The sequence below is a fragment of the Haliotis cracherodii genome, unplaced genomic scaffold, assembly GCF_022045235.1.
Source record: "Haliotis cracherodii isolate W230 unplaced genomic scaffold, xgHalCrac1.p SCAF_26, whole genome shotgun sequence".
Lineage (NCBI taxonomy): Eukaryota > Metazoa > Mollusca > Gastropoda > Lepetellida > Haliotidae > Haliotis > Haliotis cracherodii.
This window is the reverse complement of record NW_027266282.1, coordinates 3387507-3438503: the sequence shown is the minus strand read 5'-3', so window position 1 is coordinate 3438503 and position 50997 is coordinate 3387507. Positions and strand designations below refer to the sequence as shown.

The 50997-nt window shown below is 41.0% G+C and overlaps 2 protein-coding genes and 1 long non-coding RNA gene across 3 annotated transcripts; 2 read left to right on the top strand and 1 right to left on the bottom strand.

Annotated features, from left to right (window-relative positions):
- Window positions 1-11977: 11977 nt before the first annotated feature.
- Window positions 11978-19532, top strand: LOC139473043 (uncharacterized). The gene is made up of 4 exons (XR_011653918.1): window positions 11978-12152; window positions 15657-15751; window positions 16431-16507; window positions 19116-19532. It is a non-coding gene; the product is annotated as an uncharacterized lncRNA (long non-coding RNA).
- A 10379-nt stretch (window positions 19533-29911) lies between these two features.
- Window positions 29912-37811, bottom strand: LOC139473001 (dolichyldiphosphatase 1-like). Its single transcript, XM_071255499.1, has 8 exons — window positions 37709-37811; window positions 37166-37266; window positions 36808-36892; window positions 36484-36580; window positions 35483-35575; window positions 34180-34308; window positions 33075-33164; window positions 29912-30916 (listed from the first exon to the last, which is right to left on the bottom strand). The coding sequence occupies exons 1-8, from the start codon at window positions 37809-37811 to the stop codon at window positions 30877-30879; spliced, it is 738 nt and encodes a 245-aa protein (XP_071111600.1). The 3' UTR covers window positions 29912-30876.
- A 115-nt stretch (window positions 37812-37926) lies between these two features.
- LOC139473046 (queuine tRNA-ribosyltransferase catalytic subunit 1-like) lies at window positions 37927-50665 on the top strand. Its single transcript, XM_071255559.1, has 9 exons — window positions 37927-38151; window positions 39511-39579; window positions 40837-40975; window positions 41589-41667; window positions 41862-41977; window positions 43842-43980; window positions 44423-44498; window positions 48188-48382; window positions 50496-50665. Exons 1-9 carry the CDS (start codon window positions 37927-37929, stop codon window positions 50643-50645), a joined length of 1188 nt encoding a protein of 395 aa, XP_071111660.1. The 3' UTR covers window positions 50646-50665.
- Window positions 50666-50997: the final 332 nt, after the last annotated feature.

Below are 50997 nucleotides of genomic sequence, written 5' to 3'. Positions count from 1 at the left end.
TTTTGGGTGACGTAGACGTCCTTTGGGTGTTACTTCTTAATCGGTGGAATTAGCGGTAGTAGCGGTCACGACTGGCTATCACCTTGAAGGACAGAGAAGGCTGCTGAGTTGATGGCGTTTATTCGCTGAAAGAAGAGTGAAGTACATTTAATTATAATGACAAGATAATATGATACGTGTGCAACACGTGTTAAGAGGTAGTCACATTCATATAATCGTATACATATAATTATAATAATTCGATACGTGTACAACACGTATGATCATAATAATATAATCGGCATACAACAGATAATGACATGACTGAATAGATGTACAACATATTGTATTTTAAGGTTTAATTGATGGTTATGAAAAGACATTTATTACGAGAAAATATGTCTAGTAGAAAACAGTACATGGGGTCCCGCTGTCATGCGTGGATATTTAACAACATACTGTTATAACAGACAATATAATATAATATTGGCCGACTCAGTTTTCATTGCTACGTTGCGGGCAAATCATTGTTATGAGTGTCAATGAATGTAGGAACGTACTTTGTTATTGACATTGGTGCACATACTCATATTGGGATGTTGCTCTTTAACTAGTATGCTAATAAACAAAAATATACGTTCGCTAAAGGCAGTATTGTCTGGATATTAAGTCAGTGTAGTTTTCATAACGCTACGATATAGTCGAAAAGATCTAACCTACACCTAACCTACACCTAACGTATTACGATCGTAGCTGACAAAATAAATTAACGTTTAAGTCAATAATGTCTTACCTTGAAGAACAGAAGGCTGCTGAGTTGATGGCGTTTATTCGGTGGAAGCAGAGTGACATACATATAATCATAATAACAATCCGATACGCGTGCAACACGTGTACACAGGCAGTCATATACATATAGTCATAACAATCCGATACATGTACAACATGTATGGCCATGATAATGATGTCATCAATATATATATATGTCTTACATTTATTTGCGAAACTATCTGACCAGCACCATGAGAAATGTTGAATCCGTCGGATATGTGTTATCGGGTTGACGTAGCTTGTCTTTTGGGTGTACTACTTAATTGGGGGAATTAGTCGGTAGCAGCGGTCACGACTGGCTATCACCTTGAATGACAGAGAAGGCTGTTGAGTTGGTGACGTTTATTGGTGGAAGCAGAGTGAAGTTTACACAGAAGTACATTTAATTGTAATGGCACGATAATATATACTACTCAAAAGAAGTTAAGGATCACCCGATTCTTTCATATTAGTATTGTTAATCTGTCATGGCATAAGAGGTTGAGTCATATTCATCTAATTGCATACATATGATTATAACAATTCAATGCGTGTACAACACGTACGATCATAATAATACAATCGGCATACAACCGATAATAACATGACTGTAAAGATGTACAATATATTTGTTTAACGGATGGTTATTAAAAGGCATTAATTACGCAAAAATATGTCTGGTAGAAAACAGTAGAAAAACAGTCACGCGTGGATATTCTGTTATAAGAGACAATATAAATACATGTCGGCCGACTCAGTTTTCAATGTTACTAAGTTGCAGGCAAATCATTGCTATGAGTATGTGTCACTGAATGTAGGAACCTGCTAGTTATTGACATTGGTACTCATACTAATATTGGGATATTGCCGTGCGAATAGTAAGCTAATGTATTATGCATAAAATGCTCGCAAGAGGAAGTTTTGTTAACGAGATATTTACCCATAACTTGCACCACGCTACGATATAGTCCAGACAGAATCTAAACCTAACGTATTATGATCATAGATCTTGAAAAAGAAAAGGCTGCTGAGTTCTTGTCGTTTTAATCGGTGGAAGCAGAGTGCATTTGCTACCACCGACCGCCGTACCTGATATAATTAACCTTATGACCTATATAATAACCTTGAACGGTTTGTTTGGTCTAGGCTGAATATACAGCCTAGAATTTGTTGTTGGGGAATTAGCTTGGGACAGAACTCCTTAAAACAACCTAGAGAAGCATCTGTTAGTGGCCAGTCTTTATTCGGCGTATCTCATAAGTGAGAAACCCGTTTTGGCTTGTGTGGGCGTGGTCCCGTGTTGCCTTTTTGGGCGTGTTCCCGTTTTGGCTTGTTTGGGCGTGGTCCCGTTTGCTACGTCACAATGACCAAGATAGTGGGGGAATTAACTTGGTAGAGCTGATTACTCGTCTAACAACTTAAAACAGAGAAAGCTGTCGAATCTCTTTAAGTCTTTATTCGTGGCAGAGCTAAAATACATAACACAGCTTTGACCTAGATCAAGTTACTGTCGGTATCTCATCAGTGAGGAACCCTTTTTGGCTTGTATGGGCGTGGTCCCGTTTTGGCTTGTGTGGGCGTGGTCCCGTTTTTGGCTTGTGTGGGCGTGGTCCCGTTTAGGCTTGTCTGGGCATGGTTCCGTTTTGCCTTGTCCCGTTTTGCCTTGTCCCGTTTTGCCTTGTGTGGGCGTGGTCCCGTTTTGCCTTGTGTGGGCGTGGTCCCGTTTTGCCTTGTCTGGGCGTGGTCCCGCAGTGAATAGCAGTTGTCAGTTGTCAGGATAGAAAAATAATACAAACAAGTGGCTTGTAATCTAAAATTCAGTTTATTTACATAGGCTATCGAAAACTAATTAAAACATGAGATAACAATAACAACAAACATACTGACTCAAGTAGGGGTTACAGCAACAAGTATGTAGGATCTGATAGATAAACACCTGAATATGGAGCTAATTGACAAACTCACAACTAAATTGGCTGTGCTAACCAATCTCACCGGACGCTAGACAAGACAATGGATATGCTAACGTCTACGTCTGACAGGAATTCACACCTTGAGACAATGAGCAGTGACCGATTAACATAAGCTCTTAATTGGACCAATTAAAGGGGACTCAAAAGGGAATAATTACCTCTAAGGGATAATAGTGGGATTTAAATGAAACTACAACCCCTTAAGCGTAAATAAGGATTTTACCCAAAATATCTTCCCAAAGTACTGTAAGATACAAATAGCTAGTTCTTTGAACTTTCAAGTACAAATAACCTTATAATAAAATAGAACGCTACAGAAGACTATCGAGTCTCTTTAAGTCTTTATTCGTGGCAGTTAAATGCATAACACAGCTTTGGCCTAGATCAAGTTACTGTCGGGCCTCGATATGGCGAATTAGCTGGGAGCTCGCCTTGAAACAAGAGAGGAGAGAGCTATGAGGCCCAAGGTCAAGCAAGTGTTTAACATATAAATGTATTCCAAAATAATGACAAAACAACGGTAATAATGATAATGATATCCTAAAATGTTCCAAGGGGGGTCAAATCTTGGCTCATTGCTGGCCAGGGTAGAGTCGTTATTGTATTGGCCCTCATGTAATCCATGACTGCATACGAACGATGAGGCCTGAAAGTGCTGAAACGACGGTTGGGCAACCACAACTGTTTCATACGAGTACTTGTTAAAAAGGGTTCTCGGCGTATGAGATGAAGGTCTCTTTATTCGCGATGTGTTGTCACAGGTGGTCTTCCAGATCTGGGACGCTCCCGTTCATCACCAGTCTGAGCATATTTCTCGACTAAACGGCTTACCACAGTGTGATACCCCAAATTCCGACCAATGGCATTAAAAGGCATTCTTGCGTTATGCATGCCGATAATTTGCTATCTTGTGTTGTTTCATAATCGCCTTCGTGCCATGGTCACACAATGTCATTGAATAACTGTTGAAAACCGAGCTTAAGAAAGCAATTTTAACGTTTGGATGTACTCCTTTTAGAGATACTCGAGGGTAGCATGCTGCACGGGCAATACCATGCATGGCACATAGTTACCATCTTTAGCTACAATATTAAGTCAGTAGTATATTGTGCACTTATGCCCGTTTTTTAATCGCAGCCCTCTCATTGGCTGATTTCTGCCCGCAGGGTCCGCCTCCCCCACCCCCCAACACCAGAGTAATGACGTCATATATTTCTGTTCTCTCATTGGCTGATTTCTACCCGCAGGGTCCCCCTCCCCCAACCCAAACCCAGAGTAATGACGTCATATATTTCTGCACGTGTGTATCCATTTTTATTTTATTTTATTTTTTGCCGAACCTAAACCGCGATATTACAGCAATGTTACTAAAACTGTAAACATTCCTCCCTATTTGTACTGAATTAGACAATAACTCTATAACAGATTGTAAGCTGCATTGTTTAATGCATTGGTGAAAACATTTATCACAGCCGGAAATACTTCTGCCTTTTGTGGAGCTGAAACAGCACCGAATGCATATTGCCGGTTATTCCTGGTAGTCCCCCCCCCCCCCCCCCCCCCGTCATATATTGTAGGAAGCTGTGGGCTGTTATGGTTTAATTTGTGGGGTGTGTGATTACACGCGTCTTCCGTATATATATTTAAAACTATTGAATTCAGCATACATAGCGAATGATTCAATCCGAATGAATCAAACTTTTCTTTGGGTATCCTAATTCGGTACGTAAAATGTCTTCTATGTTCTCCTAAGAGTTTGTCTTCATATTTCCATTTGTACAGTTTAATACCGCACATATAGCACTGAACGCTATCGTTCATTCCCGTGTAGAATAACCCGCACCTGGCAAGCTCGAGAGGAGTCTGCTTAATTTGAATAGGAAATTTGTAGTAGGTATCTAAACGATTTTTAAAATACCTTTAGGAAGAATGATCGGGAATATCCATCATATCCGATTCCAGTGTCCATCAACTCCCGACAACTATCCGCATCCAAACATTTACATCTGTAGTCGACACTAGCGTCGCAATCCGCGCTTAAATCTGGAGAATCCTATTTGTAATTTTAGAACCTCTTTTTATTATTATTGTATACACTAAGTCTGGAATAGCATTCACTAGGTTTAATTATTTTGCGGGCAGAAATCAGCCAATCACAGGACAGGGTCATCGTTACTCCGAGTTAGGGATAATTGTTTTGCGGGCAGAAATCAGCCAATGAGAGGGCTGCAATTAAAAAACTGGCATAAGTGCACTATACACTACTGACGTCTTTGGGAATTGTCATTCCTTTCTTGTTGGAGGGTGTTTCAGTCTCTTGAATCTTTACTTAATGGCAGAGTGGAGTCTCTGCCCTCTGACCTAATAATCTTGATGAGCTGATCGATTGCTCGGTCTTACAAAGAAGGTGACCGTGTCTCTATTCAGTGGTAGAGTGGAACATCTTTGGGTGCCTGGAATTAGCAGTAGAACAATCCAGCTGGACCACCACCTTGACCACCACCTTGAACAACAAAGCAAAGTGACACAAATACATGTCGTCGTCGTCGTCATCATAATCATAACATACACAAGTGTGGATATACGCAAGGGATGTGACTTTCTTAAAACGCATGTAGATGTCTCAAGTTTTCTATCATTCAAGGGATGCAACTCATAGCTTCAGCCAAATATTTTATGTGAGCTTTTTTCAATTTCACTTGCTCTCGAAACAGGCTATGGATATAAATAAATCATAACAATGATTTAAAAAATAACACAAGTGTAGCTGAATGAACAAAGCAGTCAGTCAAATACATGTAGAAATCTTGTGGTATGTAATGTTTTGACAAGTGTTATTCATATCTAGTTGGCGCCCATTACACATTCCTAGCCACTTTCAACAAAGCATTTCACTGTTGTTTTTCTTTTGTGTCCCTTGGATTCTAAGTAGTCCCTCAATTCTGGCATTGTCTTATAGGGATGAAAGTACTCTTTACTGAATTAGATGAACTCCTATGTATAATTCTTCACAGCCCGTCACCATTGAAAACTATTACAATGACGCATACAGAGTATGTCTCTATAAACGACAACAGTTGGCCGAACAGAAACCAGTAATATATACAACAGAATAAATACTATATATTATATATTTTAATACACAAGATAGTAGTATGATACCAGAGAATTTCCTAGATAATCCAGTGACGTTAGATTTCGTAATTTACGAAAAACATTTTATTACATATGAAATAAAATATATACACATAACAAGCTGCAAAAAATATGGCATATTATTATTAACACGTATATAAAATTATAAATACATAAAAATACAATCAAGCGACCTGTGGGATGTTGAGGCGAGTTTTCACCCCTACTGTGCGGATCGCGGGGGCGCCCTGCACGTCACGTGGGAGTACCGTGGAGGTGTACGTCAGCCACCACGTTTACAGTGTACATGGCGCTGGTTTCGGCCGATACCATAGGAGGGGGAGTCGCCGTAGGAGTGGGCGGTGCGGTTCCTTCCACGGTTTGTCCCCCTACGTGTCATGTAATTACATGATAGTTTCTGAAAGAACTTCATCCGTCATGGGTCTTAAAATAATCAAAATTCATATTTTGTTGGGTACAGGGTATTCACGGTCAAGTACAGTATTGATGTTTCATACACTTTTCGAGTTATTTTGCAGTTCATCGTTCTCATTTGGAGTCAAACGGAGTGTAACTGTTGGTACAGCGGTTCAGGAGTGTCCCCATTTTTGCAGTACCTAAACCGCGATATTACAGCAATGTTGTCAACGCGCATGTGTTGACGGGGAAATTAGCTCAGATAGAAGACGAAGAATACGTTGAGTCCAAACTTCTTTAGTCGGCAATAAAATACATACAATTACTAACAGAAATATGTCGAGCGGAGATTCCAACTCGACTACCACAAGTGAAGTCCAGCAAGCAGGCGTATCCTACTCGCGGCTGTACATACAGGTGCTGTCGGAATACCAGACTAGCTAACAGTTAAGATGTAAACATATATATATACTTTTGGACAACAATAGACAAAGAGACAAAGGCGTTGCCCTGGACATATATATATATTCTTTATTCCTCCATAGGAGAGTTACAAACATATAAATACAGTATTTAACATTATACGAAAACAGGCATTTACGCATGTTACGCATGGATTACGTTATGTTGAATAGTCCAGATTTCCTAAACGATATGCTATCAACATTGTACAAAAGGGATGTTGTTCAGAAGCTACAATTTTTTAACAATGCGATGTCACTCTGTGACAATATTACTGAAACTGAAAACAACACTCTCTATTTTGTAATGAATTAAGCAATAACTATAAAACAGATTGGAAGCCACATTGTTTAATACATTGGTATATGAAGCCCGTTTACATGGCAAAGGTGAAAACTTCAGCCTTTTGTGTTGAAATAACTCCGAATGTGCCTTTCTGGCTTTTCCTGGGGGTGTCTCCCCCTCATCTTCAAATATGGGAAGATGTGTTCTGTTGTCGTTTCATGTCTCGGGTGTGTTGTTTTGCACCATTTTGTGGACCGGTAATTGAAGCCCGAGCAGAAAAATCTCCTGTTGTGCTTCTTCCGCTGCAATGAAAAGAAACTGTTTAGACATTGATTGTCATACACATGCTTCACGCAAATGGCGGGCCTTGCCAATGTGGTAAATACAATGCGATGTGTTAGCACTGACCGTTGATTCTTTTCCTCATCCCTGATGTAGAAGTGTTGTAGAAGTTCAAAATCGGGCTCCATCTTCAATATGTCCATGTTGAATTCACTGAGATTAAAGTTTAGGTCTCTGAACAGCGACCAGTTGAGGTAAGCTCTGCTGTGAGAGAACACAGAATTGTGCTGTGACTGGAAAAATGAGGGTTCTCTTCAGGAAGCTGATTCTACAGATTGCATACTTGATAACTGTGCGGTGGTAATCCGGACGACATTTGCACATAGGACAGGATTGATTTATATTGGTTATTTAGATGCGCATCTATGCGTTTTAAGCGGATGAATGCGGCGTGGTTGGATGGGTCTTATTTGTAATTCTGACATGTTGGCGTAATGGTACATACTATCGCTGAATAGGTGTATGTACGCCAAGCTGATTGGTGAACACCACTTATGCGACACAATCATTTTCCCAAGTTAGACGGTGTGACACTCACCAGTATGAGATGGCATGACAGCTGATTACTCCGTTAGAGGGTACACGAGTAACACCATGGAGCACAGTTGGGCAGGGAATAGGCTGTGGGTGGGCTGTGGACGGTCGGCGTTTACCCCCACAGTTAAACTGTGAGGCTGGACATTATGGGGTACTGTTCGTGGATGCTCGAGCAAAACCACTGGTGCATCTATGAACAGGTATATACTATTTTGTTAGCGGATGGTAAACAACTAGTGTAAGTAGCTATGTGGTAAACAACTAGTGTAAGTAGCTATGTGGTAAACAACTAGTGTAAGTAGCCATGTGGTAAACAACTAGTGTAAGTAGCCACGTGTTAGACAACCAGTGTAAGTAGCCACGTGGTAGACAACCAGTGTAAGTAGCCACGTGGTAGACAACCAGTGTAAGTAGCCACGTGGTAGACAACCCGTGTAAGTAGCCACGTGGTAGACAACCCGTGTAAGTAGCCACGTGGTAGACAACCCGTGTAAGTAGCCACGTGGTAGACAACCCGTGTAAGTAGCCACGTGGTAGACAACCCGTGTAAGTAGCCACGTGTTAGACAACCAGTGTAAGTAGCCACGTGGTAGACAACCCGTGTAAGTAGCCACGTGGTAGACAACCCGTGTAAGTAGCCACGTGGTAGACAACCCGTGTAAGTAGCCACGTGGTAGACAACCCGTGTAAGTAGCCACGTGGTAGACAACCCGTGTAAGTAGCCACGTGGTAGACAACCCGTGTAAGTAGCCACGTGGTAGACAACCCGTGTAAGTAGCCACGTGGTAGACCACCCGTGTAAGTAGCCACGTGGTAGACAACCAGTGTAAGTAGCCACGTGGTAGACAACCAGTGTAAGTAGCCACGTGGTGGTGGTGAGGCAGCGCGTGTTGATGAGGCGTGGGACGTTAATAAGGTGAGAGAAGATTACAAGATACTGAATACAGCACGTGATGAGATTTATGTAACTTTAATGAGGTAGATGTACGGGTGGTGGGTTGGGTAACTGTTCACCCGAGAAGTAACATTACTACTGTCTATTGCACGAGGCGATATTCTGAGTACAAATTACTGATCCACCCAAAAATACCTCACGAGGTAGACATAGGCAACACTTTCAGAACCCAGACATTACGTATCGGATTTCAAAATATATATCGGTATACCCTCCTGAACCAGTTGCTCAGGCCAATCCTTGAAAGTAGCCATCCTCTAGTGTCCGTATAGCATAACTTCGTTGTAACAGTTCTCGCTTAAATCAGACAGCAACCTCCTCAGCAAATTTTGACATGGGACTCCAAGGTTGACGACCTAAGTATTACATTACTCGCTGTGGTCGCTGGCTGTTTCCTCACTTGTAGGTTGTCCATAGTTTCATGGGTGGTCCATTCAAGATGACGGTGTTGGAGTGCCATCGATCAGGACGCTTGTAATTTCTTGGGGTAAACTTGGGGATTCCAACGATACAGATGCTGATGGCAGGCAGATACAGAGGTAACAGGACCAGGAGTAAGCTCAATAGTTACCCTACCTGGATTCTCCACCAGTTGTCAACACGTTTGTCGACAGGGGGACTTAGATCAGAATGAAGAAGGGGAAAAAAAGTTGAGCCAAACTTCTTCAGTCTTCAATAAAACAAATACATTACTAATAAAAATATGCCAAGCAAAAATTCAAACTTGACTACTCTAAGTCAATTCCAGCAAGCGAGCACGTTCTACTTGTGGTTGTACATTCAGTTGCAGTCGGAATACCAGACCAACAGTATAGATGTTAACTTGTATATAGTAATGGACAGAGACGATGGCATTGCCCTTGCCATGGGACTTACAGATATAATTACGGGCATGGACCAGAGGATAATCAATTAAGGGTATAAATGCCATAATATGAATTACTGTGTTAGACAATGGCAAAATTGACCGTATTCCGATTCTGTGATTGAGAGGAGCAGTCTGAGACCAACTTGGGTATGCCGTGGATGACTGTAGACTTTGGGGAATAGCAGGAATTGGAGAGACATGGATGGGGCATTAATGCGTGCTATTTTCATGCTAATGGAGTCAATCCCACATGAAAAGCATAATGACTGATGAGGTCACTCTAGTTTTAGGTCGTGTATATATTCCAGACTATTCCCCAACGTCTACAGTTATCTACAACACACCAATGTATATGTATATTTATGTGCGTGTGGCATATACACACATATACACACACAACGCTATTGTTGCACTTGGTTCTGAGGAAGGAATTCTCTGGTCATTCTGATAGTGCATTTACATTCTACTGACACGGTCAATAAGCAAAAACCAATCGATCAACCATACCATGCAGATGGATTAACATTTCCATGATTTTTCCATTACATAAGCGTTACACCCGAGTGCTACACATTGTGTCGTAGACACTATGATAAATGTATTGTATGTTGTAGATGCATGGGACATTGCACCAATGTTTTCAGTGTGGCCAAGATTATCCTTCCTCACAATCTCGGGGATAATACTGAGATAAACGTTTAGGCCAAAACTTTAAGATGATGGTATTAACCTACAACTAATAAAAAATACGGCCAGTGTATACATACTGATTGCAGTCATTACATCAAGGATTAAACAGTTCTTGTACTTTTATAGTGTTCATGTTTCCATGACGACTTTAACAAACCATGTATGAGTCATACAAATTTACGTCTGGTATATGCAGCTATTTTGTACCTCCAACCTGTTTAACTGTTATGAAATGTGTCATGTAAACATGCTTTGTAATCCTACTCTTTGGACAAATGGTTCAACACGAACTGCCCTGTCATCATCTGTTTGAATAAAGACAAGATAAAACTAATTGTAGTATGTCGTTCTGTTTTTGTTTCCTTGTTGCTTAGCATCCGACCTATTATTTTCATTGCATGTATTGTCCAAGATTATCCTTCCCCGTTGATTTCAAGATGCCCGCTGTACCCGTTAAAGGGTGGATCTCTAAGACAAGCTTAATTGATGATTCAGAGGTCTGATTGATCCGTCGAACCAAAATAGGCGTCTCGTGTTGAAGGAGTATACGTTTGAAAAACAAACATGTTGGCCTCAATCTGAGATTAAGCATTGACTGGAACTCCCGAGAGTCGAAACAAACACACACTACAAATATTGCTACTATTTTACTTTAGCATGTTGGTTCGTTATGACCCTGTACCCCCTGATGGTACTTGTTGTTACCCTGCCAGATGTTCGGCATTAAGGGGCTAAAACAAGGACTGGTCGGCTCGGAGTCAGTATACTGTGTCTGAGTGGGGGTATTCATGTTAAACTGCGGCATGGTATCTCGGTGAGCTAGCACTATAAAATCGGCATCAGTCCGGAAGAGTACACACCACACCACAGAGAGTATGCAATAATCTAGAGCGCGACGTTAAACCTCACCTCACCTCACCTCACCTCACCTCACCTCACCACGGATTTAATACACTTGTATCTGTGAAGATCCGGCTCAGAACAGGTCTTCAGAAACCCATCTTTGTCGTTAGAGGCGATCGACTAACGGTATCGGGTGGTCGGCCTCCAGAATTGGTTGATGCATCGTGTCCCATTTGCGTTGATCGATGCTCATGACATCAATCACTGGATTTTATGGTCCCGCCTTGATTATTTACAGACCGTCGTCATATAGCTGGAATATAGCCGAGTGCGGCGTTAAACAACAAACGATATAACAAATAATTGTTGTTTTCATAATATATAACACCATACAATATTCGCTTTGATGCGAGGTTACAGCGGTACTAGTCTAGATAAATGCAAGGTTTTCGCAAGTGACATAAACAATGACACGCCTGTCCCTGTCAGAAAAAAACCCAGTTTACTCCGTCACCAGGGTGAATTGATTGATCAATAGTGATGGTTAAATAGTGACAGTCAGTATACAATATCTACCTTTGCGAGACGAACAGACCGTGACAAGGGAACGCCAATACAGAGCTGAGTGATTAATAATAAATGACACTCGAGCAGGCGTTGACAGACACTTTCATCGCAACACAAACCACCCGGGCACGTGACACCCGGATATGTACACCACGTGACCGTTAGCGTTTACATATAACATATTGTTTGAGCGGAGGTACTTCTGTCGGGATTTAGTAAACGATACATTACACAGTCAACGCTTTAAGAATTTAGCCATGGCCAGTGTTGTGGTCGACATTGAATACTGGTAAGTAGTTCAAGCTGTTTAAATTCATTGTTTTTTTTACCTGTGTAAATCGTACAAAGCTCAAGAGTACAGTTACTTAAAGCAGGACATCCTGTTTGACTGCAAGTTCTCTATTATAATACGGAAATGAGATATTAATAGGGCCTCGTGGTACCATTTGAGCTCGACTAGGGAGGGAATGGTTGTTTAAAAAAGTAGAAACTGGTTCATTTTCTCGTCACTGTCGAATAGATGTAAATGAAATTATTTCATGTCGTAATATGCAAGATATGTGCCGACTTATTCAATCCATTCATGGATGGACCCAGGTTCAGAGACGAATTGAAAAGCTATAAAGCATCGTAATATACGTAATATGTCCAGGAAATATATTTTTATCATGCCAGTGTCCTTTATATTCCACTGTGTGTTTGCAGATTGAGAACTCGTATCGATTATACATTGTTTTTTTTTCCGATCAATACACTTCGCCATTTGTCCACAGTCGCTAATGTACATTAGTGCACGTTAGGTCAGTCGGCTGATAGCCGTATGTGCTCGCCATGACAACTGTGTGACTGTCCAATATGTCGATCATAACAGATATAGGTCAGTACAGTTATGTTGACGCGCGAGGTTCATCTCCTGGGGGGGAATGTAAACTAGCTGAGTCATTGTGCAGTCGCGCAATGTCATGGAGCGCGTTATGTTGGCGCAGTCGCAATACAAAGACAAATCCCGTCACGGTAGCTGTAGGCTGTGTGTACCGAGTCGTGCATGATCCGAATTCTTCACCAGGTGTAGATATAGTGACACCTGCAGCTGCTTAGTCATCTGGGCCTCTAGGGTCGGGTAGTTTAACCTTTGATGAACTCTTGTCAACAAACTTGTCGTTGGAGCAGTTTAGCATTTGAATCACACATAGATCGATCTACCTGTCCTGTCAGGATTCGCCTGTACATTTATACGATAGGTGACAAAGTATCCCACGTTGATGTCCAAAGTCGGTCAAAGTATTGGCACCGTTCTAGATTACGGACTACACGCAGTCGGGGTATGACAGGAAACAAACACGGCCAGCACGTGCAGACACGAGTTTCTAGAAAAGGAGGGGTGCTTTTTGTCACACCCTAACACATAGCAAAATCAAGATGAAAGCGGATTCTTCGCAAAGCAATTTGGTAGTTATATTTTGGGGAAAACATCACCAAATGAGTTCAACTGCCTAGCAATGAAAGTATACACCCATGTTTGATGGTGGCTACAAATGAAACAAACAACAAATGGTTATTCGATGGTGATCGATATTCCAGCCATATGATGGCGGTCTGTGAATATTCGAGTCTGAATTACACAATCCAGTGATTGACATCATGAGCATCGATCTACGCAATTGAGATACGATGACTTGCATCAATCAAGTCAGCGAGCCTGACCACCCGATCCCGTTAGTCGCCTTTTAAGACAAGCATAGTCGCCTTTTACGGCAAACATGGGTTACTGAAGATCAAACAGCTATTGTGGACGTCCTTACCACTGTTAGTCTCTGAGTCAGCTGAGATATTGGTCTCAGGTGATGAGTGAATGAATGTTGTTTAAAGTCACAATGAGCAATATTCCACCTATATGACGACCATCTGTAAATTTATAAATTGTCCAGACTAACCAGTGGTTGATATCAGGAGCAACGTCAGCCGCCGTTGGGTACGTTGACACAACCATCCAAGAAATAGGCTTCACGATTGAATTCATGCGGGGAATAAAACCCAGGACTTCGAAGTGACGAGCGAGCGCGTTAACCACGAGGCTACCACACTGCCCCAGCAATAGATTACAAACTTCGGGTAACCAGACTGCAACTTAAAGCGGAACTAATTCTGAGATTGATTCTAACTTATCAAGATTTATGTGGTTATGACATTTGATTTTGATTACTTATGTTCTTTTGCTCACATAATTTATATAAATTGATATTGTGCAACACGCTGCTGATTTATTTTATAAACGTTTTTTAACATACGTTACAATAATTATGCCCAAACAAATACATTTATCAACTTTATTTGTGATGAAAGCATGTGTCAATATTGCCAGTTTTGGTAGAATCACCCAATCGTGTTCTTGAGAATGATGACAAACCTTCCCCGATTCACTCTCTGGTAACTGGGGTATCTCGCAAATGGCGTTTGACCTCTGACAACTGGGGTATCTCGCAAATGGCGTTTGACCTCTGACAACTGGGGTATCTCGCAAATGGCGTTTGACCTCTGACAACTGAGGTATCTCACAAATGGCGTTTGACCTCTGACAACTGAGGTATCTCACAAATGGCGTTTGACCTCTGACAACTGGGGTATCTCACAAATGGCGTTTGACCTCTGACAACTGAGGTATCTCGCAAATGGCGTTTGACCTCTGACAACTGAGGTATCTCACAAATGGCGTTTGACCTCTGACAACTGAGGTATCTCACAAATGGCGTTTGACCTCTGACAACTGAGGTATCTCACAAATGGCGTTTGACCTCTGACAACTGAGGTATCTCACAAATGGCGTTTGACCTCTGACAACTGAGGTATCTCACAAATGGCGTTTGACCTCTGACAACTGGGGTATCTCACAAATGGCGTTTGACCTCTGACAACTGAGGTATGACTGATAGAGTAGAACTAGTGACAACTTAGGTAACAGAGTCAGGACATGTCTGTTTTCAAAGATACCCTTCAAATTAACGTAACCTCATAAAACTACGAAATAATTGACGAAAATCATAAACATTTTAGAAAGTTGTTTTTGTTTTTGAAATTACTAAATATCTCATGTTAAGTGTTTTCAAATAATGTCACACTGAAATTTCTGACAGATGCACTTCCAGAATATCTTTAGTTGCAGCTTCCGCCAGTTAGTGAGTGAGTGGGTTGGGTTTAACGCCGCTTGTTACAGTATTTCAGTTACATCACGGGGTGTCAGTTGAATATGGGAGGAAAGCCCGAAGTGATGCAGGTCTCAGACGTTTACCACTTCGGCGAAACCCACGAGCACGGGTATGGTGCTGACAAACCTGAAACATCTCCTTTCAGGGGAAATATGGGGGTATTGAAACACGTTGTCCTGACGTCACGCCATGGTCATAGTTGAAACTTAAGTGCCACACATAAACGGACATCCGTGAAGATCCGGATAGAAAAGGTCTTCATGCTTGCCATAACAGGCGACTTTTCTTGTTTTAAGAGGCGACTGACGGGATTGGGTGGTCAGGCTCGCTGACTTGTTAAATGCATGTCATCGTATCCCAATTGCGTAGATCGATGCTCGTGTTGTCGATCAGTGGATTGTATGGTCCAGACTCTATTACTTAAAGACAGACGTCACGTAGCTGGGATATTGCAGAGTGCGGCGTTAAACAACAAACAAACCAACCTTTTTAACGGAGTTCCATAGGCGTAAAAGTTCTATTCAAGTATGGAGTTTTAAGTCACAGCGGTGTTTCAGATAAAGTGTTTGATGCTGATCAATGTGTTTCAGTGGCGGATGAGGCTACGCTCCTCGGTACGGGAAGCTGAGGAACTACCTCGCTTCCAAGACCGGGGCTGGCGTCAGCGGCAGGGTGGGGCGCAGGGGTAAGTAGATGTCTGGCTACTCACAGGTGGGGGATGTAGAGTGAGTGAGTGAGTGAGTTGGGTTTTTCGCCGCTTTTGACATTATTCCAGATTTATCACGGCGTGTCAGCTTAACGTGGGAGGAAAGCCCGTATTGATGCAGGTCTCAGACGTTTGGTGAAACCCACGAGATCGGGTATGGTGCTGACAATCATGGCTTTCTGGCGTGCCCAAGGCGAATTGAGGCGCCTTAGACGACCGGGCCAACCGTGCCCCCGGGGGGTGTAGAGAGAACAGGGGTAAGTATGTGTGTATGCGAAAAGTTTTATCTCAGGGCACTGAAAGTATTGACAATGTGCATCAGAAATAATAATTATTTGCTCAAAAAACAATGTTGCTTATCGTGGGTAAATTTAAACTCGCATCCGTGTGATCCAGTTTTACAATTACTGCTAAACTGAAGACAAATCACTACATGATAACCCTGATGATGCTTGTCTTAAGAGGCGACTAACGGGATCGGGTGGTCAGGCTCGCTGACTTGGTTGATGCATGTCATCGTATCCCAATTGCGTGGATCGATGCACATGATATCATTCACTGGATCACTCAGGTATTTACATACCGCCGTCATATAGCTGTAATATTCCTGAGTGCGGCGTTAAACAACAAACTGACAAATCGTTGTTTGTTCTTGCAGGTTCGTTTGAAGTGACTGTGAACGGCAAGCTGGTGTTCTCTAAGTTGAAGGTCGGATCATTCCCCTACGACGAGGATGTAAGTGTTCACGTTGCTATGTCGTTATGGCGTTGTGAAATATTTAAACGTTAGCCACAGTCACACAACATCAATTGTCAACATTGCCACCGTATACCCAACTATTGGAGGTCAACCCACACAGACATATATGGCAGAGTTGTTGCCGTCAGTGAAATCAAACGAAATGAAATAAACAAAGGTCACGTGATGGTGAACGTGTATTTTACTAAAGGAAACAATATAAGCGGATGAATACACAATGCCATTCAGAAAGTGGTCAAATGTAACACGTTATATTTGGGATTACACTTTCTAAGTCAATGTGGAAGCCTCAGTGGCTGAGTGGGTGACTCGTAGATCGCTGACTGTGTGTGCTAGCGATTAGGTGCCTCACTCTGGCAGTGCGGGTTCGAATCCCGGATGGGACTCAACCCCCAAACGTAATAGAATATGTACTTCACTGTGAAAGTGTAATCCCATATATAACATTTGTTAAAATATATGCTAACATGGATAAATAATACAGGAATCACCGCCATATTTAAAACTAAAAAAAATATTTATATGCGATTTGAAATTTGGCATGTTTGTAGTCAGAGACCGTATACCGACATATGGTATCTGGTGTAGTTAATAGTGGACCTTAAAATATATGTTCCGTTGTTTTGCGATGTCATGTTTTTTTACTTTGATTTGACCTCTAAATAGTTTAGTGAATAGACTGTTTTAATATCAAATTGGATGAAACATTGGAAAAGAGTATCTTAGACCCCAATGCAGACAAGCCAGCCTCCACGTGTCCTTTCTTTATGAGTGAGTGAGTGGTGTTTAACGCCGCTTTTAACAGTATTCCAGTTATATCGCGGCGTGTCAGCTTAATGTGGGAGGAAAGCCCGAAGTGATGCAGGTCTCAGACGTTTACTACTTCGGTGAAACCCACGAGCACGGTATGGTGCTGACAAACCTAGAAACATAATCGGGGCGAACCGGGATTCGAACCCACAATCATAGGTTCCTGGCATGTCCAAGGGACGCAACTCTGCACAGCGAATCGCGGCGCCTTAGACGACTGGGCCCCCCGTGCCCCCCCTTTATGAGCACACATCGAGTGGCAATGGCAAGAAATGGCTGCCATGTCAGCTGCCCCCTGGCCGGTACAAGGAAATACACCACTACTTCGGCAGTAGAGGCTTATTTTGTTCAAATCATTATGATTTTATTTTATTTTGTTTTTGATAAGACATGTAAAAATCAAATTTCACAAAAAGTTTCAAAAATGTAATCTTAAGAACCACAGGGCACCTAAAGCTGAACTTTGCGAGAATGGTAATGACAAAAGTAAATTCAGGATTGTTCAGCATCATGTCTGGCTCTCAACTTTGAAAAAATACAGTGTTTTCCTATTATTTTAAGAATCTATTGCACCCAGTTTTCTTTTCTAGTTATAATGTGTTATGTTCGCCTGTTTACACCTGGTCCTGTTACAGTCACCCGGAGTGTAGGCTCTTGAAGCTGTGGCTTTCATTGGGACTGCTCCCAAACATCGGGTTTATCATTTGGATGTACTTGACTGTATTACTTGTTGACACGAGGGGGTAGGATAAGAATAACATGTAGGATCAGACATGTACAAATGGATCAAGTCTTGCCTTTATTTCTCCCTTTTTGGCTTTCTGACGTAATCAAATACAACAGTATGGCTAAATGAGGTTAAGAGGCCCATTTTTCGAACATCAGGAATATGAGCAAATTCGAGACCCACAGATCATCTATCTACATCTCTTAACATCTTCCCGAGACAAGAGAGTTAACTGACTTTAAAAGTCCAGTTTCCACCCTTGCCGAACTAGCCTGGAATTACTGGGCTCGATCGTAGCGCCACCAGTGGCTTTTACCAGTTATGTCCCTTCTAAGCCTCTCCTATGGACAAATCAGATCCCACCTCTCGTATCACTTGCATTTGCTTCAAACAAAAAGGCGGCGCCCAGTAAGGACGATCTGATCTATAATCAAGATCTATATTTTGATAAAATGGGTCTTACATCGCGAAATGCATCAAATCACGTGAACACATTGATTAAAACATGAAAAGAATTGGAAAATATCTGCTTACAACGAGTTTGCGGTGTACACGCTTTGCAAACCCTGCAATCGACCGAAATCTGTACGACACTTTACGAACCGGATTTCGATTTCGTTGCGCGACTTTGATTGGACTTTGCATAGACTCGTTAGTCCAGCCAAAATGTAACTCGAAAATACCAGCCTAGTTCGGCAAGGGTGGAAACTGGACTTTATAGTCAGCTAAATCCCTTGCCTCGGGAAGATGATCTCTTAGGAAATCAGCTAAGGTCAAAAACTTTCTCATGTTGAAATATTCGAAAACTATTCCTGAAATGTCTACCACGGGATATTTGAACGTTTAGCACTTGGTGTTCTACGTCACAAATACTGGAATGTATTTGCTGAAATGAACCAAGTCTCATTCTCATTGTATGGACACATCTCATAGCTCCCTTAATGATTTGTGGGATTTTCCTCGTTTCCTAAATTATTGATATCCAATGGGTTAAAGAAGGCGCTTATCATAGATTGTCTTTCTGATTTGAATGTCTACTGTTGCCAGATTCTGGAGGCGGTCAATCAAGCCAAGCAAGGCATGCCGCCCAAAACCATCACAGAAGGTCAAGGTGGGAGCTGTGTCATTCTGTAGACACATGTGACATTCAGAACACACCGGTCGTCAAAGAAACTCTGTGTCTACGCCCGAGCTGCTGCCCGAATGATGGCCTGTGCAGAAATCTCCTTACACTGGCTTAATGTGCCGCGGAGCTCGGACCGAGGCACCGATTCCTATTTGATGATCGGATCGCAATGGACGTGTTTTGACATTATTTATTATTTTTATTGTACTGCTGAAATGATACTCCACTCCAATTATTGATATTATTTTTTCACATCTTTCCCTTCATTGAACTTAAGCTACAACTATGCAGTGTTCCATCCGTAAAATGATAATGTTAAATAAACTGTTTTTACATGGGTTATTTGTCGAAAAGATTTTTCTCCTTTACGATACCTCTCTGTGGAAAGATCTGGCATCCCCTTCATAGGACGTCGCTCCAGATGAACTTTCTGATGAATCAATTAGCACGGGGGCTTCTTTATTCAGAACAGCAATTTTGATTTGTGTATCTTCAAAACGAGCTTAAACGGCCAGTTCCGAATGTACATAATAAAGGCCAAGTCTTTATATTGCAACAATAGCGTGTTTTCAATACCACCGAACAAAATAAATGTGGATTCGCTGTCAAACTGATTCGAAGTTGATTTTGTTTTCATTGTTTGTGCAATCCGTTTTCGGGAGGAATGTCAATCGGGATGAAAAGTGATTATGAGCACTATTTCAGCAATAATAAGACAGGGTACACCAGAAACAGTCTTCACACAATGTACCAATGTAGGGAATCGAACATTAGCGTGACGAGCGCACGCTTTATCCACTATCGCAACTTAACTTTAAATCAAATAAAATTTAGAATTTGTATAGCGCATTTTCCAATTAACAACTGTTCAAATGCGCTTAGACCATGATTAATTTACTCAAAGGCTCTCTTGATGTGACAGGTTTTGAGGGTCTTTTTAAAGTTTGGCAGAGTTTTTGTTTCTCGCATTTTTTGTAGCAAATTGTTCCATAACAATGGGCCAGCATGTTGAAATGACCTATTGCCAGATGGTTTGGTACGTGACATTGCCAACACCAACAGATGTTGATCTTCTGATCGGAGAGAACGAGCAGACTTGTATGGTGCTATCAGTTCATGTAACTATGCAGGAACCAAACTATGCATTGCCTTGTGAACCAGAGTGAGTAGTTTAAATTGCACTCCTTGTTGGAATGGCATTCAGTGTAGTTCAGTCAATATTGGAGTGAAGTGTCCTCGTTAAGGTGTTCTTGTCGGAATTCTTGCAGCTGTATTCTGACCACGCTGTGGCGTTTCTGCATCCTTCTGTGGTAGGCCATAGAAGAGGGAATTACAATAGTCCTACCTGGAGACTACAAAAAGCTTGGGTCAACGTTTAAGGGGGAACCAGCTTACCTCGTATAAAGACGGGCACCAACGTGGTAAAAATCTGAGACCAGCCCCACTACGACTTCCCTCCCACATTAAGCTGACACACAGTGACAGAACTGGAATACTGTTCAAAGCGGCGTTAAACCCTACTCACTCACTCACTCGGATAAAGAACGTACGCAGAAGCCCATAGGTTTAGGCACTCACACAAGCCTACAGTGGCTATATTATCATACCTCCATGTCAGAATGATGAGAACTGATTGGTCAACGTGATCTTGATAAAATACTGTGTTACCCGCCTTGGAGGATAATAAATTTCTCAGCGGGGGGGATCAAATTTCTTATACCCCGCCACGAGCAATACAGGCTGCAAGTGGATTTCTGACAGACAGAAGCACAAAACCCCATGTATCCCTCGTGATCCTGCTACAACGGGCATTGGTGCAGTGGTTATCGTCGAGATAACACAGGCAGTGTGTTAACGTAAAACTAATCTTGCTTAGTTGGAATATAAACTGATGGTGAACGTATACTCAAAGGCAAAAGTTATTGTGACAGTTTTGTTTCTTTTACAAATATTTATATCAATGTCTGGCTTTGAACCAAGGGAAATGTTTATGAAAAAGCACGAAGTATCCCAATCAATCAAATGTCGCTGGTATTGCATGTGTTTTGCCAGAAATAATGAATACTTGGGTGAAATTGCTTCAGATGTTCTCTATGAAAGGCCAAATGTCGAATCCCATACCAATGCCACTCTATGCAATCACTTTCGGTCGATTTGATGATATTTCACCACGCCACGCCTCAGTGGCGAACTTTAGGACTGCTTGAATTCCGTACCTCGCAGTGTGATGTCCGGCTATGCAAATCCACAGGGACACCATGTAACACTAATGGCGACGTTATCAACAGAACAACGGTGTGAGAGACCTCCCTTTAGTGGCCGCCCGCCCGCCCGCCCGGGACAACCCCTCGCCAAGACATATGGATCCGAACCAGACATCATCAACACAAATTCCAGAGAGCAACTCTCACAGCTCGAACCATCCCAAGCCACAACGGGTATTTGAGCACAGCCCGACGACGAAAGTCTTCATCGTCATATGTGCAAGGCGCCTAGCCAGATGGCCAGTCCTGAACGTCAACAGAACATCGACGTGGATGTATCCAGTGGTGCAGACAACGCTGGCTGTGGACAACACGTGGATAGGTTCCTCTGTAATGGTGGGGCACGTTTCCTTCTTCGCCGACACGATGACATGACATGAGTGTACAGAGGTGGACGCCATGTTTTCTTGAAGGCCATCTCTTTGGAGGTGATGGTTATTATGCATCGGACATAAACAAAAATTGTCATTGATGCCTCAAACTTGGAAATATCCCCCACGTCTACAATAAAACATTTTGAAAGCTTTACTAAGTCATTGAATGTTGTAACCCTGATCAAACCACTTTCGGGCAAGAGTAGTGCGAGGCTTTTGATATTCATAGAAAGAGCATGCTCGATTGTATACAAAAGTTGTGAAGGGTAGACACCAATTTGCACTGTTTCATAATTTCCTTCCTGATGACCTTGACCTTCGTCACCCACAGTGAGATTTTTTGGCAAATCCTAGAGATCCTTTAAACAAGTATAGATATAATCAAAAACTCCCAAGTATACAGGAAGTGCGTTAAGTCCTTGGTTGTTTGTTAGTTGTTTAACGCAGCACTCAGCAATATTCCAGCTATATGACGGCCGTCTGTAAATAATTGAGTCTGGACAAGACTATCCAGGGATTGACATCAGGAGCATCGACCCATGCAATTGGGATACGATGACATGCATCGACCAAGTCAGCGACCCTGACCAAACTATCCCGTCGCCTCTTACTACAAGCATGGGTCAAGTCCTTGGTGGATATAGTTGGATAAATGCAACAGTCAATTTACAGAAAATAGTAAAGCGGGCACATTGCAAAGGGTTTTTGTTAATTACTTACAGGTCATTATTATAATATTGCGGACTTTAATCCAGTGCTGTGACAAGCATGGGGCAATTGTGGTCCATGATTTTACCTCACCATAATAGTTTTCAAAAACTGCATTGTGCATTTTAGCATAGACAATATTAGTACCAATTATTTTTACATGATTATATGAAAACTCTGCTCTCAGCAGAGTGAATTGTAAGATTCCGGCTATATGATGACCATGTGTTTATTAAATATGAATTGCTATCAAATAGTGACGACACCAGGTGTTCGTGAAAATAAGGGCTTGCCCTGTCCCACCGATGGCACTCGTCACAAACACAAGCAGTCACTTGAATAAACATGGGAACATATGGTATAAGTCAAAATAGGGAATTGCATCCGACATGAGTTTTGTCACTGACGTGTCAAATTTGGAAATGTCCTCCACATGTCTACTATAAACCAGTGAAGACTTTGCTAATGCCTTGAATATTGTAACCTCGATCCAACTTAAGTATTGAAATCAAAACGTACTGATGGAACTGTGCAGGTCTCAATATGTAACACAACACTTCTGCAAATGAATTATAAATTTTAATATTGAACAAATGCATAAAACACAAGACATACAAGTATAAAACAGTTTCATCAGAAAATAACCATTTACTCACAGCAGTCTACTCCTATGTAACAATATACCTTGCACATGTTCTCACCAATCCAATAGAACTACCGATACCATTCAACTCATACCAAGCAAACAAAGGTTACAGAAATCAGTCAACAGTTCACCACACTAAGCCAAGTGGACTACAATACCAGTCTTCAGTTCACCACACTAAGCCAAGTTGACTACAATACCAGTCTTCAGTTCACCATACAAACCAAGAAAAGATACCTTTCAACAACTCACCAAACAAACTAAGATACATTACAGATTCCATTCAACAACTCACCAAACAAACTAAGATACATTACAGATTCCATTCAACAACTCACCAAACAAACTAAGATACATTACAGATTCCATTCAACAACTCACCAAACAAACTAAGATACATTACAGATTCCATTCAACAACTAACCAAACAAACTAAGATACATTACAGATTCCATTCAACAACTCACCAAATGAACTAAGATACATTACAGATTCCATTCAACAACTCACCAAACAAACTAAGATACATTACGGATTCCATTCAACAACTCACCATACTATTCAGTCAAGGATTACTGATTCCATTCAACAACTCACCACACTAATCAACCAAGTTACCCTATTCATCCAACTAAGCAAACATGGATTATCAATTCACAATTTTAACAACTCACCTTACTCTTAATTGGTTTTACAGATTTTATTTAACAATTCACCAAACAATTCGACCAAAGAAAGCTGATTCTGATACCCAAGCAACGATAAATGATCCCATATACAACACATAGCAATAAGCAAGCTGAGATTACCACATCTTTAAGAGGCATTTCAGAAACTCTAGTAGCAAGGAAGACAGTAAGAAAGAATAAACAAGTTAATATCTAAGTTGAAATCTTCTGTCTACAGAGGCTACCAATTACAGTGTACAACTCACCACTGTTACCAATTTGAACTTACACATTAATTCAACAACTCACCATAAACAGCAAGCAATGAATATCCATAGCAACCAAGTGGTAGGATGTAGACATTTAACAACAAGGAATGCCCAAAACATTCAACAACTCACCATACTCACTGAACAATGAATGCCAACACATTCAATAAGTCACAATACTCACTGAACAATGAATGCCAACACATTCAACAAGTCACCATACTCACTGAACAATGAATGCCATCACATTCAACAACTCACCATACTCACTGAACAATGAATGCCATCACATTCAACAACTCACCATACTCACTGAACAATGAATGCCATCACATTCAACAACTCACCATACTCACTGAACAATGAATGCCAACATATTCAACAACTCACCATACTCACTGAACAATGAATGCCAACACATTCAACAACTCACCATACTCACTGAACAATGAATGCCAACACATTCAACAAGTGCTATGACAAATGAGCTGGAATCACTGACACCATATAACAACACTAAAACAAAGTTGGACAGAAACTTAAAACAGACAAGACATTGTGCAGAGACATTGTGAGAAGTGAACAGTCGATGAGTTCCTCCACAGTGAACAGTCGATGAGTTCCTCCACAGTGAACAGTCAATGAGTTTCTCCACAGTGAACAGTCGATGAGTTCCTCCACAGTGAACAGTCGATGAGTTCCTCCACGGTGAACAGTCGATGAGTTCCTCCACGGTGAACAGTTGGTGAGTTCCTCCACGGTGAACAGTTGGTGAGTTCCTCCACGGTGAACAGTCGATGAGTTCCTCCACGGTGAACAGTCGATGAGTTCCTCCACGGTGAACAGTCGATGAGTTCCTCCACGGTGAACAGTTATTGAGTTCCTCCACGGTGAACAGTTGATGAGTTCCTCCACGGTGAACAAGTTGGTGAGTTCCTCCACGGTGAACAGTCGATGAGTTCCTCCACGGTGAACAGTCGATGAGTTCCTCCACAGTGAACAGTCGATGAGTTCCTCCAGTGAACAGTCGATGAGTTCCTCCACAGTGATCAGGGGAAGGTGTTCATTCAACAAATTACTGTGTGACAGACACTTTCCTTTTTCCCTTTACAGATTGTCTTACTTGAGACACCTTGCCTTAAGCTTGATATAACAATGAAAACCAAATGCTTTCAACAGTAATTTTAGCGGCTGTGAGATTTAACTAGGGCAATGGGTGAAGGCAAAAACATTTGGTCTGATCCTTTAAATAATAACTTGAATCCACATAAGGATTTAAAATCTTTGAATTGTTTCTGTTCTCAAGTACTAAAAAAATTAATTGAAATTTAATCTAAACAAGTTTTACTTTTGGTAGACATACTATTATCGGTGGACTTACTGTGTTTTCTTCTGTGTCCAGCACCCATAAGGCCTGACATGATGTTTTTGTCAAATGTACAATGGCAGGGGACAACTTTCTTTTGACTTATTAACATACTGAATCCTCCTACTGGGCTCCAATAGTTGCTGCCTTGTACCCAGGGGAAGGTCAGTGGAGTTCACACAGTTCATGTCTTGCAAACCTTGCAGAGTTGTAAAAGTCACACATTTTGAAATTTACACATACCCCCCCAATCTTAGGACTGAAACATTGACTTAAGGAAACAAGTACCAGTAGCTGTTTTAACCTTTTCCGCCGTGGTGAGTGATCAACATGCCGGTGGTGAGTGATCAACATGCCAGCGGTGAGTGATCAACATGCCTGCGGTGAGTGATCAACATCCCGGAGGTGAATGATCAACATGCCGGAGGTGAGTGATCAACATGCCGGCGGTGAGTGATCAACATGCCGGCGGTGATCAACATGCCGGCGGTGAGTGATCAACATGCCGGCGGTGAGTGATCAACATGCGGGCGGTGAGTGATCAACATGCCGGCGGTGAGTGATCAACATGCCGGCGGTGAGTGATCAACATGCGGGCGGTGAGTGATCAACATGCCGGCGGTGAGTGATCAACATGCCTGCGGTGAGTGATCAACATGAGGGCGGTGAGTGATCAACATGCCGGCGGTGAGTGATCAACATGCCGGTGGTGAGTGATCAACATGAGGGCAGTGAGTGATCAACATGCCGGCGATGAGTGATCAACATGCCGGTGGTGAGTGATCAACATGCCGGCGGTGAGTGATCAACATGCCGGAGGTGAGTGATCAACATGAGGGCGCTGAGTGATCAACATGCCGGCGGTGAGTGATCAACATGCCGGTGGTGAGTGATCAACATGCCAGCGGTGAGTGATCAACATGCCTGCGGTGAGTGATCAACATGAGGGCGGTGAGTGATCAACATGCCGGCGGTGAGTGATCAACATGCCGGTGGTGAGTGATCAACATGCCGGCGGTGAGTGATCAACATGCCTGCGGTGAGTGATCAACATGCCTGCGGTGAGTGATCAACATGCCTGCGGTGAGTGATCAACATGCCGGCGGTGAGTGATCAACATGCCTGCGGTGAGTGATCAACATGCCGGTGGTGAGTGATCAACATGCGGGCGGTGAGTGATCAACATGCCGGTGGTGAGTGATCAACATGAGGGCGGTGAGTGATCAACATGCCGGCGGTGAGTGATCAACATGCCAGCGGTGAGTGATCAACATGCCGGTGGTGAGTGATCAACATGCCGGCGGTGAGTGATCAACATGCCGGCGGTGAGTGATCAACATGCGGGCGGTGAGTGATCAACATGCCGGTGGTGAGTGATCAACATGAGGGCGGTGAGTGATCAACATGCCGGCGGTGAGTGATCAACATGCCGGAGGTGAGTGATCAACATGCCGGCGGTGAGTGATCAACATGCCGGTGGTGAGTGATCAACATGCCGGCGGTGAGTGATCAACATGCCGGCGGTGAGTGATCAACATGCGGGCGGTGAGTGATCAACATGAGGGCGGTGAGTGATCAACATGCCGGCGGTGAGTGATCAACATGCCGGCCGTGAGTGATCAACATGCCGGCGGTGAGTGATCAACATGCCGGCGGTGAGTGATCAACATGTCAGCGGTGAGTGATCAACATGCCAGTAAAACAGTAAGGGTGATGGTCCTAAAGCCTTAAACAGTCCATCGTGTGTTTTATCACAAAGGACATAAGAATATATATTTTGAAATATAAATGTCACAGCTGGCCATACAACGGAGACATGTTCAAGACATACAACTTCTACTTTTTACACAGTTAGTCTACAGGTTATATCACACTAATATAATGTGTATGTCAGCATATTGTAAACCCCGGGTCAATGCTAATCTCTTCCATGTAACCCCTTGTCAACTAAACTCAATCTGTCAATCCTTCCATTTAACACATAGGATGCTAAACTCCATCTGTCAACCCTTCCATTTAACACATGGGAGGCTAAACTCCATCTGTCAACCCTTCCATTTAACACATTGGAGGCTAAACTCCATCTGTCAACCCTTCCATTTAACACATGGGAGGCTAAACTCCATCTGTCAACCTTTGCATGTAACACATAGGAGGTTAAACTCCATCTGTCAACCTTTGCATGTAACACATAGGAGGTTAAACTCCATCCATCAACCTTTGCATGTAACACATAGGAGGTTAAACTCCATCCGCCAACCTTTGCATGTAACACATAGGAGGCTAAACTCCATCCGTCAACCTTTGCATGTAACACATGGGAGGCTAAACTCCATCCGTCAACCTTTGCATGTAACACATGGGAGGCTAAACTCCATCCGTCAACCTTTGCATGTAACACATAGGAGGCTAAACTCCATCCGTCAACCTTTGCATGTAACACATAGGAGGCTAAACTCCATCTGTCAACCTTTGCATGTAACACATAGGAGGCTAAACTCCATCCGTCAACCTTTGCATGTAACACATAGGAGGTTAAACTCCATCCGTCAACCTTTGCATGTAACACATGGGAGGCTAAACTCCATCTGTCAACCTTTGCATGTAACACATGGGAGGCTAAACTCCATCTGTCAACCTTTGCATGTAACACATGGGAGGCTAAACTCCATCTGTCAACTCTTCCATTTAACACATAGGAGGCTAAACTCCATCTGTCAACCTTTGCATGTAACACATAGGAGGCTAAACTCCATCCGTCAACCTGTGCATGTTACACATAGGAGGCTAAACTCCATCCGTCAACCTTTGCATGTAACACATAGGAGGCTAAACTCCATCTGTCAACCTTTGCATGTTACCTCTCTTTCTGTGTAACCTGGTCACCTCAAATAAAAGAAAGAAACATTTTGTTACATGGTGTCAAAGAAAAAACACACATGTTCAAAATGAAGAAGAGAGAAAACATTGTAACATTGTACTTGTTATTTGGTAAAATTGGTTTCAGTGCTAATATCACTATACACAAGATCGTTGTTGTAGGCTTGACTATGTGTGAAAGATATTTTACATGGGAAACGGTTAGAATTATGCCACAGATGAATTCCCACTTCATATACACAATTGGTGGAAATGGTTTTAGAAAAAAAATAATGACTGTTCTTGTTTTGATATTTATTCCTTTGTTTTGTTTAGAAAGGGTCGATGATGCCGGATGGTGATGATAATGGCGAGAGATCAGTGCTGGATACACATCCGGGGGAAAGTGATGAAGGATCCTGCTGGAATCGCAGAACCATCACAACAACATGGCATATCTACATCAGCTTATTGACTGGACAAATAGCGTTAATTTCATTGAAACTAAATATTGGAAATCATTGTAAAATACCTTCCTAATATTTCAACTAAATATCCAGCATTAACTATTATGATATCTAAAATAACATTAATTTAAACAACAGTTATCAATATCCTTGTGATCTAAATACATGCAAAAATTGAGATACTACATATAGATCTACCACAATTATTCTAGTATGTTCATGAAATGCACATCTTACCAAGACTTATACAATGAATGGTTAAGATTTATATTTACATATTTAAGAAGCAGTAAATATCTGTCATAAAGACGTAGATTTTGACAGGTATGGAAGTAACATTTCTAGTGAACCACACACTTTATACCTCATGCATAACTACTTGAAGAAAGTCCCTATTGATAGCATGGCATGACATTGATATCTCGTATAATATAATATTCCCATGTATTAAAAAGTTTAAATGTAGAAAGTCATGCTATAACAAGATATTCAGTAAATACAACATACTCTACTTCAGGTTTAACTTACAGCATCCATTATCTCCCTGCCAACAACCGACAACATCAATGAACATATGTTTACCTAGCTGACAGGTGATTGACAGCTGCCTCACTGACATATACACCTTAGGAGACGAAATTAACATATCCATGTACAAGACATTTTGTTTCATATTGAACCAGTTTATTTTGTCTGCATGCAAACTAGAATACCTACTTGGCAATGAGGCCAAACTTTGACATGTTTTGTTTTATTGACAATAATAATCAAAAAGTCACAAAGTGTGTATGGAATATGATTAAGCATAAAACTGTTCAATTCTAGAACCACCAACTGACATCTATGTCCAGACATGATCACTGGCGTAAGACTAGAAGCAACATTTCCTGAAGATGACATTGATATTTTTTGGTCCAAAATGTTGAACTGTTCTTCAACACAACATCTAACATACAGAATATGGAATAAGTTTATGGATCATACAATAAATACCATTGAATCAACATGGTGATGTTTTGCAAATGAAAGAAGACATTTGCATTAACATTTGCAGTGCTAACACAACACAGTAATGTTACATATGTATCTGTAAGTTTCTGTAAGTTTCTGGATCTGAGACACTGTGCGAGGAAAAAATATTCAATAACTGTAATGCGCTGATGGATAATTTCAGCATCACTATTACCATGGTTACAACTTTTATATTTACATTCTCCTAATACATGTAATATTTAAGACTTAAATTTGATGTTGACAATAACTCTTTTCCTGGCTAACCCAACACTAGTCTATGGATAAACACTGCGTGAGATCTGTGTATATTTTTTATTTCAAAATAAAATCTAACCAGTTTGCGTCCGTTGATTAAGAAATAGAAAACACATGCTTGAAAACAACGAATGTTCCCAATGTGCTGCATTTCATAATATAACTTAATATATATTTAATGAAAATCAAAAATGGGATAAAGATTAATTTCAGTTAGAGCTTAAGAGCTATAAGAAGATTGCACTTGCATTATGATGCAATGAAATACATAAGTTTGTTGAAAAAAAATCACATGAAAATATTGCTATATATATATGTATATATCAAAATACTGTGTTGTGCTTGTAATTATGATGAAAGTACTGAATACACTCAAAGATAATAATGATATCACAAGAATAAACAAACTGTATTGTTATCATCCATATGCATATTTAATAATCATTCACAGCTTTATGTAAATAAATAACCTCAAGCTAACATCACATGAAGACATATATATATATATATACGGAAAAATCAGATGAACCATACTCTCAGTCTGGACAGTGTAGACATACTTCCACCTGCTCTCTAATATTCAAAATAGTCACATAGCGAATATATTTAAATATATCATGTAAGTTAAAACCCATCGATGACAAGGAAGCTCTGAGATAGGACAAATTGCAGATAGAAAATATCATTTTGTACATAAAAGAAATATCATCAAAATGACGACTCTTAGAAATGGACAATAAAATTGTAAGTATTACCAAAACCTAACTAAAAACATGGTGTGGAAAGTCAGCGTCATTGAGACTTTCTGGCCGTCATCTTCCTCTGTCGACTCCTGAAACAGACACAGGTCAGATGATGAGGAGGGGGAGAGGAGGGTTCACTTGCATCCCATGCATGTCAAAACACATGTATACGAGGCCAGCCAATGGAATTAAAGCGCCAATTCCTGAGTTGTAGATGTCTACTGATGGAAATGAGTAAGGGAACACTTCATCTTAGACACATTGGGTTTCCTTCCAGCCTTGCCTACCACATACGCGTGGGAAACAATCCACACAAACACATCTCAACATTGGATTCTGACGTGTTGAATTTGAATGAGCTCTATTGACAGTAAAGCTTATTTCTCTATATGTTTCATTGTTCCCTTATTTGTTGCTAACACACCCAACCCCATCACAATGCTGGCACACCCAACCCCATCACAATGCTGACACACCCAACCCCATCACAATGCTGACACACCCAACCCCATCACAATGCTGACACATCCAACCCCATCACAATGCTGACACATCCAACCCCATCACAATGCTGACACATCCAACCCCATCACAATACTGACACATCCAACCCCATCACAATGCTGACACATCCAACCTCATCACAATGCTGGCACACCCAACCCCATCACAATGCTGGCACACCCAACCTCATCACAATGCTGGCACATCCAACCTCATCACAATGCTGACACATCCAACCCCATCACAATGCTGGCACACCCAACCCCATCACAATGCTGACACATCCAACCCCATCACAATTCTGGCACACCGCACCCCATCACAATGCTGGCACACCCAACCTCATCACAATGCTGGCACACCCAACCCCATCACAATGCTGACACATCCAACCCCATCACAATGCTGGCACATCCAACCTCATCACAATGCTGACACATCCAACCCCATCACAATGCTGACACATCCAACCCCATCACAATGCTGGCACACCCAACCCCATCACAATGCTGACACATCCAACCCCATCACAATGCTGACACATTCAACCTCATCACAATGCTGACACACCCAACCCCATCACAATGCTGACACACCCAACCCCATCACAATGCTGGCACACCCAACCCCATCACAATGCTGGCACACCCAACCTCATCACAATGCTGGCACACCCAACCTCATCACAATGCTGGCACACCCAACCTCATCACAATGCTGGCACACCAAACCCCATCACAATGCTGACACATCTAACCCCATCACAATGCTGGCACACCCAACCTCATCACAATGCTGACACATCCAACCTCATCACAATGCTGGCACACCCAACCCCATCACAATGCTGGCACACCCAACCTCATCACAATGCTGGCACATCCAACCCCATCACAATGCTGGCACACCCAACCCCATCACAATGCTGACACATCCAACCCCATCTCTCACAATGCTGGCACACCCAACCCCATCACAATGCTGACACATCCAACCCCATCACAATGCTGACACATCCAACCCCATCACAATGCTGGCACACCCAACCCCATCACAATGCTGACACATCCAACCCCATCACAATGCTGACACATCCAACCCCATCACAATGCTGACACACCCAACCCTATCACAATGCTGACATCACCGCACCCCATCACAATGCTGACACACCCAACCCCATCACAATGCTGACACACCCAACCCCATCACAATGCTGACACACCCAACCCGAAGATGATGTACATATGTTCATCTTATGTTGTACAGCATCACATTATTAATTTATGTAAAAACTCAGAGATCTGAGATTTTATTTATTTAGACTAGTTTATGCATCTATGTTTTAACTTTGATAAATTTATGGAACCAGGGTGCAACCTGGTTTTGTCTTGTTCAACTGGGTTTTCATGTCAACATGCACCTGGTGCTAGTTAAATCAAGTTCCTTAAATCAAGCCCTGATATGTCTTGTCACTTCCTAATGACCCAAATTAGCAGTTGAATTTCAGGTATGGACACACTTTGAAGAAGACTGTGATGTCCATGGATGCCTAGTGAACGTCTTGTCTGCTGAGTGACTCTCCTAGGTCTCCCAGAAGTACACAAAGTGAAAACTTAAATTATGGTACTCCGAATTAGTCCAAAAGACAGCCTGTATGTGAGGAGTCAACATTACCATGATCACTGAGGCAGAATGACCACATGGCTGACACTAATGCTTTGGCATTGACTGTGATCTTACCTTGCTTCTGTCCTGGATGACGTGTACTCAAACCACATCACATGGGGAATAAGTGTTGAATCTCGTAACATTAACAGCTCGCCTAAAGGGCTGAAACAAAACATTCAGATATGCAATCAGCATGCTGGTAATCAGTAGTGTCAAGTGTGCTTTACAAACATCCAACTGGTGTAGCAATTGTTACTAAACATCAACATGAAAAATACATTTAGATTATGGGTATCTGGATAAAAAACCTATCCAATGAGTTAAGTTCACAATAATAATGTAATACTGCGATAACTCTGAAATGACTTATCAAGTTGCTATAAGGGAGATAACTCTGAAATGACTTACCAAGTTGCTATAAGGGAGATAACTCTGAAATGACTTATCAAGTTGCTATAAGGGAGATAACTCTGAAATGACTTATGAAGTTGTTATAAGGGAGATAACTCTGAAATGACTTACCAAGTTGCTATAAGGGAGATAACTCTGAAATGACTTACCAAGTTGCTATAAGGGAGATAACTCTGAAATGACTTATCAAGTTGCTAAAAGGGAGATAACTCTGAAATGACTTACCAAGTTGCTATAAGGGAGATAACTCTGAAATGACTTACCAAGTTGCTATAAGGGAGATAATTGTGAAATGACTTACCAAGCTGCTATAAGGGAGATAACTGTGAAATGACTTACCAAGCTACTATAAGGGGGGTAACTGTGAAATGACTTATCAATCTGCTGCAAGGAGATAACTCTGAAATGACTTACAAAGCTGCTATAAGGAGGAGATAACTCTGAAATGACTTACCAATCTGCTACAAGGAGGAGATAACAGTGTAATGACTAACCAATCTGCGATAAGGAGGAGATAACTGTGAAATGACTTACCAATCTGTTATAAGGAGGAAATAACTCCGAAATGACTTACCAAGCTGCCATAAGGAAGGTAAATGTGAAATGACCTACCAATCTGCTACAAGGAGGAGATAACTGTGAAATGAGTTACCAATTTGCTATAAGGGAGATAACTCTGAAATGACTTATCAAGTTGCTATAAGGGAGATAACTCTGAAATGGCTTACCAAGTTGCTATAAGGGAGATAACTGTGAAATGACTTACCAAGCTGCTATAAGGGGGAACAACGGAGTGACTACAAACTGCACCACACCAAAATATAGTGTTCCTAGAATGATTCCAGCCACAGCACCCCAGAATACTTGGCCCAGTGAATGGTATCCCAGATAAACCCTGAAAGACAAACATAGTCAGTTATAACCATGGTAAACACAGACAGTTATAACCATGTTAAACACAAACAGTTATAACCATGGTAAACACAGGCAGTTATAACCATGGTAAACACAGACAGTTATAACCATGGTAAACATAGTCAGTTATAACCATGGTAAACACAGACAGTTATAACCATGGTTAACACAGACAGTCATAACCATGGTAAACACAGACAGTCATAACCATGGTAAACACAGACAGTCATAACCATGGTTAACACAGACAGTTATAACCATGGTAAACACAGACAGTTATAACCATGGTAAACACAGGCAGTTATAACCATGGTAAACACGGTCAGTTTTAACCATGGTAAACACAGACAGTAATAACCATGATAAACACAGTCAGTTATAACCATGGTAAACACAGGCAGTCACAATCATGGTAAACGCAGACAGAAATTACCTGTCAGTAAAGTCACAAACAAAAGATTTGTTTAAGTCAAGTCCCTAAAACTAAAAGCATGTATGAACCCTATATTATATTAGTACATAAATAGTGGCTGTCAGCGTCAGCTGTGTTACACATCTCCCGTAAGTGTCTCCATACTCATTAATCATTTTGATGTATATTTCAAGTCAGTGACATCTGACGAGACCATGCCATGTGATCCACTTATACATGTGGACACAGTTGTCCACCGGCAGGTCACACGTGTGTGTGTCACCTCCACACATATACTGATCAAGAATATTTGGGGGGATATTATTTGTGCAGTGAAGACTTGAGTTGGTGTACATGTGGACAATACACAAACATATGTTGCAAGTAGCACACTCTTTGAGAAAGAAGTTGTTGTGTTGAGATATAACAATTTCTGTTACTTTACGCCGCACTCAGAAAAATTCCAGCTGTAAGATGGCAGTAAAAAATTGAGTCTGGGCCACACAATCCCATGATTGACATCATGAGCATCGATCCATGCATTGGGATATGATGACATGCATTAAACAAGTCAGCGGGCCTGACCATCTGATTCCGTAAGTCACCTTTTCTGCCTCATAGTCGCCTGTTCCAGCAAGCATGTGTTGCTGGAGACCTATTGTCTACCTGGATGTTCACGGGTCTATAGCCACTGTAGACAATCTGATTAATAAACAACTCCTCCTTCTAGACCTGCTCTCACCTGCTGTACGACACTAAAGCTGCTACCACGAAGCCACCAAAGCTGGTTGCATATTTCCATAGATCATCTAACCAGGTATAATTTTTGTACACTCTGTAAAAGAAGAACAAATGAATCATAAATCTTTGATAAAACATACAAAAGATACATTGGGTGGAAATACTGTACAGTGGATGTATTTTCTAATACACCATAAATTATCTATTTTAGTCAGATTATTGCTTGAATGCTTGTTAATTAAGCTTGCTTGGATATTGGCATGTTGTAAGAAATAATCCTGCCTTCTGTGGAATTGCATCAATTGCAGTGAAGTCAGTCAATTATGTGTGAAGCGTGATGAAATTTTGGCGAATGTGGGTGTGTGGACGTTTTTTGTTTTAACTGTTCTAGTTATTTGGGTAATTTTATGCTTAATTTGGATATTTGGGACCCCCAAGTGAGCTCGAGACAACCAGGAATTCAACCCATACAAGTTTGATACCCCGACGTTCCTGTGTAACTACTTTTTAAATGATGATCCAATATGTGTTTTGTTTTCCTGACAGTTTCCGGATAGTGAGTGAGTTTGGATTGACATCCATTTAGAACAGTATTTCAGTTATATCACGGCATGTCAGATGTTCATCTGACTCATAAATGTTTACCAGTTTAGAGAAACCCACAAAACCAAGGACATCTTCAGAGTGAGCCAGGAATCGAACCCACAGTCAGAGGTCGGCATGCCAAGGGGATGCAACTCTGCACACTGACTTACAGAGCTTAGACAACACTCAAAACAGACATCTGATGGTAGTATTCATTCTCAATGCACCACTTCAATAGGTCCATAAAACAGCGGTACATAACTGGCACTAAGGGACGGAATAATATCTTGCGACATCTTGTACAAATAAATGCATTTTTTCTGTCTCATACTCCAGTAGGGGTAGGATACATTTATTTTAATCACTTTTTTACAGATGACATTTTTCATTCATAGTAAAATATGAAATAATTCTTACCTGATAAATAGGAAAAATGTAAGATACATAGAAAAGAACCACATGAACTGCGAATGACTTGATGGCATTCCATATTCTGAGAAAACATTTTTTCTATCTGAAAAAGAATGAAATTAGAATAAGAATCAGAACACATCTGTGCCAATGAGTGAGTGAGTGAGTGAAAGTTGTTTACTTTCTTAATCTCCAAATTAAGTTTGAAATTTACAATCCACACTGTAGAGGAGGCATAATAACACACAGTTGGCTAGATTACCATGGAGTTCTGCACCATTCTATTCTAAGAAACTGGAATCTGATTGGTCCAGTCCTGCTGACACTCACCTCTGATTGGTCTGTATTCTCTTATGATGTGTTTTAGTACCCAGTTGATTGCCTCATTAACCAACATACCCAGGAAGAAGGAAATCTTAAACAAAGAGGGGATCATAGTTCTGACAAAATTGTCATAGAAAATGCATATAGTGCACAATGCATATTTATGGTGCTTTTTAACATTTTGAATTAACCATAAAATGCCAATAAACCAAGAATGTACTCAAAAGAAACATATATACCACAGAAAGTGTCATGTTTAAATACATATGGGCAGGTATTTTCAATCATTTTAGTTAATTTATTCATTCATTACTGAGTGGTTTGTTTGTTATTGTTTTCATAAATCCCAAGTGATTGTACTCACTGTGTGCAAATCTCTTCTGAAGATGATGAGTGTGACAAAGGCCACCAGAATGAATATTGGCAGCAGACTGAGCCATGCCAAGCCGTACCCAATAATATCACCTGCAGAATGATAAATACCACATTAATTATCATTGCAATATTCACATAGGTCTATACTTCAGTTCTATCACAGTTTGCATGATTTAACTGATCAGTACCAAAAGATATAATTACAAATTTAAAAAAGACCTACTTTTTACTTTCTAATTTACGTTTTTAGAAAAAAGTCTTTGTACGAAATATTTTTTAAATTTCATACAAAATCTAATTGGAGATTTACTATATTTCTAAAAATACCTATACAACTAGCACCATATAAGAACGCATTATACTTATTATATTATCCATGGCGAGCAGAATGTGTCTAACGAAAATAGGTGACACGTCATTTGATTCGATAACATTTTCGAGAGCATACGAGGCACCGGTCCGGAGCATGCATATGGTTTGATTTAAGGTCTATGCATGAAATATTTTAAAATTAGTGTTTAAAGTGACCTACCCTTGACATATTCCACGTGAGTTAAACTGATCGCTTTCCATTGAAGGGGCGTGTCCGCTTCTTGTCCCGGGATAGTATTCGATTCACTGCTTGCACTCGCCATAGTTGATCAGGGACTGCGCATGCACGGGGATATCCCATTAGTGTTTCCGCTGAATATGGAAGCCTCCGATTGGCCGAGTGGTGTGGGGATTCCCCAGACGGAATCCCGACCCAAAATGGCGGCGACCAAATCGCATGCCTTGTCGTTGCAGGTTATTGCAAAATGTTCAACAACAAAAGCTCGGACATGTAAAATGACTCTTCCACACGCAGTTGTTGATACGCCCGTGTTTATGCCAGTGGGAACTCAGGGAACGCTGAAAGGACTTGTCCCGGAACAATTAGCAGAACTAGATTGTAAAATAATGTTAGGCAACACATATCATTTAGGAAATCGTCCAGTGAGTAAACATATGCTTCAAGTCCCTTGATAAATTGTACCCATCGACAAGTAGCGTTGGGTTAAATCTATTCATTGTACATATATTTAACATCAAACCAGTATGAACTTGGTCAAATGATAGAAATATAAGAATAGATAAATTAGGATAGAAGTGATTCGACCCGTGGCATTTGATTGCCAATTTAAGAAATTTGTATTTTCGTTTGCGTTTCCATATTTCGAAATAAACACTAGGTCCTCCCAATAACGGCCTTATGTTTCCTGATTGGCTGATAATAAAATGATCGGGGCTTGTCTTGCATATTATGATGATTGTTTGGATGAACGATGCCACTGATTTCATATTGGTATCAATATTTTTCTGTGTGTGTGTGTTATGGAGCTATAAACGTAAAACAATTTGGCAATGCACCATTCATAAATGCAAATTATATTGAAGTCCACGTAGAAATCATGATATATAAATAGCCATGTGTAGATTTGGCAGTCAAGTTGACGGCCTGTTATCACACCTGGTACTACATAAAACAAGGATATGAAGTCAGTGAGGGTGAGTGAATGAGTTGGGTGCAACGCTACTTTGAACAGTATTCCAGTTATATTATCGCTTGTCAGCATAATGTGGGAGCAAAGCCCAAACTGATGCTGGTCTTAAACATTTGCCACTTTGGTGAAACCCACGAGCACGGGTATGGTGCTGACAAACCTAGAAACATGATCAAGGCGAACCAGGATTCAAATCACAGGTTCAGGCGTGCCAAAGGAACGCAACTCTGCACATCGAATTGCAGCACCATTGTTAGACAACTCGGTCACACATGCCCCCAAGGTCAAGAGACACGTGTGAAAGTCCTAGCTGCGGTTACCCACGTCCAGTTATCATTTGATATCTGTTTTCCTTCTGAAGGCTACGGACCATCCTGTTAGAAAGAACTGCCAGCTTTAAATCCTACAGCCCACTTCTACCATGACCATGTTGACTGCTTCTCTGAATCACTATAGGGGCGGTTGGGTAGCCTAGTGGTTAAAGCGTTCGCTTGTCACGCCGAAGACCCGGGTTCGATTCCTGACATGGGTACAATGTGTGAAGCCCATTTCTGGTGTCCCCCGCCGTGAATATTGCTGGAATATTGCTAAAAGCGGCGTAAAACCATACTCAATCACTCACTCACTATAAATCATAAGATGTTATATAAATCTACATACCAATCTGTACTTTAATCGCTTGTCACCAAATATGTACAATTTTCTTCATATTGAAATGCAGCTGTGAAATCCAGGATCGAAAACAAAAGCTTGTACAGGTTTTGTTGTATTCAGTACAATGATGTGTGTTTCATTAGTGTTTTGTTTACAGGGTCCAGAGCTTCTGGAAAAAGCTGGGGGACTCCACAAGTTCATGAACTGGGACCGAGCACTTTTGACCGTATGTATATAAGATGTGATAAACACACTTTCATATCTACTTCCTAAATCCCCAAGTCTGATTGGGTTTTAACTTCTAATCTTTTAATTATTCTTTACATTTACTCACACGAATATATGCCATAAAGAAGAACTCAGTCCTACATGGATCCGAGTCCCAGTTGAGTCTGCCATATATCCTTTGTCCTACAATGGATCCGGGTCCCAGCTGAATCTGCCATATATCCTTTGTCCTACAATGGATCCGGGTGCCAGCTGAATCTGCCATATATCCTTTGTCCTACAATGGATCCGGGTCCCAGCTGAATCTGCCATATATCCTTTGTCCTACAATGGATCCGGGTCCCAGCTGAATCTGCCATATATCATTGTCCTACAATGGATCCGGGTCCCAGCTGAGTCTGCCATATATCATTGTCCTACAATGATTCGGGTCCCAGCTGAGTGTGTCATATATCATTGTCCTACAATGGATACGAGGCCCAGCTGAGTCTGCCATATATCATTGTCCTACAATGTTTCGGGTCCCAACTGAGTGTGTCATATATCATTGTCCTACAATGGATCCGGGTCCCAGCTGAGTCTGCCATATATCATTGTCCTACAATGATTCGGGTCCCAGCTGAGTCTGCCATATATCATTGTCCTACAATGGATCCGACCCCAGCTGAGTCTGCCATAAAATGTTAGTCCCAGCTGAGTCTGCCATATATCCTTGTCCTACAATGGATCAGAGGCCCAGAGTCTGCCATGGATGTTAGTCCCAGCTGAGTCTGCCATGGATGTTAGTCCCAGCTGAGTCTGCCATGGATCCGGGTCTCAGCTGAGTCTGCCATGGATCCGAGTCCCAGCTGAGTCTGCCATGGATCCGGGTCCCAGCTGAGTCTGCCATGGATCCGAGTCCCAGCTGAGTCTGCCATGGATCCGAGTCCCAGCTGAGTCTGCCATGGATCCGGGTCCCAGCTGAGTCTGCCAACGGATGTTAGTCCCAGCTGAGTCTGCCATGGATCCGAGTCCAAGCTGAGTCTGCCATGGATCCGGGTCTCAGCTGAGTCTGCCATGGATCAGAGTCCCAGCTGAGTCTGCCATGGATCCGGGTCTCAGCTGAGTCTGCCATGGATCTGAGTCCCAGCTGAGTCTGCCATGGATCCGGGTCCCAGCTGAGTCTGCCATGGATCCGAGTCCCAGTGGAATCTGCCATGGATCCGGGTCCCAGCTGAGTCTGCCATGTGTTGTATGTGATGTTATTGGTTTGCAGGACAGTGGGGGCTTCCAGATGGTCTCGTTACTGAAACTTGCAGAGATAACAGAAGAAGGGGTTAAATTCCAGTCTCCACATGATGGATCCGAGATGCTCCTCACACCTGAGAAGTCTATAGAAATACAGAACTCAATTGGTTAGTGGATATTGTGTTATGCCACAATCAGCAACATTCCAGCTATATTACATCAACCTGTACATAAGGCCATAGTGAATTAATTGCTAGATTATCATTCCCGCCCGACTCACAACTAACAGCTGAAGGTCAGGGGTTTGATCCACTGCTGCATCATACCAAAAGATGTTAAAAAAATGGTATTTGTTGTTACCCTGCCTGGCGCTTGGCATTAAGGGGCCAAACGAGGATGGTTCTGTTTGGAGACGTACTCTGTTTCTGAGTGGCGTATCCATGTTAAACTGTGGCATGGTATCTCGGTGGGCTAACACTATAAAATCGGCATTAGTCCAGACTAGTACAAGCAGCCACAAACACACACACGTGCATGGACATCACTATATAAGTGCAATAATTTGGACATTTAATCTCACCTCACGGCAGTGGGGTAATGGGGACCTAACCTGGTCCCCAGAGGCAGAATTCAGTTGGTACTAGTTACAGCTGCGAGAAGTCTTCCAGACATGAAGTGCATCGTTTCTGGTACCTCACCCAGAAACCTTTAGATATCTCCAGGGAGGCTTTGCATCTGCTGATGTTGGTTGGTTGTTCATGCCTCACGATGTTGTTGCAGGGGCTGACATCATCATGCAACTGGACGACGTTGTTCACAGCACAACAACAGGGCCTCGTCTAGAGGAGGCAATGTACAGGTGAGTCTAACTCTAACAGTTAGAGGAAGCCAGACAGCTGTGGGCCACTGTGCCACTGAAAATGTCTTGAAGATACACTCACTCCTGTTTAAGGCCATTGTGTCCTGGCAGATCAGGTTATATTTTCATTCATTCTTGAACTGTTTTTTCTGGTGCATCTTGACTTCTCTTACAGCTGTAATTGTGAATTACAGAACAATCCGCTGGCTTGATCGTTGTCTGAAGGCACACCAACGCCCACATGACCAGAACATTTTCCCAATCGTGCAGGGAGGACTGGACCGGAACCTTAGGATCAAGTGTGCTAAAGGTGGGACCCAAACACATTGTTGAGTGACTGTTAGTGAGAAGTCGTTCTGCCACATCTGACCCCTATTGATGATAACTTCCCATGAGATGGCCCACGTACAGAGGGGGCCACAGGTGACCCAGTTGTCTCATGTGCCGCAATTTGCCATGCAGAGTTATGTCCCTTGGGCACGGTTGAAATCTATGATCTTGGGTTTGAATCCTGATTTGCCCCGATTATGTTTCTAGTTTGTCAGCACCATATCCGTGCTCTTGGGTTTCAGCAAAATGGTAAACGTCTTATACATTCATCACTTCGGGCTTTCATCCCACATTAAGCTGAAATGTTGTGATATATCTGGAATACTGTTTAAAGCAAGATTAAACCCAACTCACTCACGTATAGGCTCTTTCCCATTGATTTTACAATAACCATTAGAAGTGGCCTTTATTTACTTAATATAACAGGGGCGGTCGGGTAGCCTGGTGGTTAAAGCGTTCGCTCGTCACGCCGAAGAATGGGGTTCGATTCCAGACATGGGTACAATGTGTGAAGCCCATTTCTGGTGTTCCCCGCCGTGATATTGCTGGAATATTGCTAAAAGCGGCGTAAAACCATACTCACTCACTCTTAATATAACCATTGTTTCATTTTGATAAACATATAAGTTATAAGAAAGCAGCGGTGCCTGGCATAAGCAGTAGAACAAAAATCAGAGTCTACATAATTTAACAGTCTGTGACAGTTCCTGTAAATATGATTACCGTATTCGCCCTGCTCTAATAAGCGCCCACAGCGATATTTGCTAATATATTGGCTAGTGAACAATTCCAATTCCTTCCGATTGATCAATGTACACAAGACTTATTTATTCGTGTATAGTACACACTCGTGTGTTATATGCACCCTTAATTATGGGCAATTAAATTCTTGAAAAATATATCTGTCGTGTATAATACACACATACTTTTTTTGGTATCATTTCAGGCTGTCAGCATAAACCACGAAATTTACAATCTTTCAACTCTGTTGTTTTTCACCAAAATATTATTCTAAAAAGAGCATAAATGGTCATAAAAAAGACTTTTCATTGATAACTGTATCAACTCTAGCCTTCATCAAGTCATAACAAACATAGTCAGTTAATCGTAACTTGGGTATTAAATCTATCGTCATGTGAGTTGTTAACAGAAAAATCTAATCTGATCTGGAACATGGCTGCCAAGGCAACTGTTTGAAAATGTCATTTTTGGATTTTGCTCTGCCATTTCTGCATGTATCATTCTAAAATTCGATGTGCAGCAAGTATGTGGTTTTGGAATAACATGTACTATGTATTTTTGAATATTTTGATTTTTGATCCATCTATGACCTTTGACTTTCACCTGCCCTCATTTTACTTGTGTTTATTTCAACACCTCCTGAAATTACCACGACTCTGAGCATTGATGAAGCTGAAACTTTGCATGAATAATCTTAGCAATATTAATCTTGATCTGATGCTAAACATTGACTGATGAAGCTGAAGTTTGGCATTCAGGTTCCTTCTTATTCAAATCAGTTATAAATCTTTTGGGGAAAAATATATTAAAAATCAAATTTTACAAAAGGTTTTAAAATCCTAAACTGTGCATGAATGACTTGTTTCTAAAGTCATAATTTGATCATGTCTCTGCTATTTAGATCTGATTTCATATGAGTAGTTTTAGAGACGCCATTACTAGGGTAATGCAACTTCAGTTTAGGTGAAAAGATAGGGATGATGTGTCGAGCAGGATGCTTTGGCAAATGACTGATTCTTCCTTATGAACATGACTTTAACTGTGCATTTATTAATCAGATCTGTGGAGGTTGGAATACACTGAAACTATCTATGTTATCTCAGAGTTGACCAAACGTGATGTTCCTGGCTTTGCAATCGGTGGTTTGAGTGGCGGAGAGGAAAAGACTTACTTCTGGAAAATGGTGGATGTGTCTACAGACTATTTGCCTGACAACAAACCCAGATACCTTATGGGAGTCGGGTAGGTTTGCAATAGGTTGGGAGTTTGGGAAAGGAGAAAATAAATTACAGTGGAAATATTTTGTCATTTAACAGAAAAATTCATAATGTCATTTGTTGTACAAAACGGCTGTGAAGTTGCTGACAGTTGCTGCAACTTTTAACTTTAGGAACAGGACAAGGACCCCTCAGATTTCCAATCTGCTCATTTTCTAGGATATTGGCTGATTGTCAATCAAAATTTGATGATGATATATAGAAGAATGCCATATCAAAAGTTGATAATATCCAGAAATTGTTTTAATGCCATTTGTCTCTAACCAATTCACTGCCCCTTGATTTACATGCTTCACTTGGAACTCTGCTATCTCCTAGTCCTTATAGACGGAGTGAAACCCAGCTAGTTCCCGACAGTAATCACTCCTGCTGGAATCTGAAATACTGCTACCATTACTTGACTTCAGGTTTGCTGAGGACCTGGTTGTGTGTTCGGCGCTTGGCTGCGACATGTTTGACTGTGTATTTCCCACAAGAACCGCCGTAAGTCTGTTCATCAGCTTCATTCAATGTTTCAGGTGTGTCAGATGTTTCGGTTGATCATGTAAAATTATGTCCTCCAATATTTAAAAAATGACTTTCACCCAAATGGTAAGTTTTGCAAGATAAAATAACAAAAACTTATTTAATGTGTCAAGTCAGTATTGAGGTTTGTGATAGTGCCCATGAGATACAATGAAATCTTAATTCCAAATCCAAGGACCACTGTAAATATACTGAAACACATTGAAAGACATGATCAACAAAAAAACGAAAAATATGCTTTTGTGCATTTAATGAGATAAGAGCCTGTATGATGAAATTGTTGTTTTAGATTATCATATACCCAGTACAACTTACTTATATTTTTGTGGCCATATTGCCAAATATTACAAAAAGTCTAATATGCGTTTTCAAATTGGCTCAGAATACATCAAGTATCTTTAGTTGAGGGCAGATGTAGTGCTGATATGGCTATGGATCATAAAGTTACCAAGCACAAAGTCTAGCTAGAATGATTGAAAAATGCAGATGCTTGTTTTGGAGACATTTCTGATTATAAGCAAGTGTGAGATCCAAGATGGCTGTGTTTGTGCTTGATTAGAATAGATCCCTCAACTTATGCTTGTTGTACAGGGTGACTAATGGGTACAGCCTTCTTTCCCCTACAGTTGATGTCATCTACAGTCAGTTTAACTGTGGTGAGCTGGGGTGACTCAACAACACTCAGCTGATCCCATCCCTCAGATGATAGGTCCAAACTCCATAATACTAGAGACAAAAACCTTAATACAGTTAAAACTTCAAATAAAGCTGAACAATTTTAAATATCCTGCTCAGGAGTAGTTTAGTAGTAAATAAAGGCTACCCCTTCTCTGAGTAGTCTCTCATAATGTTTAAGAACATTATAACCTCGGATCAAAGCATCTTTCCTTTGAGTAAACAGATTTCTGAAAGATATTGCTAAGTCAATTAATTATCATTATGTGTATTTATTATTATGTGTTTTTGGTAACTGAGGGTATATTAGTGTTTAGTTAATTTAGTTAAAATTGAATTGTTTGATAGACATTTCTTAGAAGTTGATGGATCACAAAGTAGACTGGTTTATATACAACTTCTTTATTATAGAAATAAACGACTTGTGGTCATTGTTCATCATACAATAAAACACTGCAGTGTAGTTTTATTGTACGATAAACAATGACCACAAGTCGTATATTTCTTATGTGAGATTGCAACATATTGTCTTTTTATGGATGTCAAAATGTGCAAGCTTTGAAAACATTTACCCATATTTAAATAAGGATGACTCCCTGAAAACAATCTGACCTTGGCAAGTCCATTTTATGTAAAGGGGGGGGTTAAGTTTTGTATTCGCACCATTTTCACGTCGATGACCTGCACCTTTTCTTCCAATACCTATTGTCAAATCTCTCCACTTTTGGGTATGATTGCTTGGCCATTATGTTCATCTGCATTGCCCAGCTACATCTATGGGGAACAACTCACTAGACACGACCCTCTCAAAAATAACGTCGTCTAATATATGATGTCATCAAGTTGCGAGCACATGTTCAAATCTCCAGAAATGACGTCCTGATTGAACAATGTTTTATTATGCAATAAACCACGCTTCGTTCTTCATTGTTCTTTGCGATATATTGAAGAGCTATTTTATATTGTACTGTATTAGCAGCGATTTGGTATAGATCTTTACACCCTTGTCAACTTGGTTGAACTGTTGAACAGCTCAGAGCAGTAAGTGTTATTTTTCAGAAATATATTGATATTATATAGTGCTTGTTCATCTGCAGCCGGAGTACAGAGCCATTACATAGGTTTGACCTTACCTGACCCTTCCCAGTGCTATAGGTGTAGCGTCAAGTGAATATACAAATCATTGCATTTAATCAGAAATGCTCTTTGTGCTGAAATGTTAGATTTTACAGAGCTCCAGATAAGCTTTTGGTGTTGTGGGAATTTTACCCATGCATTTTAAAATCATTGGGTATTAGTAATTCTATCTGGGTGTTCAAATTTCTGTTACCCACCAGTTTTTACACATGTGGGTATTTAAGTTAAATATTCAAAAACACTATTCATCTAGTCCCTGCAAACTGGTGTCGTGTGGGTTTGAGAGCTATAAAGGACTCAAAAATACCGCGATACTTCCACAATAAAGTGTGATGGCAAATGATCATGATGTAAGTGTCATCGTGGAGTTTGGCAAGGTTGACGGAATGCCCGTTTATAATTTCAAAATGAGTTGCTGATTTGCTAATCGAATACGCAGGGTTACTTCACAATATTTTATGATACGTGCAAGTTTTAATTTTGTAGCGTATCTGTAATGTTCGTTGCGTGTTTGATACGCTTGGATGTTATATGACCGTGTATTTCTGCATTTCTGATGCGTATTTCACGCAGATACGGAGCTTATCTGGAGCTATGATTTTAGAAATGTAATAAGTCAATGGCAAAAGTCAAATAAACAAATATGGTGGATGCAGTAAAATTTTGAAGTTAAATCAGTACTTTTAAAAAATTGGGCATAGCTTTCGCGCACCCAGCTGGGTCTGGGAGCAATACTGCCATAAGCTTCACCCCCCCCACCCCCCAGACACAAGGACAACTGTCACAAGTGTGCAATGTCTTGACACTTTCCCCATGTTGAAGCATATTGAAAAAAACTTACCTTGTACTTACTTACCTATTGTTGAAAAAAACCCAAAACAACATTGCAAAGATAAGACATTAATACAACATATATCCCAGTGTTATGGGTTTTCGGATGCTGAAGAAACATTCATAGTTTTCTCGCTAATCACATGAACAACTGTAAAACATCTCATTCACTTATAGGCTAAAAGACAACTTTATCCTAAAAAAACCCAACGTTTTAGTGCAAGTATTCGTGATAGGAAATGTATGATGTCCGAAAACCTATGATCCGATGATAATAGTATTGTGTCATGAATAATAATAAAAGCTCTGATCAAAAACAGGACAATACGCGACGGTTCTCTGTAAATCACAATGATAATTTTCAGAGTATTTTTTTTTAATTCTTGATTATATTTTTACGTGGTAGATGATTTTTTCCGAGGACAACTGTTTTTTAAAAACACGAAATTTCCATGTTTCCGCAGAGATTTCACATCCCTGATATGATAAATATATTCCTCTTGGTAGACTGAGATGTAATGTGGCTGTTAACCTTCTAGCACCTCACAGGCAGCTTGGGTTGTATACTCCCCAGGGAGCTGAGAATGAAAGTCATGTGCTCACTGATCCATTGACCTGGGTAATAACAGTGTAGCGCTATTAGCATCCACTTGGTGAATGAAAATTAAATTATATATGCACATATTATTGTTGGTGTTGTTCTTGTTGTTGTTATCACTCTCTCTTATACTTCTTTTTCTAATCCTACAAGGGCTGGTTTTTGAAGTTGTCAGCGTATTACCCCTCAAATCACTAGTGCAAAACTTTTTTTGATAATACTGTACATGGACTGAACTGTGGACGATAATGGGCAACCCACCTAATTCTATAGGGTGGTCAGGTTCAGTGACTAGGTTCATTGTAGGTCTCCCTGACAGCATGGGGTGTTGGGTCCTGAAATACATTAGAAATTGGCGTGACAGAATTGGTAAAACCAAAGTAACTATTGAACATTTCTCTTACAGAGGTTTGGCACGGCCTTGACACCGGATGGACAATTGAATCTGAAAAATAACACATTTGCTCGTGACTTCCGCCCTATAGACTCGGATTGTCCGTGTTCCACATGCAAGACGTACACCCGGGCCTACCTCAACACTGTTGTTACCACGGAGACGGTGGCCTGTCAGCTCCTGACTGTACACAATGTAGCCTATCAGGTAGGTAACTAGATCCAGGTTAGAATGGGTCTTCAGCTACCCATGGTGTCGTAAGAGGCGACTATGCTTGTCGTAAGGGGTGACTCACGGGATTGACGTGGTTGATGTGGTTGATGCATGATATCATATCCTAATTGCGTAGGGCGATGCTCAAGATGTCCATCACTGGATTGTCTAGTCCACACTCAACTATTTACAGACCACTGTCATATAGCTGGAATATTGCTGAATGCAGCATTAAACAACAAACAAACAAATAAAATAGATTGGTGCAGCCTCTGCAGGACATCAGTCAATTCACTGATTCTGACGTTGTAGAGTTGTCTCCCTTTGATGCTAGGATTAACAAATTGTGGATTCAGAGCACAGATTTCCCCTGATAATAATCCTTCATCTTATCAGCACCATACCAGTGTGCATGGGTTTCACCAAAGTGGTAAATGTCTACGACCTGCATCAGTTTGGGCTTTCACAGCTGAAGCCGAGATACCATGCTTTGAAATACTGTTGAGCACGACAAACTCATTCATCATAGCAAAGGCGTATATGTGGATACTCTCCGTCAGTACAACAAACATAAATGGAAATTATCAAAAATCATAATTCCTGAAAAAATTGGTTCAGTAGATTTTCTTGAAATTGTGATTAAAACCCAGGACATTTACGGAAGACTTCATTAAATATTTCAATGTAACCCAAAATATCATGATATTCGCAAGTGAAAATCATGAAATATATTTCATACGATACGAATTCACAGGAACTTTAAACATAGATAGTTCTTTCATCTGACCAAAGCATCTAAGGACTTTTTTAATCCTCCGCTTCACAAATTGATGCATAAATAGGACATAATTTACAATTTTGTTGCCTGCGTGTTCACCATCTTGCTTTTAAAGTTGGCGCCACGACATATGACTGGCTATTAGGGCTGGGACAGGTAACTCGGGTCGGGTGGGTCCTGTGTAGGACCTGGGTACCCACAGGACTACCTGGACCCGTGGTTAGTCACATGATATATTGTTTAGAGACAAAAACTCACAAAAGCTCAGTGGTTACACTACAAGTTGCTAATGTTCGCATTTCTCTCTGACGACAACACATTCCTTTTGTGCCACACGCACTTGTATATGTTTGAGTAACGATAAAGCTCCAGTCAACTTCAGTGTATGCATGATCTGATTGTTTGATACATGTATCTAAATAATTTTGGCCAGGGCTACGGTAAAACAAATCCCAATCAGACATTTTGTTCCCAACTCTTGAGCCCTGTAGTGGGTACCAGGGTAGGGTCGGGTAATAGGGGGTCGGGTACCTGGGTAGTAAATGCTTAGCGCGCCATGAACCCCTGCTTCACTTCAGTGAAGACAATCAAAGCAGACTGCTTATCCTATCTATAAACGTCTTTGATCATAGGTTGTAAAGCCCTAAGACCTAAGAAAAGTCATCTTGATAACAAACGATGAGGTATGATTGATAGGGCCTAGCAATTGCAAGTTATAAATAACAGAAATCAATGAAATATTTTGACAGCCTTCTGTGTTCCTGCAGGTGTGAGATCAGGGCCGTAATTTAAAGGCAAATAATGTATTACATATTACTGTCTTATTTGTGTGTCTTAGGAAAACCCTATTTCGAAGGCTATTTCTTATGGCCAGCCTTGAGAAAGTCATCCAGCCGTACAAAATATATGTAGCATATTTAGAGGTGAGAAGTGACAATGATAAAACAGTGTCTGATGTCATTCAAGAAAAGCCAATATTGTTAATGTGTGTGGAAAAAAGAAATTACAGAGGACATTGCCTCTCTACCTGATTTTGTAATTAATAGCATGTGAATGTGTGACCAAGTATTAAAGCTAGAAACAGCTGTATTCCCGTGTATTCACAGTGTCCTGAAGCTGACACACGCAAGTTTTCCTCACTACCCGGTGCGTAGGCTGACCCGACAGGAGTTAAAATGGCACTTCTTCTAACACTAATACATTTGTATTACAGGTCTACATGTTGTGTACTAGAGTTGACACAGGCAGTTCTCCGTGAACTCCGTATTTCTGTTACATGTCTTTGTCCATGTACATATTGTTTCCACATCTTGTTGATATTTCTTCCAGCTGACGTTAATGAAAGGGATCCGAGAAAGCATCATAGAAGATAAATTTCCAGAATTCATCAAGGAGTTTTTTCGCCGGTACTTCCCCAAGGGAGACTACCCTGCATGGACAGTGGAGGCACTGGCCAAAGTAAATGTCAGCTTATCTTGACCAGAAGTGGTGTATCTCGTATCCAGTCATAAATATATATATATGTGAATCAACTTACTTGTTTGTGTTGTCTGTCAGAAGAAGTTTTGTACCATAAAACAAGATGGGTCGATCATTTCATAGTATTTATTCAACAAAGGTAAAACCTGACAATACTGTGCAGTTGCAAAAACCTCCTAGTTGATGTACACCAAGTACTTTCCAATAAAAATAGAGGCCAAAACCTTACAATTTACATGTAAAAAATAAATGATTGCATAAGCATGATGTATGCAGTATATAAAGAGATAAAGCATAAAACAGATGCAGATAAGACATGAGCAGAGTATTATCATAATTTTCAGATATGACA

Coding starts and splice junctions, on each gene's coding strand:
- LOC139473001 (XM_071255499.1), bottom strand. CDS start 37,811: ATGGCGAGTGCAAGCAGTGAATCGAATACTATCCCGGGACAAGAAGCG. Junction 35,576..36,483: donor ACATTTTTCCTATTTATCAG/GTAAGAATTATT, acceptor CTTCTTTTACAG/AGTGTACAAAAATTATACCT. Junction 34,309..35,482: donor GCTTTAGTGTCGTACAGCAG/GTGAGAGCAGGT, acceptor TTTGTCTTTCAG/GGTTTATCTGGGATACCATT.
- LOC139473046 (XM_071255559.1), top strand. CDS start 37,927: ATGGCGGCGACCAAATCGCATGCCTTGTCGTTGCAGGTTATTGCAAAA. Junction 39,580..40,836: donor GGGACCGAGCACTTTTGACC/GTATGTATATAA, acceptor ATTGGTTTGCAG/GACAGTGGGGGCTTCCAGAT. Junction 40,976..41,588: donor AGAAATACAGAACTCAATTG/GTTAGTGGATAT, acceptor ATGTTGTTGCAG/GGGCTGACATCATCATGCAA.